General features: G+C 42.0%; 1 long non-coding RNA gene across 1 annotated transcript; it reads left to right on the top strand.

The window, feature by feature from the left end:
* Positions 1–29186: 29186 nt before the first annotated feature.
* LOC123329397 lies at positions 29187–42907 on the top strand. Its single transcript, XR_006544782.2, has 3 exons — positions 29187–29350; positions 29828–30112; positions 42436–42907. It is a non-coding gene; the product is annotated as an uncharacterized LOC123329397 (long non-coding RNA).
* The last annotated feature ends 29182 nt before the right edge of the window (positions 42908–72089 follow it).

The following is a 72089-nucleotide window of genomic DNA, read 5'->3' as shown; positions in this document are numbered from 1 at the left end:
AAGCTCTTTGGCTCTTTTGGCCCAACCTTGCCAGAGGACCTGGGACTATAGCCATCCTCCTGGACACTGTGTACTGAAGGCTAAGGTAGGATTTGCCAGCCTGGGAGGGGTGATGGACATTCCAGGCAGAGCAGTTTCAGACTATGGAAGTCAAAGAAGCCAGAAAGTATGGGATCTTTGGGGAATGACCTTCTGGTCTTTCTCTGTGGCTGGAGACTAGAGTCTGTTGGCGAGGGGTATAGGGAGGGGAGGGGAGAGCTGGAAAGAAGAAGCGAGAGGAAGAAAACCATGCAGGCAGTCTATTTGCAAAGGGCTTTGCATCTGCCATGGTATCCTTCTTGTGCTAAGAAGACTCCAGTCTCAGGATTTTTGTTTGTTTTGTTTTGATAGTTAATTTACTATACATTTCTCCTAACACTTAACATACCAGTGAATATCATGAACACCAAGAGGTCAATGAGGCAAGAATTCAGTGCAATAGAAGGAAAGGTACCCCGGATTTGATTTCATAGGATGTAGCCTTGTGTCTTGACCCATGGTTTAGACCTGAGTGAACTTTGGACTGCAATTTAACCCCGTGGTGGTTTCATTTCATCATTTGTGAAGTGGAAACAAGCTTAAGTCGTATTAATAGAGTCAGGGTTTCAAATAGCATCATAGACAGGAATCTGCCTTGCAAACTAAAAAGTGCTGGAGCAACAAGCATTCCCAGCTTTTGGCATAGCGGTAGCTGATGGTGTCAAAGGCAATGAACTTCTCCTTGGCTGGATTTCTACCAGAAGAAGAATACAAATGGCTTTGTGCTTCATCATATTTTTTTTGTTGCAACTGTTTTGTAAAAGTTCTCTTTTGCTTCTCGGGCCAGTGTTAGATTGCCTTGTGCATTCTTTGAAGGAAGCCCAGCCCAGGAGTCACTCTGGTCCTTGTGCAGCGGAGTCATTGAGATGGAGAGAGAATGTGAGCTGGTGTGTGCCTCTCCCTGTCCTGTGAGGGAGGCGTCAGAACGCTCACCGTGACACACTGGCTCAGGGGTCGGGAGACTGAGGCTCAGACATGAAGTGATGTACCCACACATGGCGAGCATGTCCCAGAGCCAGAGGCCAGCCCAAAATTTGTATGCCTCTTCTTTTCACTGGTTTATATTGCCTTCAATAAAAGCTCCTCTGAGCAAATAGGTAGGACTGTCAGTTAAGTTCAAGCCAGAGTTGAGGCGGAAGTATGCCCAAGGGTGATGAACGCCTTGTCGGACACTTTGCTGTGGCTTTTACCAGTCAGCCGCCAGAAGAAAACCCACCCAGAGCCAGCTGAAATCAGCCTGGGCCGTAATGAGCCAACACCTATTAGGGTGAGAAAGCCTCTGTTGTTGGCTCCAGTTGACATCAAGAGAACAAGTCAGGAATGAGGAACCAGGAAACCACTGGGAGAAGATTTTGCCACCTGGACCGTTTCCTGGAATATAATAGTTAAATAAGGCAAGCCCTGATAACTCTTACAGATCTGTGTGTGTGCGTGTGTGTATCATTTTAAAGGAAGCCTATTCAAGCATATCAGACTCAAGACTTAAGCGAATGATGCCTTTAGTTTTGGGGAGACCATCCTTGTGGACAGGAGCCATCTCCTCCCTTGGAGGCATCTGCAGGTAACACCTGTCCAGCAGGAATACTCTGTCAAGACGCATTAGTGTCATCTGGAAGAACGCTGCCTGTGGCTCCCTCCCCAGATTAGAAAGAGGGAAGCTGAACACCTCCAGGATATCTTGGGAATGACATTTAAAAATCCACAGCTGTCCTGGGTGATCCTGGTGCTTGAGCGCATTTGGAGCACACATTATTTATGTCAGCAATCTCTGTCAGTGCTACATCTGGGGATGAAGAATCAAACCCCGACAAATTTAATTAAGGCTCATCACATAGATGAAATTGAGATGCTAGACGAGGCAATTTGTAATGGTTAGAAAATGCCTTTCTAAGTCCCACCTAATGCATTGGCTTCTCGGCATCTCCCAGAAAATGCTCTCACCAGATACGCCCCAGAGAGAGGGCACCTTTTAGAGGTTCAGGGACCACATAAAGCTTGGTGATGGATGTTTTCCTCGGGGCGATTATGGTTCTTTAGTCTAATAGCTCCCCTATTCATACCATATTAAGGGCTTAATAAGAACTGAAAAGGTGCTGGTAGCTTTAAAAGCTGACGCAAATGCAAGGGCTCTGTAGAAAACATAATATCCCTGGGAAAATAGATAGTATAAAACCATAAACAAAACACAGCTCACGGATGCATTGATAAAAGCCAAACTGGTATTACAGCCTGCTGAGAAAGAAGGCTCATTCCTGGTAGGGACACTTGTATATTTTGGGGGTAGGTTGGAAACCAGGAGAGCGAGAATGCCTTCTTGTTGGGACTTGTGGTAGAACCTATGTAGGGCATGCCAAGCCCTTCCCCTCATTAACTATTTGACTCTTCCTACAGGCTCAAACATATTACCTGAGCAGTTGCGAAATGAGAAGAGTTGTGGGACAAAGAACACATTGTTAACTTGCAGAGTTGCACAGTTATTGCCTGGAGCACCAGGTTAAAGGAACTGAACTGGAGGATGGCTGGTTCTGTCAGTATACACAGCCCAGGCTAAGGCCCTGATCCTGAGAAACTTGCTGGGTTCCTGCCCTTTGATTCAGAGAAAGCAGCCTTCCAGCTGGGGCAGACTCCCTCCCCCACAGAAAATAAAATAAAGTCAATAGCACATAAAAATTCTTTGTACTTTTTTCAGAGCCTTTCATCTGCTGAGCTCAAAGAACCATGCGGGTATTAACTCTGGCTACACCCCTTAGTGGTAGGTGGAGAGTTTGCTTGTCCTTCTGTTTTATGGATGGGGACCTGAGATATGTAGAGGTTAAACAGTTTGACCAGGGTCACACAGTTGGTTTGGGGTGGAGCTGGGAAGAGAAATCAGGTTTTCTAATTTTTAGTCTAGTGCCCCCTGCAGACTATATTGAGAGATGCAGTTGGTTAAAAAAAAAAAAGAGAAATGTAGAAATGGAATCACACATTAATATCACACACACAAATTGAAATTATTTTTGCCAATGTCCTCATTTCTCACATGAGGAGATGAGGCTTGAGAAATATCTTGTGATACTCTAAGGTCAAACATTTAGCTCGTCACAGAGCAGAGTTTAGAATCTGGGCTCTTAACTTCCAGTCTAAGGTGGTTTCCACTTTATTGTCCTATGGTTTCTCTATCTATGTCACCTTTGCAAACTTTAGAGTTGTTGTTATTCAGTTGCTAAGTCGTATCTAAGTCTTTGTGATCTCATGGTCACAATAGCCCAGCAGGCCCCGCTGTCCTCCACTTTCTCCCAGAGTTTGCTCAGATTCATATCATAGTCATTGCATAATCGTTGATGCTATCTAACCATCTCATCCTCTGCTGCCCCCTTCTCCTTTTGCCTTTAGTCTTTTCCCATGAGTTGGCTGTTCAAATCAGAACTTTAGAGTACCTAGCAATTTAATTGGTGTTTGAGAACTTTTGATGATGATTTGATAGTCTCATACTAGCTATCACCTTCCCTATGCCTTTGTAGTCATTTTTTAGCATTCAGTTCAAGACCCAGAACATCTGAGAAGCTCTATGTGATCACCCATAGAGATCCAAGCAGCTCTACCCTCTGCCTTCTGAATCCCACGTGTGCCCTGGCATCAGACATAATGTCCTACTCTGGTTGTCCCTGCCTCTCTCCTTGATCTCCAGCCTCCACCGGCTATGTTCCTACAATGCTTCATATCTAACTCTGCTGCAGCATGTGAGTCATTGGTCATGGCCCATGATGCACTTGTCTCTCTTCCCCAGCCGACCTTTTATATGCACTGAATCATAGAACCTTGCAGCAATTTTGAGTTGCCAATTCAAACTCCTTTTTAAGAAATAAAGAGAGAGGTAGAATAACTTTACTGCTGGTGAGTCACTTAGAAGCCAAGTCTTTTACACTACAATTTTGTGCTCTTTCTACCTCACCTTGCTGCCTCTTCTGGGGACACCAACCATGTGGTTCTCTTTCTTTTCTCTCTCCCACCTCCACAGGGACACATACAATGATCACTGATGAAATTCTGATTGCTCTGAAAGGAAATGGATCAAAACACATCACCTGATACTACTGATCATGAACCACAGTTTTTGTTGTGTCTGCCTCCTATGTCCACACATGTGGGTGGATGTGTGCATCCCATACATCTGCAAAACTTCTCAACTAGTCAAATTATATCTTTGAACCCCTGCTTTCATGGTAAACCATGGAAAAGGCATAGACAGTGATTATAATGGGGGACGTGGAGGTGGAAGTGTCTTAGTCATTCGGGAAGATTTTACCAACCATTCCTTCTCTCATAAATTATAATGTGGCCTCCAAAGTCTTCTTTAGGTGAGAATCACAGGGAGGAGGTATATTGGCTCAAATAACACTAATTGCTGCAACAAATAGACTCCATGTATATAGAGGCTTACACTTGCTAGAGTTTTATCTAGTATTCAACATAACAGTTCTGGAAATGGGTGAACATGTTATCAGGATGGGGCATCCCAGGTGGCACCAGTCATAAAGAACCTGCCTGCCAATCTGCCAATGCAGGAGATGTAAGAGATGCGAGTTCAATCCCTGGGTTGGGAAGATCCCCTGGAGAAGGCAATGGCACCCCACTCCACTACTCCTGCCTGGAGAATCCTGTGAATGGAGGAGCCTGGAAGGCCGCAGTTGATGGGGTTGCTGAGGGTCGGACACAACTGAGCGACTTTACTTTCACTTTTCACTTTCATGCATTGGAGAATGAAATGGCAACCCACTCCAGTGTTCTTGCCTGGAGAATCCCAGGGACGGGGGAACCTGGTGGGCTGCTGTCTATGGGGTCACACAGAGTTGGACATGACTGAAGTGACTTAGCAGCAGTAGCAGCAGACAAGAGGCAAAAGCAGACAAAAAGACTTGCTTTCAGGGAGTTTACAGACTAATAAAGAAAACAGATATAATTCTAATAGTCATGCAGATCAATGTATCATCATTGAAGTCAGGAAAGAAGCTTTCATTGCCAGTCCATAAAACTGTGTCAATATGTAAAGCAATTGCTATACTGGTAGGGAGCTTCCCTGGTGGCTCAGATGGTAAAGAATCCATCTGCCAATGCAGGAGACATGGGTTCGATCCCTGGGTCAGGAAGATCCCCTGGAGAAGGAAATGACAACCCACTCCAGTGTTCTTGTGTGGAGAATCCCATAGACAAGAGGAGCTTGGTGGGCTTCAGTCTGTGGGGTCATAAAGAGTTGGACACAACCAAGCAACTAACACACATACACACACACACACACACACACGGTAGGTGAGGAGAGATGCTTACAAACATATGGTTTAATTCAGCCAAGCAGCTAGTAAATTTTGAATGAAACCAATTGCCTATTTCTAGTCAACTGGTGGCTTTGATAGTGGCCAATGGTGAGGCCTTCTAGGTCTAGGTGATTGGCTTGAGCCAGGAGTGGATGAACAATCTGATACTTTGCATAAGCATGCTGCCAAGGGACCCCTTTGGGCTTAGCTTCTGCTCCCTCTCCAGGGATAATGCTTGGTTGGGGGTGGTCAAGAGACTTGGGTGTGCTAAGATTAATTAAATATACATCACTGCCTGGTTTTAGGCTGTTCTGCTACCTGAATTAATATTCAAAATCTTTAGCTTGCTCTTCTTATGCACATGTTTTTACCATGATGATGACATTTTGGTTGTGTCAATATTCACTGAATTATACTATGCTGTACGTCATGGCATGTCAGGACAATATCCTACAATAACAGGGTTCAAGGAACTGGCACAATATGAGGGAAATATAAGCCTGAGAAAAAGGGAGAGGGGAACAAAGTCATTTATTTGTAGGATAATGAGCAGGTTGTACATTTTTCTCTTTAGAAGTTGCTGGTTTCCCAGGGTTAACACCCCACAGGTAGCAGAGTCCTGGGCACTCTTTGAAATGAGATGTGATCCCATCATGACTATAAGTTGATATATATATTATATTTTAAAGATGTGTCCTGCCAAGAGACTAATGAGATATGACTCCATTTCTCCCCCTATTCCTTATTAAGGAAACAGATAAACAAACAATGATTTCCTAAGATGATATAAGTTATGGTCCATCTGTGTACAAATGGTGAGTGGGTGGTAGAGGAAAGAGCTGTCTGGGACATGTTTGTGTGTGTGCATGTGTCTAGGTTTGTCTTAGGCAAGACTTCATAGAGAAGACACCATGGAAACCTGATCTTGAAGGCTGGATGAGAATTTGATGGAGGCGGGCTGGAGGATTTGCAGGCAAAGTGAACATTGTAAGAGAAAACAGAGCTGTGAGAGGCCAGGGAGTATTTGGGAACAAAAAGTCTTAGCATGGCTGGTGTAGAGTATGTGTGTGCTCAGTCGCATCTGACTCTTTGCGACTCCATGGACTGTAGCCCCCCAGGCTCCTCTACAATGGGATCTTCCAGGCAGGAATACTGGGGTTGGTTGCCATTTCCTACTCCGGGGGATCTTCCTGCTCCAGGAATTGAACCACTGAGCCACCTGGGAAGCCCTGGTGTAGAGTAGGTACTTCCTGTTTTTAAATGAATCAGTGAAAAGATAAATGGACGACCTCAGTGGTAGGGGAGGTTAACTTTGTGACTGTCCTGGTATGCATGGCCAAGGAGGATGACTTTTATTAATATCTTGTGAGCAATGGGTACCCACTGTACTTTTTGAATAAGGATAAAATATTGTAGGATTATTGGATCAGAAAACATTACAACCATATTCTTGCAACTGTATGGAGCGTGCAATAGAGGTGATTAGCTTCACAAAGGTCCAGGCAAGAGAGGCAGTGAAGATTAAGAGGAGGAGGAAGATGTGAGATTTACCTGTAGGAAGAATTCAAAGGAGTGAAATAAATACAGAGGATAAAGGAAGTTGCAATCAGGGTTTGATCTCATTAGGCAGTGGTTTGTAAAGTATGACCCAGAGCATTTAACGTTTGACCTTGTGCCTTACAGTTGTACCCAAGGGAAGTAAAAATTTAGACCTTCTCCGTGTGTCACCACTTATCTGTCAAATAGGAAACCTTAATTGGATACTAAATTTTAGAAAGGAACAAAGTCAGTATTTAGAAAATACCAAGAGATCGTGTGTGCTTAAGGTTACAATACTTAGGAAATACATTTTGGCAGAAGTATAGGGACAAACAGTCTAGGGAAATAAAACGCTTTTTACTAAAACTCATTCAGTGCTGGAGTTTATTCACAGGACAGTGAAATGCCTATGAAGAGAAATAGGGATCACTCTCTCACAGATCTTGTTCCACTAAACTAGTTTGGCTTTTGACAGTGGCTGCTGCTGCTGCTACTGCTGCTGCTAAGTTGCTTCAGTCGTGTCCGACTCTGTGCGACCCCATAGAGGGCAGCCCACCAGGCTCCCCAGTCCCTGGGATTCTCCAGGCAAGAACACTGGAGTGGGTTGCCATTTCCTTCTCCAATGCATGAAAGTGAAAAGTCAAAGTGAAGTCACTCAGTTGTGTCCGACTCTTAGCGACCCCATGGACTGCAGCCCACCAGGCTCCTCCGTCCATGGGATTTTCCAGGCAAGAGTACTGGAGTGGGGTGCCATTGCCTTCTCCATGACAGTGGCTAGGAAAGGGCTAATACTGGGGTGGAGGTGGGGCATATGGAATCAGAGGCATCTCCATCTATCATCCATTGATCATTCCATCTATCATCCATGGTCCATTGATCTTATATTTTTACTATCTCCATGATTTCTTCTTTTTGAATTGGCAGTTACAAGTAGCAGAAGGAAACTGGAGTCCATGCAGTTTTTTCCTCACAGGTTTAAGCTTTGACTTTACTTATGCCTCAAATTTTCTATTTAGCAGATAATTGTTGCCTTACACTTTGTTTCAAGAAATGTCTTGGTTGTGCAGCTCTGATTCTCGTTGACAGTCCTGAGCCCTTCGCAGAGCAGATCAAACTTCTGTGTGTGGAGTTGTTCACTCTTTTCCCTCTTTGCTGCTGTAAGGCTTTTGGAACCAGCCTCCCATTTCTTACCACCTCCTCATCATTGCTCCTTTAACACCTGGGCTAGATCAAGCCGTCATGCACAAGGAAGACCAGACTGTAGGGGAAAGAATCTGAGCTTTGGGTCAGCAGCCTTGTTCTGTCCATTGGCAGCAAAATGATGTTGAGAAATTATTTAACCATCATGGCCCCAGTAAAATGGGACTAAAAATCAACTTCCTTTAAAGTTTGTTCTGATGTACTGGCCACATAGTGAATGCTCAGTAAATGCTGGCTATTTTCAATTCTATAATTACAAGGACTTCAGGTGAGAGAGAGAGAGCCCTGGGAGTAGGGATAGGTGGAGAGAGTATTTTCACTAAAGAGGAAGAGGAATTAAACTTACATCTTGAAGGATGAGAAGATTTGACAGGGTAGAGCTGGTTCCTTGGCTGGGACTGACACTTGAGAGCCTCCTCCTGGACTGAGGGCTGGGGGCACTATATATTCAGAGGTACCAGGCGTAGATCTGTCCTCTTCTGGGATATGATTTCCATGGTCACTGCCATGAAGCTCAAAATGTTGAGTTCTCCAGATTTGGCTTGGGGAGGCTTGGCTGCAGTCTGTCTCCATCTCCACCACCTCTTTCTTCTCCCAACAGATGTCTTCTCCCAGTTTGTTCCTCCTTGCCTTCTCTCAATGGGTTCAAACACAAAACTCTTGGACCTTAAAATATGGGTGTGAGTTATTAGTTTGTTTTCGCCGTGCCTTTGAGTTGCTGAGTTAGAGTTGCCTAATGATCCTCTTTCCTCTCTTCCTCTTCTCTTCCTTCCCTCCTTCCTGCTTTCCTTCCTCCCTCTTGTCCTTTTTGGGACAGTGAACTTTAATGCAACTAGCCACACTGGCTTTGAATTTCACTTGAGTAAGTGTAAATTCCAACTCTCCCATAGACGCGTGTGTCATTTTTCCAAACATGAGTTTCCTCCTCTCTAAAATAAGATAAATAATTATACTTACATCATAGAAATCTCAGAAAGATTAAATGCACTCATGTATGTCATGTATTAGTATTTCTGGCCTTGAATAAAAGCTTAATTAATATCTCCCTTAGTTATTACTCAAAAAGCATTTGTTGAAAATTATGCAAATACATATATATATTTATATATGTGTATGTGCATATACAGACATATACAAATTATATAAATATGTATAAATGCAATTAGGAAGATATAGGAGAAGAGTTGTGGATATAGGAGAAGACCATTGAAATCCCCAAGCAACAGGCTCTAGCAAATGGAACCTCAAGTGTTAACTCTCTACCCTCCCCACACAGTATGAAATGCCATACTATTACTGCTTATTTTAAAACCACTACTGATGCTCCATGGCCACAAGCACCCTAAAGCATTGCCTGAATCTTCCTTTCTGCTTCTCCTTCCCACTGCAAAGCCCCTCACAGTGTATGCAGCAAGGGAAACTTAACACAGATTTCCCCAACTGCATGTACTGAGACAGAAATAAGTAGGTGTCAAATTGTGCAAGGCTTTGTTTGGTCATCTCAGTTAGAAGACCAAGATCAGAGCACTGCCTTCAAATTCTCCAGTATTTGCCAGTAGAACTCAATCAAAGCTCCCCTAACCTGCCCAATGCCTATGGTGGTCCAGTGGGAGCATAACCAGTGAAGTCTTTTAGCCACATGAATGGTGAGGTCCAGCCAAAATCACCATTGAAAAATAATCTGTATTGAGTATGAATTACTTTATAGTAAGAAATGAGATATACTCCATAAGCAGGAATGACCTTGCCTGTCTTATTCACTGTTATATCCTTTCTGGACAGCACAGCCCTTGACACTTGATGGCTGTCAATAAATACTAGTGAATCAATGAAAAGATCAATGGGTGGCTATAGGAAAAGGAACTGGCTTAACAAGAACTGCGAAACTTTATGGAATGTTTATTTGCCAGAAGCTTTAATACACATTAATTTATTTAATCCAAACAAAAAGAAATTATGGTAGGCTTTATTTTATTTTGTTCTTTTTGTTTATTTTGGTTAGTTTTGGCCATGCTGTGCAACTTAGCAGGATCTTAGTTCCCCAACCAGGGATGGAACCTGTGACTCTTGCATTGGAAGCATGACGTCTTACCTACTGGACCACCAGAGAAGTCCTTAGTAGGCTTTATTTTTATTTCCATTTTCAAGATGACAAAACTAAAGCTTGGAAAAGTTAAATCCCAAGGCCAAGACCATACAACCAGTTCTGTTGCTTTTCATGATCATAATATACATTCTTAAATGCTTATTTTGGGCTTTCACCAAATAGTAATAGAAAAACATTCAACTTTGGCATTTCTATTTAGCATAAAACTCATTAAATAGTCCAGTGGTTCCACAATCAGGGTTTCATATTCCATAGGACTCTGCCTCAGTTTATCCATTTGGAAGTAGAAATGATGAAGCCTGCCTTTTCTCTGGGAGGTTATGAGATTTAATTAGGGTAATGGCTATTAAAATGCTTTGAAGTTAGAAAGTGCTTATTAATATCAGGGCTTATGATTATGTTTCCAAATAGGACATCCTTGTCTTTAAAGCCAGTTGCCTGGGATGAGCCTCAAGGTTCCCCTTAGGGAACGGTAAAGGGAACATTCACGTTGGATGCCTAATTCAGCCCATATGGTTTTGCAGTGATTCCATAAGTGAGGAGGAGAGCAAATAATCCCATCTCTTTAACTTTCAAGTGTGGGAACATTAGAGTTTGCTCCTTAATGATTATAACATTCAGGAATGTTGGCACCTTTTCTTCCTGACTTCACGTTATGAAACCCAGGGAGTGTTGAGTAACAGGATGTACATTCATGCCATTTTCAGTTTCTTTGGGGGTTCATTTTGGGAAACCTTTCTTCAAGCAAGAGCTTCAGTGGTTAGACACAGCACAGCCCTTTAACCTCAGGGCTGTTGCCTCCAATGCGGTGTAAAGGTCCTGGTGTGTGGGGTAAGAGTTGGATCTTGTTCCTCGTCAGTCAGGAGCCATTGTTTGCAAATGTGCTCCCCGATGGAAAAGGATTAGATCCTGGACAGTAGGGAACATTACGTTCGTATTGCAAAATCTTGATACGATCTGGTCTTGAGGCTGATGGGGATTTGATAAAGAATTCTTGGCTGAAAGTGTCATCACTGGGCTTAGCATATTATCATATCCTACCCCACCCCCATTCACACTGCAAGGCAAGATTTAGAGAAACCCCTCTGGCTTTGCTGGAGTGGCCTCCGGGCTGGAGGAAGACCACAGGACTCTGATCAGAAATCTGATTTTGCCTCTCTTATGCATTACCTAGGGCAGGTTGCTTTAATTCTGTAGCTTAAGTTTTCTCATGGGAAAGTCGGGACCATAATTCTTGATTCTCTTTATCACCCAGGATATTGTGATTATCAAATCAATCTATCTTGGGATTTCCCTGGTGGTCCAGTGGTTAAGATGTCACATTTTCACTGCAGAGGGTGCCGTTTTGATCCCTGGTCAGGAAACTAAGATCTCACATACCACATGAAAAAGTTAAAAAAAAAAAAAATTGACTTAAAAAAAATCAATCCAGGTCTATCTCTATTACCCTATTTATTGATATACAGTAGATAGACTGGTAGATTGATAGAAATATAGGAACATACAGTAGATAGATTGATAGAAATATAGGAATGTATAGAAATGGAAGGCAGACTAGCATGATGACCATGACTGAGATTCTAATTTTGCATGGCCCTGGGAAAGTTACTTAACTTTTGTCTCAGTTGCTTCCTCTGGAAAGAGATAAAAATGACAATATCCACCTCAGCGTGTTATGAATATTAAATGAGATGATTTATCTTGAAGCACGTAGTTCAAAACCTGGCACATTGCAAGCTCTTACTAAATACTAGCTCATGGTCAACAGCTTCATTGTTAAGAGGATGATTAGAAGATTATAAAAGGTTATATACATGCAGAAAGTATAGCCATCTTTTAAATTTGCTCTTTATTTTGGCAAAAAGCAGTCCCGAAGCTTACAAATTGTCCTACGGAAAAATGAATTATTCACCAGGTTATTGGCCTCAGCACATTTCATCCTCAGCAGGAATAAGAGAAGTGAAAAATCTGCTGGCTGCAGCTGTGGCCCACTTACGGGGGTGCACTTGAGGAAATTCAGCACAGTGAGAACCTGGCTGTGACTGTTTCTTGTGAGGTCAATGTCTTTTGCAGAAGTGGATCAATGTTGAAAACATGCCTGGAAAGTGAATCTCTGCAAATTGAAAGCTATCTTCTTATGAAGTTTCCGTATAAATGTACAAATATGTTCATCCAGAAACTGGGACATATAATCACACTGCTAAACTTAGCTGATATTTCTAGTCACTTCTTCAATAGAAGAAATGATAAGTATGTGCTAATAAGATGACCCATCATTGCAAAAGAACTAGGTTTTCCTTTCAAGGTGGTAGCTTGAAATCTGAGAGAGGTAATTCACGCTGAAAGAACATCCGAGTCACCTGTGGATATTTAAAAAAATATAACTGTCCAGTCTTAGCCCTTGTGCTTCTGATTCATAGGTCTGGGTGAAGCTCAGGATTTTTATTTTTTGATTTATTTTAGCTCTACATAGGATTTTCATGTGGGCTTTACTGGTGACTCAGTGGTAAAAAATCTGCATGCTATGCAGGAGCCACAGGAGATGCAGGTTGGATCCCTAGGTTGGGAAGATCCCTTGGAGGAAGGCATGGCAACCCACTCCAGTATTCTTGCCTGGAGAATACCATGGACAGAGGAGCCTAGCAGTCTACGTCCATGGGTTCATAAAAAGATTGTGACTGAAGTGACTGAGCATGCACCCACCCACGCGGGATTTTTATGTACAAGTGAGAACCACTGGAAGGAAGATAGTGGCATACTCATTGAATATTAATAGAACCCAATCATTGATTTAATAATAATTCAACTCTTATCACTCTGCCTTGATTTATACCCACATTTGACTGTTCGCATCCTGTTTTCTAGCTCTTATTTTAGAACTGATTTTTCTTCCTGCATAAACCTAATGAGAAGAAGATGTGGTTGGAGCGGGAAGGGGACAGGTAACACGTACGAAGAAATGGAAAACAGAGAATCCTAGTTAGAGCACACAGTAGAGTTTAAAGAAACTGAAACAAGACTGTCTTTTTGGAACAAAGAAGAGTAAAGAATTCTGAAGAGAGAGTTTCCAGACAATGACTATGCAACCGCTGAGTTATGAAGGCTTGACTTCAGAAGGATGTCCTTTTACTCATTCAAGACTGGCAAACACATAGACACATATACTCAAAGTAGTTTCCATAAAGAGCAGAGAAGGATCACTGTGCGGTAACTGTCATTTCCCTGGATAACCTAGTGAGCGGGCCTGTGTACAGGTGTGGTAGGCAGTACCCCAGATGGCTGCCGTCAGCGCTGCTCCTCACTTCCGGAGGTGGAACCTTAAATCTAGGCTGACGCAAGTGATTGCTTAACAAATGCAATGTGGCAGAAATGATGTTCTGGGACGTTCAGGAGCAGGTCAGAAAAAGCCTTAGAGTTTCTGCCTTAATTTCTTTGAACAGTTACTCCTGGGAGGTCTCAGAACCCAGCTGCCATGCTGGGAGAAACCCAAGTGAGTTGGAGATGACGAGTGTAAGTGAGTGCCCTGGTTGACAGTCCCTGCTGAACTCTCAGCCGACAGTCAGCATTAACCACCAGCCAGATGAGTGAGCCATCATGGATGCTCATTTCTAACCCAGTCCTCGGATGATTGCAGCTACCCTGGCATCCTAACCAACATCAGAAACACCAGACGAGTCACCGAGTCAACTACCTGAACTGTGAGAGATAATCAAGTAAGTTTCAGGCTGTTTTTTTTCCATATGAAAACTGGGGGGAAAAAGAGAAAAAAAAATGATTAACACTCTATATTTGCCGGTAATGGGGCGATACTAAATTGTTGATTTTCTGTATTTATCTATCCACCTATCTATTTATCCATCCATTCACCTGTTCTTCTACCCAACATTCCATCCATCCAACTAGCCATCTAATGGTTACTGAACATCTATTCTGAAAAGAACAGTGAGAGACCCAAGTTTATTTTTTCATTCAACAAGTATTTAATTAGAATTTATTATTGCTAGATATTGATCAAGGCCTTTTAGACAGATGAGAAAATGAGTTGAAATCAAAGGAATCAGACAAACTCATTACCTGCTCATATTCCAGTGAAGAAAGATGGAAAATAAAAGAGATACCTAAATAAACAAATGGTGTAATTTAAGTGAATACTATAAAGGAAATAAAACACCATTATAGAATAAGATTTTCTGAAGTAACAGGTTAGTGTAACTGTTGTATGTGTATGTAGGATTATTAGAGTAGGGTTCTTTAAGAAAGTGGCATTCAAATAGAGGCTTGAATGGCAAGTACAGAGCTATGTGAAAAACTGGGGTTGCTGGAGCAGTTTCTTATAAGAGGAAACACAGTAAAAGCTCTGAAAAAGGAAGGAGATTGGTATGGTGTAGGGACAACAAAAAGACCAGTGTGGTTGGAACAGCTAAATAACAGAGGGATTGGGAGAAGGGAGGATGGAGAAGTAAGAGGAAGCAGGATCATGTGGGCTATCATGGGGATTTTGAATTTAAGTAAAAATAAACTGTTAAGTTCATGCAGGATTTTAAGCAAGGAAAGAGTATGATCTGAAAGCATTTTCCACAGAAGTAGCAATGTAGAGAATGAACTCTAGAGGAGAAAGAGGGAAAGTGAGGAAACCATTAGGGTGCTTTTGCAATGGTCCTGGGTGAGAGCTGCCAATAATATTAGCTAGGTTGGTAGCACTGGGGATAGCAAGAAAAGGTCTTATTCAGAATGTATCTTGAAGCAGAATCAATAGAAGTAGCTGATGATCTAGATGTGGAGTGTTTGGATAGTGTGTGTGTGTGTGTGTATGCGTGTGCACGTGCACGTGTGTGCTCAGTTGTGACTCGTTCATGGCCCCATGGACTGGAGCCCGCCAGGCTCCTCTGTCCATGGGATTTTCCAGGCAAGAATACTGGAGTGGGTTGCCATTTCCTCCTCCAGGGGATCTTCTTGACCCAGGGATGGAACCTGTGTCTCTTATGTCTCCTGCATTGGGAGGTGGGTTCTTTGCCACTGAGCCACCTGGGAAGCCCCATGGAAGGTTAGGAAAAGCAAAGAATAAAGGACAGTTCCCTAAAATTATAGTCTTAGCAATTGGGTGAATAGTGGTATCATTAAATGAGATTGGGTAGATTGCAAAGACAGAGAAGGCAATGCAAGCCACTCCAGTACTCTTGCCTAGAAAATCCCATGGACGGAGAAGCCTTGTAGGCTGCAGTCCATGGGGTCACTACGAGTCGCACAAGACTGAGGAACTTCACTTTCACTTTTCACTTTCACGCATTGGAGAAGGAAATGGCAACCCACTCCAGTGTTCTTGCCTGGGACGGAGGAACCTGATGGGCTGCCATCTATGGGATCGCACAGAGTCGGACACGACTGAAGTGACTTAGCAGCAGATTGCAAAGAAATGAGTGTGTAGTGGGAATGGACGAGTTCTCTTTTGGCCCCAGTAAGTTCACAAACATTAGGCATGCTTATGAAGGCATTGAATAGGCAGGTGGAAACACAAACCTGAAAAAGGAGAGTTCTGAACTGGAGTAGTCAGCATATAGAATTTACATAATCATTACTTTGTTTCCCCAGAGAAAGCGTAGAGTGCGAAAGCAGCCAATCACCTTACATTTTAAAGCTGCAAACAAATGATGCACCCAGCAAAAGAAATTCAAAAGAGTAGCCAAGTAGGTAAGAGCAGAACCACCTGAATATGTTGTTACAGAGCCAAGTGAAGAAGGGAGATGAGGACAATGAAGTGTCAAACAATGCTTAGAAATTAGTCACGGGCAGACAGGGAATACCCACTGGACTGGGCAGAATGGAATTTTTTGGTGAGCTTGACAAGAGCTGTTTCATTGCGGGTGTTGGAGACAAAATCCTGATAAAAGAAGGTTAAAGGGAGGAAGGGGAGGTGAAGAATTGGAGACAAATAGTAGAGTTTATACTTTTAGTAAGTTTATCTAAAAGGAGAAAAAAATGGGGTAGTAGTTGTAGGGGAACATGGGGTTAAGGGAGATACATATTTTATTAAGATGGGAGAAATTATAGTATGTGCCTGTGTGTGCTAAGTCGCTTCAGTCATGTCTGACTCTTTGTAACTCTATGGACTGTAGCCCACCAGGCTTCTCAGGCCATTGGATTCTCCAGGCAAGAATAGTGGAGTGAGTTGCCATGCCCTCCAACAGGGGATCTTCTCAACCCAGGGATCGGGCCCGAGTCTCTCATGTCTCCTGCATTGGAGGTGTTTTTTTTTTTTTTTTTTTTTTTAACTGCTAGTGCTACCTGGGAAGCCCAAATTATAGTATATTTATATGTTAATTGGAATAATCCAAGAAAAGGGAGAAATGCTTGGTGTAAGAGTCAGGTGAGATCATTTAAAATGCAAAATTATTGAGTTGATAACAGGGGGTGGAGTCTAGAACATAAGTCATGAGTTTGACTTAGGTAGAAGCAAGAACTATTTATATGTGTTAATAGGCAGGAAGGCAATGTATGCAGGAGCAGAAACAAGCAAGCTCACATTTTGTTGATGAGAAGAATTAGTTCTTATCTGATCTAATCTGGAGGTACTCAGTGCTTTGTAGGGAAGTTCAAATAAGTTTCCAGGGAGATGGAGAGTATGAAGGGGTTACAGATGAAATGATATGGAAATCAGAAGAAAGAGACAGATGCTGCTTCCATGACAGGATTTAGAAAATGCATTTTTTTTACTGGAGGATAATTGCTTTACAATATCATGCTGGTTTCTGCCATACATGCATTTTTTAATTTCTCAAGTTTAAAAAATTTCACTTAAATTCAAAGTTCTTTAAATTGACCCTATCTGTAGTAGCAGTTACTGAATTTTTTCCTCTGCCTTCCCAACATACATACATACATGTGTATGGACATCCCCACAACCACACACAACCTGCCCTTCTGCCCCCAAAGTGGGCATCTGATGCTGTCTGGACCAATTATAATATCCCATACTCCAGATATTTGGGACTGGACCAGGAATGAGCATATGACCTAAGCCAAAACAATTAGCACCTTTCCCTGTGGTCATTTCAGAGAGAAACTGGAGGCGAGGATCTGTTTTTCTCTCTTTACCCAAGAAGGCGATTTTGAGGCAGCCTCTGGTTGTGCTCGCTACTGCGTGGAAGCCCATCTTAGTGGATGTGAATGAGGTCAGCGCACTGATATGTGTGCTGATATGTGCATGTCTTGTGTGGCCACACTCAGGAAAGGTTCTCATGTCAGAGTCTTTACGGCAGAGCCACCAAGGAAGTCATATTTCCCTGTACTGTATGATAATATATCCTTATTGCTTACTAATTTTACACATAGTAGTGTCTCTTAATCCCCTATCCTTCTTTGCTCTGCTTTTCCCCTCTTCCCTTCTCCTCACTGGTATCCATTAATTTGTTCTCTGTATCTGTGAGTCCGCTTCTGTTTTGTTATACTCATTTGTTTGGCTCTTAAGTTTTCATGTGTAAGTGATGACACAGGGTATTTGTCTTTGTCTGACTTATTTCACTCCTGCAGGTTTGTTCAGTATTGTGACTGGTTAAGCCTCCCCATGCAGCCCCTCATCCTTTATAGCAGAGTCTGCTTTCTCAGGGAATTCAGCTTCAGGATGGCAGAGCTGAATATAGAACCTGCCAAGCGAAGATTCAACCTTGTTTACATTCTTGCTGTCGGCTCATGAAGAAGCGGTTGTGTACTCCAGCCATTATCTGAACCAAAAATAACACAAGAAAATGATTAATTTCAGCTAAAAATAGGCAGGCACTCACTCTGTGAGCCATGATAATCAGGTTCTGCATTGATTGTACCTCAGCTCTGGGGTGGAAACCAAAGTGAGGAGCTAATTCAAGTCCATAGCCATCATCTGCTTTTTCTTTTCTTTCTCCTGTTTCCTCTCCTGTCTCTACCTTGTTCTTATTGTTCTTCTTCTTTTCCCCTTCCATTTCTTCCTTTTCTGAATCCTTCTTTCTTCTCCCACTTTCTCCCTTCTCCTTCTTGAAATGCTACTTCCCCCCGCCCCTCATCTCACGGCCACCAGCGTCACCCCTCTTCAGTCTACAATGAATCCATTCAGCTGTTTAGAGCACAGTTTCCAACAGCAGGATCTGTGTCTACTATGTGGCACATGATGTGATGTTACATGGAACATGGATGGTGTGTAAGTGATGGCATCCATGCTTGCTGTGAGGAATCCATTATTTAAATGTTTTAATTTTTTTAAGAGAAAAAATAGTACACTTAACCTATTATTTCATGGATGTTAATGTTTAAGATGGGATCAAAGTTAGGTATTTAAGCCAAAAACAGAGTATCTCAATTTAAAGAGAAAGTGTTTTACATATATATTATATATATATATATAATATATATATATATATATATATATATAGTGTGTATGTGTGTGTGTGTTTTATGTCCTTTGCTCAGTTGATTATCCAATTCTTTGCAACCCCATGGACTGTAACCTGCCAGGCTCCTCACTCCATGGGATTCTCCAGGTAAGAATACTGGAGCTGGTTGCCATTTCCTCCTCCAAGGGGTCTTCCTGACTCAGTGATCAAACTCGTGTCTCCTGTGTCTCCTCAACTGGCAAGCAGATTTTTTTTTTCCCTTCACCACATTGTTTACCACTGTGCCACCTGGGAAGCCGGATAAACTCACCCTCACACACACACACACACACCACACACACGCACACAAACCAAATCACTTTAGTCTACACCTGAAATTGACACAATATTGTAATTCAAATATCCTTTTTTTAAAAAAAGGGAAGAAAAAGAGAAAGTTAAGTAAATACTGCCTTATATTAGGATGAACTACATGAAACTTGAAAGTTGGCCTTTTTTGACACAAAAATGTCAATTTCATATGATTTCACCCAATAGAATAAAACCCACGTTCCTCAGCATCTGGCAAAGTCCCCTTCTGTCTGGCCCTGATTTATCTTTCAATTTTGAGTTTCCAATTTTACCCTGGATGAACCCTCTGTTTTAATTAGGTCAGCAAATATTTACCAAGGGCCAACTGCAAACTCGGCACTGAGCTAGGTCTTAGCACTGCAGGGATGATGTGAAATCAAAAATTTCCATTCTGAAGGAGCTGGCCCATGGGCAGGAGGAGACAGATACATGGTTTCGGAAAAAATGTAAGTATTAAGATGTAGATTTCAACTGGTACTGCCCATTTAGAGCTATTTGGAAAAATGCATGGAGATTGCTGGTTGTCGCAACGATTGGGAATATATTTAGATACTTAGGGAGTGGGAATCAGACATGCTAATTTTCCTGCCATGCATGAGGTGGTCCTGCTGGATTGCTCAATGGTGAACTGACTCATCCCAAATATCAATAGCTACCCCACAGGAGACACTGATGGGAGGTACTTCAGGCCACAGAGGAACAAGGAGAAGGGGTACCATATCATATCAGGGAGTTCAGACAAGTCCTTATGGAGGAGGTGGTGATGCGCTAAGTCTGGAAGGAGGAAGATCTGGTTTGTAAACCCAAGTGAAAAAGGCATTCTAGGCAGAAGAAAAACGCAAATTATCTTGGGAGGTTAAGTCAGCTCAGCACCTGTTGTTTCCTCACCTGACTTCTACTGTATCCTGGGTTTAGACACATCCATTCTCTGGGAGATTTTACCTCAGTCTTCAGAAATTGTTCCCATCTTTCAGTAAGTGCCTCATATCCTACTTTGGGGCTTCCCATGTGTTGCTAATGGGAAAGAACTTGCCTGCCAATGCAGGAGATGTAAGAGACTCAGGTTCAATTCCTGGGTTGGAAAGATCCCCTGGACGAAGGCATGGCAACCCACTCCGGTATTCTTGCCTGGAGAATCCTCACGGACCAAGGAGCCTAGTGGGCTATAGTCTATCGGGTCACAAAGAGTTGGACACGACTGAAGGGAGTTAACACACACACATGATCCTACTTTCTTTATTCAGTTCAGTTCAGTTGCTGAGTCATGTCCAACTCTTTGCGACCCCGTGAATTGCAGCACGCCAGGCCTCCCTTTCCATCACCAACTCCCAGAGTTCACTCAGACTCACATCCATCGAGTCGGTGATGCCATCCAGCCATCTCATCCTCTGTCATCCCCTTCTCCTCCTGCCCCCAATCTCTCCCAGCATCAGAGTCTTTTCCAATGAGTCAACTCTTTGCATGAGGTGTCCAAAATACTGGAGTTTCAGCGTTAGCATCATTCTTTCCAAAGAAATCCCAGGGCTGATCTCCTTCAGAATGGACTGGTTGGATCTCCTTACAGTCCAAGGGACTCTCAAGAGTCTTCTCCAACACCACAGTTCAAAAGCATCAATTCTTCAGTGCTCAGCTTTCTTCACAGTCCAACTCTCACATCCATACATGACCACTGGAAAAACCATAGCCTTGACTAGACACACATTTGTTGGCAAAGTAATGTTTCTGCTTTTGAATATACTATCTAGGTTGGTCATAACTTTTCTTTCAAGGAGTAAGCGTCTTTTAAATTCATGGCTGCAATCACCATCTGCAGTAATTTTGGAGCCCAAAAAATAAAGTCTGACACTGTTTCCACTGTTTCCCCATCTATTTCCCATGAAGTGATGGGACCAGATGCCATGATCTTAGTTTTCTGAATGTTGAGCTTTAAGCCAACTTTTTCACTCTCCTCTTTCACTTTCATCAAGAGGCTTTTTAGTTCCTCTTCACTTTCTGCCATAAGGGTGGTGTCATCTGCATATCTGAGGTTATTGATATTTCTCCTGGCAATCTTGATTCAGCTTGTGCTTCTTCCAGCCCAGCGTTTCTCATAATGTACTCTGCATATAAGTTAAATAAGCAGGGTGACAGTATACAGCCTTGACGTACTCCTTTTCCTATTTGGAACCAGTCTGTTGTTCCATGTCCAGTTCTAACTGTTGCTTCCTGACCTGCATACAGGTTTCTCAAGAGGCAGGTCAGGTGGTCTGGTATTCCCATCTCTTTCAGAATTTTCCACAGTTTATTGTGATCCACACAGTCACAGGCTTTGGCATAGTTAATAAAGCAGAAATAGATGTTTTTCTGGAACTCTCTTGCTTTTTCGATGGTCCATCAGATGTTGGCAATTTGATCTCTGGTTCCTCTGCCTTTTCTAAAACAAGCTTGAACATCTGGAAGTTCACAGTTCATGTATTGCTGAAGCCTGGCTTGGAGAATTTTGAGTATTACTTTACTAGCATGTGAGTTGAGTGCAATTGTGCGGTAGTTTGAGCATTCTTTGGCATTGCCTTTCTTTGGGATTGGAATGAAAACTGACCTTTTCCAGTCCTGTGGCCACTGCTGAGTTTTCCAAATTTGCTGGCATATTGAGTGCAGCACTTTCACAGCATCATCTTTCAGGATTTGAAATAGCTCCACTGGAATTCCATCACCTCCACTAGCTTTGTTCATAGTGATGCTTCCTAAGGCCCACTTGACTTCACATTCCAGGATGTCTGGCTCTAGGTGAGTGATCACATCATTGTGATTATCTTGGTTGTGAAGATCTTTTTTGTACAGTTCTTCTGTGTATTCTTGCCACCTTTTCTTAACATCTTCTGCTTCTGTTAGGTCCATACCATTTCTGTCCTTTATCGAGTCCATCTTTGCATGAAATGTTCCCTTGGTATCTCTCATTTTCTTGAAGAGATCTTTAGTCTTTCCCATTCTGTTGTTTTCCTCTATTTCTTTGCATTGATCACTGAGGAAGGCTTTTTTATTTCTCCTTGCTATTCTTTAGAACTCTGCATTCCGATGTTTATATCTTTCCTTTTCTCCTTTGCTTTTCGCGTCTCTTCTTTTCACAGCTATTTTTAAGGCCTCCCCAGAAAGTCATTTTGCTTTTTTGCATTTCTTTTCCATATGGATGGTCTTGATCCCTGTCTCCTGTACAGTGTCACGAACCTCCGTCCATAGTTCATCAGGCACTCTATCTATCAGATCTAGTCCCTTAAATCTATTTCTAACTTCTACTGTATAATCATAAGGGATTTGATTTAGGTCATACCTGAATGGTCTAGTGGTTTTCCTTACTTTCTTCAATTTAAGTCTGAATTTGGCAATAAGGAGTTCATAATCTGAGCCACAGTTAGCTGCCAGTCTTGTTTTTGCTGACTGTATAGAGCTTCTCCATCTTTGACTGCGAAGAATATAATCAATCTGATTTCGGTGTTGGCCATCTGGTGATGTCCATGTGCAGAGTCTTCTCTTGTGTTGTTGGAAAAGGGTGTTTGCTATGACCAGTGTGTTCTCTTGGCAAAACTCTATTAGCCTTTGCCCTGCTTCATTCTGTATTCCAAGGCCAAATTTGCCTGTTACTCCAGGTGTTTCTTGACTTCCTACTTTTGCATTCCAGTCCCCTATAATGAAAAGGACATCTTTTTTGGGTGTTAGTTTTATTTTTTTTATTTTTTAAATTATTATTATTATTTTTACTTTACAATATTGTATTGGTTTTGCCATACATCAACATGCATCTGCCATGGGTGTGCACGTGTTCCCCATCCTGAACCCCCCTCCCACCTCCCTCCCCATACCATCCCTCTGGGTCATCCCAGTGCACCAGCCCCAAGCTTCCTGTATCCTGCATCAAACCTGGACTGGCAATTCATTTCTTATATGATATTATACATGTTTTAATGCCATTCTCCCAAATCATCCCCCCCCTCCCTCTCCTACAGAGTCCAAAAGACTGTTCTATACATCTGTGTCTCTTTTGCTGTCTTGCGTACAGGGTTGTCATTACCATCTTTCTAAATTCTATATATATGCGTTAGTATACTGTATTGGTGTTTTTCTTTCTGGCTTACTTCACTCTGTATAATAGGCTCCAGTTTCATCCGCCTCATTAGAACTGATTCAAATGTACTCTTTTTAATGGCTGAGTAATACTCCATTGTGTATATGTACAACAGCTTTCTTATCCATTCATCTGCTGATGGACATCTAGGTTGTTGCTTGGGTGTTAGTTTTAAAAGGTCTTGTAGGTCTTCATAGCAACCGTTCAACTTCAGCTTCTTCAGCATTGCTGGTTGGGGCATAGACTTCGATTACTGTGATATTGAATGGTTTGCCTTGGAAACAAACAGAGATCATTCTATCATTTTTGAGATTGCATCCAAGTACTGCATTTTGGACTCTCTTGTTGACCATGATGGCTACTCCATTTCTTCTGAGGGATTCCTGCCCACAGTAGTAGATATAATGGTCATCTGAGTTAAATTCACCCATTCCAGTCCATTTTAGTTCACTGATTCCTAGAATGTCAGCATTCACTCTTGCCATCTCCTGTTTGACCACTTTCAATTTGCCTTGATTCATGGACCTAACATTCCAAGTTCCTATGCAATATTGCTCTTTACAGCATTGGACCTTGCTTCTATCACCAGTCACATCCACAGGTGGGTATTGTTTTTGATTTGGCTCCATCCCTTCATTCTTTCAGGAGTTATTTCTCCACTGATCTCCAGTAGCATATTGGGCACCTACCGACCTGGGGAGTTCCTCTTTCAGTATCCTATCATTTTGCCTTTTCATACTGTTCATGGGGTTCTCAAGGCAAGAATACTGAAGTGGTTTGCCATTCCCTTCTCCAGTGGACCACATTCTTTCAGACCTCTCCACCATGACCCGCCCATCTTGGGTTGCCCCACGGGCATGGCTTAGTTTCATTGAGTTAGACAAGGCTGTGGTCCATGTGATTAGATTGACTAGTTTTCTGTGATTATGGTTTCAATGTGTCTGCCCTCTGATGCCCTCTCGCAACACCTCTCATCTTGGGTTTCTCTTACCTTGGATGTGGGGTATCTCTTCACGGCCGCTCCAGCAAAGTGCAGCCACTGCTCCTTACCTTGGACGATGGGTATCTCCTCACCACTGCCCCTCCTGACCTTGAACGTGGAATAGCTCCTCTCAGCCCTCCTGTGCCCGTGCAGCCACTGCTCCTTGGACATGGGGACTTTCTTTATAGAGTCCCCTTATTGACTGAATTGAGGGCAGTTTTTTTCTAGGCCTTTATGACCCTAACAATGCTCCTTGCCTTTGCCCCCTTTCTTCCTTCCCTTCCTCATTTGTGATCTTTTTGAAAGAAAGAGATTTTTATGCTCCTTTCTTTTTGAACTTGGCAAGTGACAACTAATAAATTTGTCTTCTAAGACATTGTCAAATGCATTCTCTTTCTTTTTAAAGATAAAAACATATTTATCAAATCTGCTCCTCAGAATGGCTCAATGAAACTGTTTTGCAGGTAACTTTAATCCTATTGTGTAGGTCAGTAATCCTCAACTGGGGACACTTTTGCCTCCCAGGGAACATTTGAAAATGTCTGGGAACATTGGTGCTCATCTTGACTGGGGGCGAGTACTACTGGCTTCTAGTCTACTGAAACCAGGAATGCTACAAGTACCTTACGATGCCCAGGACAGCTTCCCACTAAAATAATTACCTGGTCTGAAACACCAGTGGTGCTGAGGTTGAGGAACTCTGGGTTTTGATTAAGAATTGTCACTAACTTCCTGAAGGCTGTGCAGGTGGTTGGTGACAGATCCACCAGACATTAGGACATCAAGACCATGAAGGAGTGGAGGAAGACGAACCATGGAGCCTGGCGACCCAGCTCAGAGTTGGATTGACTTACTAGAAGGTCCCAGACTCATGTCTCACATCCCTGCTTTGTCTTCCATTGCTTCCTTCTTGCCTCAGTTGAATCTCTCGTTGCCATGCTGTTTGTCTGTGACTTAGGGTATATCATCTTTCACTTTTTAAGTCTCAGCATCTTTACTCATAAACCTAATAAAATCTCCATCATGGAATCATTAAGAGATTAAATGTGATAGTATACTTGGAAATGTGCAGGCAATATTTATTATAAACCTACTGTGTGCTGAGTACAATTCTGGGCACTTTATAGGTATTAAGTCACTTACTCCTCCCAATAACTTGTGGAGTGGGATTTTACAGATCAGGTAACTGAGACTCAGAGAGGTTAGGTACCTTGTTGTAGCATCACAGGTTGTCAGGTGATGTAGCTCAGAGCCTTGCGCTGAGCCGCTGCACACACCACACACTTCATATTTGTGACTTCATTCCTCTGCTGTCTGCTATTAAACACTTGCATCCTCCTGGGTGGGGAATGTACGCAGCTCAAAGCCCAAAGTTCTGCTCTGCTGTTGTTCAGTTGCAAAGTCGTGTCTGACTCTTTGTGACCATGGAGTGCAGTATGCCAGGCCTCCCTGTGTTTCACTATCTCCCTGAGTTGGCTCAAACTCATGTCCATTGAGTCGGTGATGACATCCACCATCTCGTCCTCTGTCGCCCCCTTCTCCTTCTGCCCTTCAATCTTTCTCAGCATCAGGGTTTTTCCCAATGAGTCCACCCTACCGTAAGCCTAAACTGCGTCTTCAATTGCTAGGTTATTTCTACTTGTTCCCTACCTCAGTAAGATGCAAGCTGAAGCCAGGTCTAGCAATCCAAAAGATCATCAATGAAAGGTTGCCAGCTCAGCAGATCCACTCAGCTAGGGTGGTTTTAGAGTATATTTTAGGCTTCTAGATAGGGCTGCTGTAACAAAATTCCACAAACTGGGTGGCTGACAACAACAGAAATTTCGTCTCAGAGTTGTGGAGGCTAAAAGTCCAAAATCAAGGCATAAGCAGTGCCAACCTCCTGCTAAAACCTGTAGGGGATCCTTCCTAAGTTCTTCCTGGCTTCTGGTGACTGCCGCCCAGCCTGGGCATCCCCTGGCTGGCATCTCCATCACTGCAGCTCTGCGTCTGTTGTCAGATGGCATTCTGTGTGTGTAGGGGCTCGTCTCTTTTTCTAAGGACGTCATTCACGTTGGGTTAAGGCCTGGTCCACTCTGTATGGCCTCATCTCATGTTGACAAATTACATTTGCAATGATCCTGTTTCCACATAAGGTCACCTTCTGAGGTACTAGGACTTACAATGGCCGCATATCCTTTGCTTTCAGTGGGGGACACTATTCAACCCGTAACATAGGACACGCTTCTTTCTGTCTCTGTCAACCCAGAGGATGGGCTCTGCTCATGGCCCTGGCCGCCTCTGAGCTTCCCTCTGCCTTCCCCAGTCTCTCTGAGGCAGATAGTGCATTTTCAGCTTCTTAATCTTCAAAGAAATGAGGTATCGCGTGTCCTTGTCAGAATCCCTGCTATTTTGTATGTTAGTTGATCCAAATAAATGAGCTCTTGAATAAATACCATCTGGGCCTGCTGCGTCACTTTCTCAAGTGGCCCCCGTCACTGCCTGCCATCGGGGCGTCCGTCTCTATGGATACCATGGTTACCAGAGCTCATGGGTAGAACCCAGCCTGTTCCCCACTCAGATCCTGTTCTGCGTGTCACAGGCTTGAGAGGTGCCCCCAGGAGTTATTCTCCAGCTTTTCTCAAGTAAAATGTTGTTGCTCAGTGTCTCTAAAAATAATATCACAGAGACCAATCCTCACTCTTCTTTTGCCTTGTCCTCTTCTTTTATAAAAACATGGGCTTAATAATAAAACAAAGGGTTTATTACGATGACTTTCATGGCAATTAAAACAGAAAACTACTCGCTCATGTTCTTCCCAGGCCTAACCAAGAACTGTTAGAAATTTCATTTCCCAATTTTAGTTAAAGGCATGCATATTTTTACGTTAACTGCAACATATATAAAATGTTTTATTTTTTCTACTTTAATATAATTTTTAAAAGGAAAATTTTACATTGCAACATGGTCATTCAAATGACTGCAAGGTATTTCCATAGGGTTAGTTTACCATAATTTAATTAATCAAAACATTTTATCAGGCATATAAAGCTTGGGAATGTTTTTTTTCTTTTTATTAAATAGCAAACTGTAAATATGCTACAGTAACTTTCCTTGTACAGGTTTTTTTTTTTTCTTCTTCTTCTTCTTCTTCTTTTGAATTTGTGCCTTAGCTTGAGTTGCCAGGAGAATTCCTTGGTGAAAAGGCATAACTATGTTGACTCAATTTATTTCACTGATTTGATCTCTAAAATGATATTTTTTCAATATATTTGTGTTCCTTTTCTCCTATAGTCTTACAAGCACTGGGCTTTATACTTTTATAATTTTCTCTAAAGTTATTTTAGCAGATATAAAAGTTGTACTTTGATATAGTCTTAATCTGCATACCTTTGGTTAGCAGTGAGAAGTCGTTTAAAACGCAATCTTTCTGTCTTACTCCAGATGCAGGTAAAAGCCATCGGCTGAGGCTTCAGGCCATATGATCACTAGTAATGAATCCTTCCTAGCGATCCACTCTTGCAACAAAGAGAACAATCCTCCTTCTCCTCTTACTTCTGCCCACCTAGCGAGCTGTTTGGGACTCTAGTAAGCTGTGGGGTGGGGACGTTGTCTACGTACTCTGCTCTGCTCCTTCTGTAACCTGGCTTTTCATGGCTTAAAGTAAAAGGAAAAGAGCAATGTTTATTATCTAGCACATGCTACCTTTGGGAGCCATGGGATGCTCCTTCTGCTGCTCTGACTACAAGATTCTCTTAGAAGAGCAGATAGGTATTTGGGTGATTTGAATCAAGAACCTAACCCTACAGTATTAAATGTCCCCAAGTCACAAACCAAAATACACTAGCATCCACAACCAACCTGTATGTGCCAGTTAACCGTATTCTGAAAACAAACCTGTAGTAAAGTTTTGCTGGGAAGAAGTGGGATAGAGAGAGAAAGGAGGATGTGAAGGAAGGATGAAGGCGTATATCAGACACTTGGAAATACCAGGGTCAACAGACATTTTTCTAGGGGCCAGACTGTAAATATTTTAAGCCTGTGGCCAAATGGTCTGTCACAGCTCACTCAACTCTGCCATTGTAGCACAAATACTTGCCACCGGCAATTCTTAAATGAGGATGAGTCTCATTCTAACCTTATTTATGGAGACTGAGATTTGTATTTCACCTGATTTCCTTGTGTAACAGAATACTCTTTTTCCTTTGATTTTTTTTTTTTTTTTTTAATTTTCGCCACCTGCAAATGCAAAAACCACTCTTGGCTCACACATCATACAAAAGCAGGCGGTGGGTTCGACTGGGCCCTTGGGGAGGAGTTGGCTGACTCCTGGGCTATAGTATCAGAAAAGAGAGGATGGTGGGGTGAAGTGGTTTTCACACTTCTTTTAGCAGGAGATGTATTTAGAAATGGAACACATCATCCATGAAGGCATCCTGCTCTGGTAAAGAAAAGGAGAGCCAGGAGGCTGCTTCTCAGCCTCTTCCTTCGCTCCCTCCCACACCTAAGGCAACCTCTGGTTATGGAGATCAGGCTGCCTTAGAAATCCAGAGGCTAGATTTTAGTCAGTCTTCTACTCTGAGCACCATGCAAGTGATGGGTGCTCATTAACTCGATTGACTCAATTAGTGGATGGAGGACTGGTTTCTGAGCTCACCGTTTTAAGTTTCCTCCTTTTTTTTTTTTTTAAATCAAATCAGTGTTGAAGCAGAAAGGATGGAATGATCTTCAAGGTCTCTTCCAGCTTTGTTTGATGCTAGGTCGTGTGCTCTCTGATATTGGAAAGGTCCTAGCTCATGGAATTTGATGAATATAAAGCATGGATTTAGCTTCATTCAATCAATGTACATTTTTTCCCCCTCAAATTCTCATTGTTAGGTTGATTAGAAAGAATTGGAAAGTTATATAAGAAGAAATGATGGGTGTGGTAATGGGAATGTATTGATACTGAATTATATAAACTTTCTTTCTTGTTCCACTAATTAAAAAACACTGAATGTTTTTCAACAGGAAGACCCATTCTTTGAAATTAGGAATGATGCATTTTGCTGCTGCTGCTGCTAAGTCGCTTCAGTCGTGTCCGACCCTGTGTGACCCCATAGACAGCAGCCCACCAGGCTTCCGGTCCCTGGGATTCTCCAGGCAAGAACACTGGAGTGGGTTGCCATTTCCTTCTCCAGTGCGTGAAAGTGAAAAGTGAAAGTGAAGTCGCTCAGTCATGTCTGACTCTCAGCGACCCCATGGACTGCAGCCTACCAGGCTCCTCTGCCCGTGGGATTTTCCAGGCAAGAGTACTGGAGTGGGGTGGCCTTCTCCGATGATGCATTTTCCTTACTGCCAAAAAGACCCTGAGCACATCAGGTATTTCTAAAAATGTTACTGACGTTGATATTAATAGTGATGGCTACCCTTCTGACTTCTTGTAGGTTCTGCTACAACCTGACTTTCTTTTCTTCAAATGCATCAAGCTCATTTCTGCCTTAGGGTCTTTGCTTTTCCTCTGTCTGGAAAAGCTGACCCCTATGTCTTTACACAGCTGACTGCTTTTCTTCACCTAGGTCTCAGTTTTCACAGCAAGTCTTCAGAAAGATCTTCTCTAGACACCTTAAACAGGATTACCCCCTTCCCTGTGCTGTCGCCAGCATTCAATGGACATCACCTCTAGTCATCACACCCATGTTGTGGTCCCATTATGTGTTGAGCTAGTTGAGCTAGAGTTGGTCTGTGTGACCAATTGCATATGGAAAATTTGATGCTATGTCATTTCTAGGGTTAGGTTGTAAATGACCATGGCTTCTACCTTGGGTATTGCTATCTCTTTTGGATCATTTGTTCTAGGGGAAGCCAGCTGTCATGTTTTGGGGACATTAATGCATCCAATGGAGTGGTTCTATGTGGAGAAGAGAGCAACTGAAGAGTCTGGCAGCAACCAGTGAGGAAGCAAGATCTGCCGCCAACCACATGTGTGAACTTGGAACAGGATCCTCTCCCAGTTGAGTCTTCTGATGAGGCTCTGGACCCAGCTGTCTGAAACTGCATGAGGCTGTGAGCCAGAACCATCTAGTTAAGCTCTTTCCAGATTCCTGACCTGCAGAAGCTATGAGCTAACATCTGTTGTCTTAAGTAAGTTTTGGGGTAATTTGTTACAAAACAATAGATAACTACCATATTGCGATTTACTTTCTTTGTAATGCTTTTCATTATCTGATATTGCCTTGTTGACTGAGTCGGAGAGATGGTATTATAAACAACTAATTTACAACACGTGCTGTAAGTTCAAGAAGAGGCTCATGCTTGAGCTAAGTGTAGGCCAGTTGTTCTCAAAGCATGATCCTTGGGCCAGTAGCATGAGCATCACTGGGAGCATGAAGGAGGGCAGCTCTACTGGCCTCAGACCCAGGATAAAGAGCAAGGACACCAGGAAGACATCCTGGAGGAGGGGCACCAGAAAGCATATGTAAAGATGATTTAAGCTCCCAAAATGGGTGCAATAGGAATGAAATCATAAAAGTAAGGGGTCGAGGTTTCTTCTTTAATTTTATAAAAATGACTCTATTCCCCAGTACGGTGGGAAGTCTTCTTAGCAGAGTTGACACCTGTGTAGGACTTTTCCAAAAGGACGAAGTGCAAAGAGAATCCCAGGCAGAGGTACCTACATGAGAAAAGGCCCAGAGGTAAGGGGCCTGCTGTGGTTACAACAAAGGGTCATGAGCTGCACGTCCTGGCAAGTGATGAAGCTGAAAATGTAGGTTGGAACCCGGCTGCTGCTCCAAGCTGGGCGAAGGATCCCGGAGTGGACAAAGCGAGATGAACACACAATTCCCCGAATGTCAATATTCGGAGGCCAAATGGTGGGATGACGTGCATCTCTGACGAGGCAGGGCTACACCTGAAACAGGAGGCTGTCGAGGTGAGAGGAAGGAAGGTGGTGGTTCTCTTCTCCTCCGGTGACGGCACTGCCTCGGGCGCTGGCTGCCTCCCTCTGTCTGCAGAGATGACAGGCTCCTCCAACTCTCCAGGCAGGAGCTGCTAGCAGGTTTGATCACAAAGGGTGAGTTGTTTGGGGGACCAAGCAAGACAAAGACACTCCTGTCACTGTGCCCAAGAGGTAACTCTTGCTTCTCCATTAAGACTGCCTTTGCCCTTCTGTCTCTCCCAGGTACTCCTTCCCCAAAAGAAAACCCTACCTGACCCCCTGTCCTCATCTTTGACTAGAATGGGAGCATGTGCACTCGCATGTAGCTTTCCTTTTAGGTTAGAAGACTAGAATGGACTGCTCACAGCATCATTTATGTAGCATGTCCTTCTGTGAAGTCACAGGGACCTTGCTATGCCCAGAACAAAGAGGTTTGAATAATCAGTTGCTGTGTATGCAGCCTGGGGTGCTGGGATGCCCTCAAGCTGGTTTGTTCCAAAGAGATTTGTCCTTCACACATAGGTCCACATGGTTGTGTTCCTAGGGAGGTTCATCGACCTCTCGAGGTCACTGTTCCTTTCTGTAGACACTTCCTGTTCCCGGAGTTAAGCCACAGGTTTCCTCTAAATGCTAACTGAAAGAATAACAGACCAAGTGACAATAAATGAATAGATGAGTGAAGGAGTGTTGTGGTAAAAAGAATGTGGGCTTTGGACACATAGTTCCCATGCTAATATCAAGGGAAATTAAATATAAAAATTACTCACTTGAACACATGTACATTTCAAAACATTATGCCATTGTGAGATATTGCTGCTGCAGTTGATAAAGAATAGTATTATTTCCAGATCCTTCTTCATCACTGTCCGGTTTTGAGGGAAGCCAGAGACACTGTGTGGTTCTAATGGCCACAAAGCAAATATGCAAGAGTTAAATCCATCCATCCATCCATCCAACAAACATTAGTGTCCAACAAAAATTATGTGTTTTAAATACTCAGCTTTCTAAGACAAAGGAGACAAAACTCCTCTACCCCAAAAGCTCCAAGTCTCAAAGGGACAGGCACATGTGAACTGTTCATAACAGAGCATGATAAATGCTTTGCTTGGAGGATGAACAAAATGCTGCAAGTGCAGAGCAAGTGAACAGTGCGGTAAAGCAGTGTGATTCTCAGGAGAAGAAAACCTGTTTTCACAGGTGTCGATGCCACTTTCTGGAGCTTTGTCAAATCCTTCCAGTCTGTGGCTGACTTTCACAAAAGGAGAGCGATAGCCTTCCCTTGTCCTACTTGCTTTGTCTCATCTCTGCACAGCCCAACGATCCATGAGAAGTAGCATTAAGGATGCATTCTGAAAAAAAGGAATAGGCAGTCAGCAAGCAAGAAATCTGTGCCTTAGACAGATCGCTGCCTAGCTCATGTAATAAATGTGTTCTGGGTGGGCACCTGGATGTACGTGGATGTGTACAATAAAATGTAAGAAGGTGAGGGCCCTTCTTGGTGTGCCCACTCATGGTATGATTTTAGAGGATAAGAAAGGCTGACCCCTCTGATTTCACTATCGACTCTATACCTTTCCCTTAATGCTTTGATAGAGTCACAGGTCTGCCTTTAAGTTGCTAGCAGTCATTTCTACCTCAGTGTGGCTAAAGGGACTGTTCCAAGGTGAGTATGGAAAGAAAAGATATTTTTATTCCACAAAACAGGGCTTCTCTGGTGGCTCATTGCTAAAGAATTTGCCTGCCAATGCAGAAGACAGATTTGATCCCTGGGTCAGGAAGATCCCCTGGAGAAGGAAATGGCAACCCATTCCAGTATTCTTGCCCTGGAAATCTTATGGACAGAGGAGGCTGGTGGGCTACAGTCCATGGGGTCACAAAAGAGTCAGACACAACTTAGCAACTAAACAACAATATTCATGTAGAGCCTTCTACGTGATGAATCTTTGCTAGTATTTGGAGATCTTGAGATAAGATACAGGTGTGTTCTCAGGAATTCTCAGTCTGGTAAGGAAAGACAGGAAGCAGTCACACTGCAGGATGGCAAAGGGCAAGCTAGAGGTAACACAGCATCCACGGTGGGGTGACCTAGTGTAAAAAATGGAATGATCCAGATGTCTGCGTGTGTTGGCATCACTCTAGAATTTTGCTGAGGTTGAGCCTAAACTGGGAGTCCAAGCTAACCTCAGTATTTAGAATGTTCTATCATTTTTCTAGAGGAGTGATTTCATAACTTTTATTACATGTTTTATTCAGGGAAGTGCATTTCCCAAGAATAATCCTGAAAAAGACATCATGACGATAGAAACAACCAATGATTCATTTGTTGGAAGTTTTGACTAATGAGGTTAAGATTCAGCAGATGTCAGACATTGATATCGAAGAATTTCAAAAGAAATAGCTGAAAATCACTTTTATTAATTTTAAAAACCTTCTCTCTCCAGTGGAACTTCAAATGACTGGGAGCAAATGGAGAGAGAGAATTATGTGAGGATAATTTCAGAGAGCTGTTGAAAGCCTGTGCGTCCCTCTTAAGCAGTGGTTTTGGGGGGATCTGCCCTTCGGTGCAAGCCTAGTGAGAGGAGTCTTCCATGGGACCACTCAGAAAGCTTGATGTGCGTCTCTGGGAGCTGTGGCTATATTGTGAGTTGATGCCTGACTCCCTCCAGAAGACTCCTGAATGAAAGGGAGTGACTCCACCTTCCTGCACCCAGTCCATTTGTCAGGGCAAAAAAGATGCCTGAGTGTCCTCTGGGTCAGATATGGACACGCGGGAGGGAGAGCTGGCCTCAAGCTCTTTTAACACCTACCCATGAAGCAACCCGAGTGTGTGTCTGTGTGTGTGGAGTAGGAACGAGTGTAGAGCTCTATCCAGGGGTTTGGATGAACCTGTGTCTCATGTAATTGAAGTTGCAGTAGACAGGTTCTGTTGGGGCATTTGACCCACTTAGGAGCTGATTTTCTGGAAAGTATAGAGTTCGTAGGATTTGTCTGTTGGACCCAGAGGGAGCAAAGCTATTTTGCAGTAGTACCAGCTAAACGAGGACTCTCTTATCCCCTTCACTTCTCGTTCTTTCTTCTTCCACCCTCATCTGAAAGGCACAGAGGATAAAAAATAAAAAATAGCCAGTAGAGAAGGTGGCCAATGAGAAGGTGAGCAGTGAGTCTTTCCAAGAATGTTTACTTGCCAACCATAGGCTTTAGGTACTGGGGTGAATCAGGTGGGAGGGGCGTCTTATCCTTGAACAGAAACAAGGCTTTTGATTAATTTATTCAGCTGGATATTTTAGTTTCTGAATGGAGATTATCCATTTGAGACTTATAGTAATGATCTGACCAGGGGACGACCTGAAATTTCACCCAGTCCCTGAGTGCTTAGTCACTTGGTCATCTCTGACTCTTCGTGACCCCATGGACTATAGCCCTCCAGGCTCCTCTGTCCATAGCATTTTTCAGGCAAGAATACTGGAGTGGGTTGCTATTTCATCCTCCAGGGGATCTGCCCGATCCAGGGATCGAACATGCGTTTCCTGTATCTCCTGCACTGCAGGCAAATTCTTTGCCCACTGAGCCATGTCACACTTCTATTATCCCTGTGAGTAGGTTTAAGAGAGCAGTCAGGCACAAAAGCAAGAAAACTGATTTTATGACTAAGCCCTATGAGTTCTGCATGTTGAAATGTCCTCATTACATGTGTCCTCATCCATTAAAAGAGGACCCATAAGAGAGGAAGCAAAGCTGTCCCGGGAACACCCACCAGAACGCCCCTGTGCGATGAGCAGTGGGTGGGAATCCATCTGGACTAAATTAGCTGCTGAGTAGGCTTGGGCATCGGAGCAGGAAGTGAGCTGAGAGTGGCCTCCTGAGACAGCTGTCCGGAGGAGGAACTCCACAGGTTCTCCGTTTATCTCGACTCCATTAACAGCCCGCACAGGGTTTTCTTGCCTGAAGGGATTTCTCTGACAAGAGGAGATTCATAATTCATGCCACCGGCTCTCATCAGGCCTGTCACGCATGGTGTTGGACACAAATTCCCTGTCTCTTTCAGAGTTTTTGTGGCACAACATGCAGAAAGAGGCAACTGCTATCCCTATGGCTGCAGTTCTCAAATTTTAGGGTTCAACAAAATCATCTGGGGATCCTGTTAAAGTAAAGAGTCCATTTGGGGGAATTTGACGGTCCCCAAAGATCAAATTCTGTTTTAAAACACCTGGGGTGAGGCCTTGGGGTCTGTATTCGTAACAAAGCCCAGGGTTTTCTTTCTTTCTTTTTTTTAAAAAAACTTTTTTTTTACATATTGGAGTATAGTTGATTAACAATGTGATAATTTCAGGTAGACAGCAAAGCCATACATCCAGGCTGCCACATAACTTTGAGTGGGAATTCCCTCTGCTGTATAGTAGGTCATTGTTGGTTATCTATTTTAAATATAGCAGTCCATCCCAAACTCCCTACCTATCTCTTACTCCCATTCTTCCCTGCTGGCAACCATAACTTCTTTCTCTAAGTCTGTAAGTCTGTTTTGTAAATGAGTTCATTTGTATCATTTCTTTTTAGATTCTGCACATAAGGGATGTTATAGGCTATTTCTCCTTTTCTGTCTGATTTAATTCACTCAACATGACACTCTCTAGGTTCACCCATGTTGCTGCAAATGACATTGCTTCATTCTTTTCTATAAGCCCAGAGTTTTCTGAACCAGGTTCCTGGTGATTGTAGTTTGAGGAGCACTGTACTGGAGTTTAGATTCTGAAATAATGACATCGGTCACATTCCACCAGACCTGGTAGAACTTACGTGCACCTAAGGCTTTTGCACCCTGCCCTCTGCTCCCTGTCTTGTCGATCATGGTCTCACTTAATTCTTATAATACTCTGTGAGATGAGTCTTACCATTTTCCCATTGTGCAGGTGAGGAAAATGAGGTACCATAATGTTAAGTACTTCTTAAGTCTTTTCCAAAAGATTTCTTTTGACTCCTACTCCCTGATGTCTCAGGGGATGGAGGGGGTCCCATAAGTCATTCCAGGGAGAGAAGTGGGGCTGGGGACGAAGTTTCATTCATGGTTGTGTACCAAGTTTCATTCATGGCTGTGTACCATCCACAAACTTTTGGAGAAGTTGGGAAGTTAATTCTCCCACAGAAAGAGAAGAGTGGCTCTTTTTAGCAGAAAGCTTCATATCACTTCTCAGCACATCTGGAATCTGATGAAAAGTGGGGGTTATTGTAATGACTCATAGACTCTGCAAGTATTGAAATGCCTTTTCAGGGAGAGGAAATCAGGTTCAGTAATAGTGTGCATTATTACTATTATCCCTAATTTTTATATAGAGAAGGGGTTTGGAAAGTTTTAAAGGGCCAAATCATACATATTTAGGTCTTGTGTACTCTGTGGTTTCTGTTGCAGCCACTCAGCACTGCTGGCATAATGTGAGAACAGCCACAGACAATACATAGAAACAAGAATGTGGCTGTGTTCCAATAAAACTTTATTTATAAAGGCAGTTTGCCATAGTTTATGGTTCACGATACAGAGCAATACAGCTTATGGTACGCTTTCCAATGTTTTACTCTGTTGGAGCTAGAGGAATAGGATTTCTAGGAAAGCAAGTGACTCACTTGAGGTCACCAGGTACCTGGTGACACACCTGCAAATCATGCCCAAATGTACCATAGTCCCCCTTCAGCTGTAATCCCAGCCACCACCAGACACAGGGGACTGCAAAGAAATTGAAAATGGTTTCTTGCACATGGTAACCATCATGGCAGATGACAAATGGTCTTACTATACAAAATCTTTAATAAGCCAGAATGTCTAATCTTCCTTCTTTGCTAGAAATTTAAATTTACTACAGTAAGCAGTTATACTACTGTGAGTATTTTAAAGGCAGGGTCTGGGATCATATTTTCTCATGTGTCTTCAGAACCTAAATCAGGAACCTCTAACTGAAAATCCTATAGGGCCCAGCTAGTTATCACTAATGAATGAAGTAATGGAATGGTGCATGTGCAGTCCCTCTGTTTTGTCCAACTCTTTGCGACCCCATGGATTAAGCCCTCCAGGCTCCTCTATCCATGGGATTTCCCAGGCAAGAATACTGGAGTGGGTGACATTTCCTTCTCCAGGGGGTCTTCCCCTCCCGTCTCCTGCATTGGCAGGTGGATTCTTTACCACTGACCACCATGGAAGCCACCAGGGAAGTCCCTGTTGAAATGGTAGGGACAAGGGATACTCAGAATCACATGGCCCATGTCCAAGAGGCAACAGCTACTCAAGTTGATATAAATATTGACCTACAGAAATATTATCCCAGTGCTGCCAAATACTGATATTTTCCAAGAGACACTAGAAATCTAGATTTGAATGTGCAATATTCTGATTTTAAATATTGGCAAATTGCCTCAATTGTAACAAAAGGACAGTACAGATTAACTAAGCAGGACCCCCAGACAAATGCTGATGGCCCTATTCCACTTGTAAATCACCAGTTTCTGATCTCTGATCTTACACAGTAGGTGCTCCACAAATGATGACCAGATGAATTTTATTTCTATTTTATACATGGGCATATGGAGTTCAGTGTTGTCTGTAATAGGGTTCAGTGCTCCTTCTGTTAAGCAAAATCTAGCTTCTAGGAGCTCCAGCAATCTCTCCTCCTCACCTCTCTTTTTCATTAGAAAGCTATTGACAAATGTTTTCTCAATCAATTACTGTAATCAGTCAGCTGCAACATTTACAGGTCAGGAGAACACATCAACAACTGTCAGGAGGCCAGACAATCATGATTTCCATTTGTCAAACATGCCATCTCTCCCCATTACTATGCAACTCCATCCACAAGTGCTGCTGCTGCTGCTGCTGCTAAGTCGCTTCAGTCGTGTCCGACTCTGTGTGACCCCAGAGATGGAAGCCTACCAGGCTCCCCCGTCCTTGGGATTCTCTGGGCAAGAACACTGGAGTGGGTTGCCATTTCCTTCTCCAGTGAATGAAAGTGAAAGGGAAGTCACTCAGTTGTGTCGGAATCTTAGCGACCCCATAGACTACAGCCTACCAGGCTCCTCCATCCATGGGATTCTCCAGGCAAGAGTACTGGAGTGGGGTGCCATTGCCTTCTCCATCCACAAGTGCAGAACCTCACAAATAAGTGGCTGCCACAAGGCCCGTTAAGGGAACAGCCATGAGAAACGAGACCACGATGGATGTGGACCCAACTGAAAATTCCATGGTTTCTCAGCCACTTAAAACAATGCCACATAATAGAATAATTAAAACAGACACTGAGATATTACAGGAGCAACTGAGCTGTTTTGGACACAAAAGAGCGTAATATCCAGTATCAGTTCAGTTCAGTTCAGTCACTCAGTCATGTCTGACTCTTTGCGACCCCATGAATCGCAGCACGCCAGGCCTCCCTGTCCATCACCAACTCCCAGAGTTCACTCAGACTCACGTCCATCGGGTCAGTGATGCCATCCAGCCATCTCATCCTCTGTCGTCCCCTTCTCCTCCTGCCCCCAATCTCTCCCAGCATCAGAGTCTTTTCCAATGAGATAGGAGGCATTTATTTTTTATGACCCTCCTAAATTCAGTGGTCTCTAAACACCTACCAGGCTGGTCTGCTCTGGGTCCCTCTGCTTCATGGAAAACATGGTGATGGAGGGAACAGGAGAATGGAGATCTGCTTTTTATCTATTTCGGTCTGTATTCCTCATTGAGTGACAGAATTTCCAGGGGAACCATATGGTGATTATTAAACATTTATATAATGCCATCTGTATACTCAGGGCCTCATGAATCATAAATGCGACAAGAGCCCTTCTCAGAAAGTGAAGGATTTCTGTAAAAACCAAGCAAATAGAACTAAGGAAATAGAAGGAGGGCAAGTGATGTAAAAGCAAGAAGTGAGGGGATCCTTGAGGATATCCGAAAGCATTGAGAACAGATAGGCTTGGGGTTTAGCAGGGTCAGGGAAGTCATGCTGAAAAATCAGTAATAACAACAAGAGCAATAATAATAGCAACCTTTATTTTTGAGCAATTATTATGAGATGGATAAAGAGTTCTTTGTAGGGGCTACAGTCCATGTGGTTGCAAAGAGTCCGACAGGACTTGGTGACTAAACAACAGCAGCAGCAACAAGGCACGGTTTTACTTAATGCTGACTACAGCCGTATAAAGTAGGGATTGCCACTTCTTTTTGTAGCATTTTGAGCATATCTGTGCTCAGAGAGGTTATATGACTTGCCCAACCTCGAAACCTGGTGAGTAGCAGAGATGAAATTTGAGTCCAGGTCTGTGAGGGCTTCCCAGAAGGCTCAGCAGTAAAGAATCCACCTGCCAATGCAGGAGCCACAGGAGACGCGGCTCCAGTCTCTGGGTTGGGAAGATCCCCTGGAGGATGAATTGGCAACCACTCCAGTCTTCTTCGGAGAAGGCAATGGCAACCCACTCCAGTACTCTTGCCTGGAAAATCCCATGGACGGAGGAGCCTGGAGTCGGACAGGACTGAGCGTCTTCCCTTTCACTTTTCACTTTCATGCATTGGAGAAGGAAATGACAACCCACTCCAGTATTCTTGCCTGGAGAATCCCAGGGATGGGGGAGCCTGGTGGGCTGCTGTCTCTGGGGTTGCACAGAGTCAGACATGACTGAAGGGACTTAGCAGCAGCAGCAGTAGCAGCAGCAACCAGTCTTCTTGCCAGGATAATTCCATGGACAGAGGGTCCTGGTGGGCTATAGCCCTTGAAGTCAAAAATAGTTGGACATGACTGAGTGACTGAGAACAGATGCACTGAGGGGGTCTTAGGTAATTTCCAGTGAATCTTTTTTTAAAAAATATATTTATTTGGCTGAGGCAGGTTTGGGTCTTAGTTGTGACACAGGGTCTCAGTAGCCGTGGTTGCCCTGGCTTAGTTGCCCTGCAGCATGTAGGATCTTAGTTCTCCAACCTGGGATCGAACCATGTCCCCTGCACTGCAAGGCAGATTCTTTAACACTGGACCACCAGGAAAGTCCCTCCAGTCAGTCTTGATGGTCATGAAGACTCAGTAAATGTCTTAATTTCTTTTAACACTTTCTGGCTTGGATGCATACGTATGACACAGGTACAAGAGGAGGATCTTTCTTTGATGTCCCCTCCTTCCTGAAAGTTGTGATATTCACTTTTTCCTTTCAGTTCAGTTCAGTCACTCAGTCGTGTCCTACTTTTTGCGACCCCATGGACAGTAGCATGCCAGGCTTCCCTGTCCATCACCAACTCCTGGAGCTTGCTAAAACTCACATCCATCAAGTTGGTGATGCCATCCAACCATTTCATCCTCTGTCATCCCCTTCTCCTCCTGCCTTCAATCTTTCCCAGCATCAGGGTCTTTTCCAATGAGTTGGTTCTTCACATCAGGTGGCCAAAATATTGGAGTTTCAAGTTCAGCATCAGTCCTTCCAATGAATATTCAGGATTGATTTTCTTTAGAATTGACTGGTTGGATCTCCTTGCAGTCCAAGGGACTCTCAAGAGTCTTCTCCAACACCACAGTTCAAAAGCATCAATTCTTCAGTGCTCAGCTTTCTTTATAGCCCAACTCTCACATCCATACATGACTACTGCAAAAACCATAGCTTTGACTAGATGAACCTTTGTCAGCAAAGTAATGTCTTTGCTTTTTAATATATTTTGTATGTTGGTCATAGCTTTTTCTTTTTCCTTTAATGGCAGGTTATTATCTAGAGGAATAATGAAAATATTGTTAGCTGTAATTATAAAATTAATGAAGCTAGCTACTTTTTACTGGGTACTTACTCATGCCCAGAATTGTGGTAAGTTCTTTGTATATATTACCTTGTCCAGTCTTCCTGACAATACTGTGTAGTAGGAATAATTATCTCCAAATTATACCTGGAAGAATTGGGACTAAGGGAGAATAAATAATTTGCCAAAGGATGTGAATTTACTTGGCTCCACTCTAAACATTGGGCTATAATTGGCAGTGAAAGAAGGGGATTTAGGAGTAAAATAGGCCAATCCCTTCAACATAAAGATCCCAGAGAGGGCAAGAAATTAGCACAAAGTGACAAGGCAGGAATGTCAAATGGATGCCCAGGCAACTGACTCCTCTCCAAGTGCTTTTCTCCAAGTTGCATCTTTTTTCTTACCTGCTTCTCTTCTTTTATTTTTTGGAAAGCAAAGCCAAGCCCAGGAGCAATTGTGTCATTTGTACATACAAACAAAAAACACAAGGAACCCAGAATAGTACTCATATCAAGATCTTGGAAACTGCCTGATTAAAAGTAGTTTGATCTCGGCTTTAGAAAAACCACATCAGGTTCCTCTTACAGCTTGATGCAGGTGGCTCTGACAGTGGTCACTGAGATGGGAAAATGAATGATTGGACAGAAAGGAACAATCACTGTTGATTAAATGGCAGCAAAAGACACAGACTTAGGTTTGGTTCCCTCAGTGCATTTTTGCAAGGAAGAAAGCCATCAGTCTTGAAGATTTCCCCACCCAATATGAGGATGTCTAATTTATTGCATACATATATTAGGCTGGATTTTTAGAGCAATATGATTTTTTATTTATAGGAGAATTTAAATACGGCATTTTTCAAAGTGTAAACTTCAGATCTAGCCTATCAGCTAGAGTCATAAATCATGGCTGTTTCATTTCCAAATCATTAGGGAGACTGAAAGCTTAAAGTATTTAATTTATCCAAACCACATGGGGTAGTTTATCATTGTGCATGATGTACCATTTTTTTATTCTGATGCTGACTAGTAAAATTTTGAACAAATCATGCTGAGTTTGGGGGGTGTATGAAGGCAATGCAAATCTTCTCCATCTCTAAGGAGTAGGTAACATGAGAATCCCCATGAAACATTTGCAGAAATGGAAGTTTATATAATACTTATGGTATCTCCCTTATGTGACAGGATGGCTCATATTAGAACCTGTTCTGCATAGATAAGTTGAATGTTTTTGTAAGAGGATAAAATGTGGTGATTTGATTGAAATGAATGGAATGATTGAATAAGAGATGCAAAATGTACTAGCCCCCTCTTGGTTAGAAAAGACATTTTTTCCTCCATTTACAAGTCTTTCCCTGAAAATAAAGTGAATCCTACAACACCTGTCTTGAAAATTAACTTGCATTAACAGGAAACTGTCTCGGATTCCTTGATGAGTAAATCTTTTTTTATATGACTCAGAATCCCATACAGTCTCAAGTACAAGACTGGAGTAGTTGGGTTACCTATGTCTTTTTATACTTAGGGGACAGGTATTTATTAGGATAACAAAGATTTAATATGTTAACCATGACCAAATCTGAGATTTAAGCTCAGATCTGTTTTGGCTCCAAAGCCCCCAAGATGAAGCAATCTCAGTGCCCAGGCAATATTTTTCTTTTAAGAGACCAACAGACAGCTCTAGGCAGGAGTAGCTGATGTGAATGTAATTGTCTCCTTAGTTTAAAATGGGTTAGTTTGTCTCCCGAGTATGACTCTACATTTACCCGTTGTTTTTACTTCTGTATTGCAGCCTTCATTTGTATCTGCACTCCCAGATTCATTGCAGCATTATTCATAATAACAGAGATGTGAAAACAAACCAAGTGTCCATGACAGATGGGTAGATAAAGAAAATGTAGTCTATGCTATGTACAATGGAACATTATTCAGCTTTAAAATCAAAGGAAATTCTGCCATTTGCAACAATGTGGATAAATCGGAGGACATTATGCTAAGTGAAATCAGCCAGTCACAGATAGACAAATACCTCCTGATTCCACTTATATGAGATACCTATAGTAGTCAAACTCACAGAAGCCGAGAATACAGTAGAGGTTACCAGGGACTGGGGGATGGTGGAGATGGCAAGTTGTTATTCAGTGACTCACTTCACGGGAAATAGAGGGGGAAACAGTGGAAACAGTGTCAGACTTTATTTTTTGGGGCTCCAAAATCACTGAAGATGGTGACTGCAGCCATGAAATTAAAAGACACTTGCTCCTTGGAAGCAAAGTTATGACCAACCTAGATAGCATATTGAAAAGCAGAGACATTACTTTGCCAACAAAGATCCGTCTAGTCAAGGCTATGGTTTTTCCAGTGGTCATGTATGGATGTGAGAGTTGGACTGTGAAGAAAGCTGAGTGCCGAAGAATTGATGCTTTTGCACCGTGGTGTTGGAGAAGACTCTTGAGAGTCCCTTGGACTACAAGAAGGTCCAACCAGTCCATCCTAAAGGAGATCAGTCCTGGGTATTCATTAGAAGGAATGATGCTAAAGCTGAAACTCCAGTACTTTGGCCACCTCATGCGAAGAGTTGACTCATTGGAAAAGACTCTGATGCTGGGAGGGATTGGGGGCAGGATGAGAAGGGGACGACAGAAGATGAGATGGCTGGATGGCATCACTGACTCAATGGACGTGAGTTTGAGTGAACTCCGGGAGTTGGTGATGGACAGGGAGGCCTGGTGTGCTGCAATTCATGGGGTGGCAAAGAGTTGGACATGACGGAGCGACTGAACTGAACTGAAAGCTTGTTATGCTAATGAACAAAATCTAAAGATCTGCTATAAAATCAGTGCCTGTAGTTAACAATATGGTATTGTGTGCTTTAAAATTTATTGAGAATAGACCCTGTATCAAGTGTTGTTACCACAAAATAAGAATAACAACAACAAAGGGACATAAAGAAACTAGGAAGTGTTGATATGCCTTCTACTTTGATTGTGGTGATGGTATCATGAGAGTTTGCAGATATTCAGACTCATCAAATTGTACACAATTAATATGCACAGTTTTTATGTCAATTATTATTCAAAAAGCTGTTCAGAAAAGAAGCAATTCTTGTATTCCTGCAATGAACTGAGTGTTGTGTTAGATGATGGACATTCCATCCTAGACCTGCGAGTGTTAAATTCCAAATTTGGTGTTGACAGCACCCAGAGTTACTTTCCAGGTTCATCCTGTAACTCTAAGCAACTCTAAAACCTTTACATGCAAACAGCTCCTATCTATCTCCATCAGTTTTTAAGTCGAAGAAGTAATGAAACAGATCTGAGCCTCAATTTCCTTGTCTGCAAAATGGAAATAATAATGGCTCCTTTCTAATTTGGGAAGATTAGAGGAGCTAAGGTAATATAAAATATAAAGAATAACAATAGTTGTACTTTTCTGATGGTGCAATGGTTAAGACTCCATGCTTCCAAGGCAGGGGGTGTAGGTTCAATTATTACTATTATTGGGCTTAAAGTTAACAATTAGCTCTGAGCACTTAGTGTGATCTAAACAATCCACAGTTTTCATTTCACATAATCCTCACTACAACCTAAAGCTAGAGGTAATAATATTATTTTCAATTTGTAGATGAGTAAACTGAGGCTTAAGAGAGATTAAGAACTTGCCCAAGGTCATGGCTTAGGGCACCAACAAGGCATGATTTTCATAATTCTCCGTGACTTGGTAATATAGCCTGAGAGAGTCATGAAGAGTGTAAGAAGGCTGGAATTTTTGTGCCCAGCTTTGAGACAAATTGGGAGATACTCGTGTGTCTGGGGGATATCTTAAGTTTGGTTACATGTTCCCATGCCTCAGGTCTGTCACATCTGATTGAAAATGTCAATGCACGATACTGGATGCTTGGGGCTGGTGCACTGGGACAACCCAGAGGGATGGTATAGGGAGGGAGGAGGGAGGAGGGTTCAGGATGGGGAACACATGTATACCTGTGGCAGATTCATTTTGATATATGGCAAAACCAATACAATATTGTAAAGTTAAAAAATAAAAGAAAATTAAAAAAAAAAAAAGAAAATGTTTCAGTGGGCCACACATGACAGCCAAGTCTTCCATCTCAGCAAGGGAAGGGGAACACTCGTATTTAATTAATCTTCTTCCATATTTAAGGCTACACTGTGTGTTTATCTTATTTTGTCCTCATAGTAATGTTTTGTGGTAGGTGCTTATTTCCATGTGTGTGTGTGTGTGTGTGTGTGTGCGCGCGCGCGCTCAGTTGTATCTCACTCTTTGTGATTCCATGGACTGTAGCCTGCCAGGGTCCTCTCTCCATAGAATTTCCCAGGCAAGAATATGGACGGCCATTTCCTTCTCCAGGGGATCTTCTCGACTCAGGGATCGAGTTTGCATCTTCTGCGTATCCTGCATTGCAGGCGGATTCTTTACCACCACTGAACCCTGGTTTGATTCTAGTCCCAACATTATTATTCTAGCCCTGTGTGAGTTCCCAAATCACTCCCCCTCTTGGATCTCCTTTTCCTCTCTTGCATAAGTATAACCATCCTTGGCTTCCTAGAAGGGTCATTTCATTTCATGTAACCGGAAGGCTTTGGGAAGCTGCATGTTGTGATGCCAGAGTGGTATAAAGAATTCATGACTGAGCTTTCTCCAGGACTGCTGCTTCCTACAAAAACTCTACGGAGCAGAATTGAGACTTGTGACATTCATGCAAATGTAAGCAAAAAAAAAATATATATATATACACACACACACACACACATATATATATATATATACACATATAAAATAAAAGGAAAAGAGGGAGACAAGTGTTAATTTAAATGGGTGAGCCAGTCAGTAAGTATGGAATTGGTGAGAGCACAGCAGACTGATCTCTTCTCCCAGGGACCTTGCATTCAAGATAGCTGAGCTCCATGTCAGGCATCTTATAGACTTCATTTTTGCATGCGTGCGTGCTTATTCACTGCAGTCATGTCTGACTCTTTGTGACCCTATGGGCTGTAGCCTACCAGGCTCCTCTGTCCATGGGGTTCTCCAGGCAAGAACACTGGATTGAGTTGCCATTTCTTCCTTCAGGGGATTTTCCTGACCCAGGGATTGAACCCACGCTTCCTGCATCTCCCTCATTGCAAATGAATTCTTAGCCCACTGAGCCACCTGGTAAGCCCAGATTTCATTCTTATATCCCAGTAAGTTACCTGCTATGAGTCGGTATTGGGATTCCCATTGTACAGATTGGAAAATGAAGTTTAGAGAGTTGACATGACTCTCTGAATTGAGTAAATGACAGAGTAAATGACAGAGTCGGGTCCAGTTCCAGTGTATGTTGTACTGTTCATGATCCTTCAGCCGAGGAAGTTATTCAGAGATGAAACTAAGCACTATCCACTATGTTCCCCAAAACAGGGCTTGAGCTCTGGAGGGAGTTACTGTCCGAGCACGACCCAATGGTATATTCATGAGAAAAGACACTGAACAAGACAGGATTTGAAAAGCCTCCGGTCAGAATGCCCACTAATGTTCTAGGAGAATAGAGAAGAGCGGGCAAGACCAAGAATATGAAGTTGACTGCATTGCCTGCCTTCCTGGGATGGGACTACTGCTGGCACCAGGAGTGGCAGGAGGATGGAGGGAAACCGAGAATAGTACACTTGAATTTTCTATTGGGATTCCTATGTTTCAAAATTACCTTATACATATTATTCCATTCAGACCTGCCCTTCCACCACACACCCCTCCACCATGCTAGCTACTTCATGGCTCATTGTCTCTCCCCTGGGCTCTATGCGTACCTCAGCTTCCTACCTCCTCCCCTGGGGGTGAGAGTGAGTGAATTTTGGAAAGGCAGATCTGGCCATGTGGCTCTCTGACCAAATTCCTCTAGTGGCATCCCATTACAGTTGAGAGAACAAGAGTCCAGATTCTTTTCATACCATCCCAGGGCTCTCCTTACCCTTCCTGCCTCAGTTACCGCACTTTCTCATCACACTCAGTATTTATTGCTCCCACTCTGCTGAGCTCCTCACGATTCCTTGATATCCTAAGCACTCTTGATCTTTCGGGATCTTTCCATTTCCTTTGCCTCCATCCATTCTTCTTTTCCCAATTAAATCCCACTTTTCTTTCAATTCGCAGTGCCATTATCAGCTGGTAAGATCCTTCCATTTAGAATCGGTCCCTATCCGCTCTGTGTTGCCACCACAGTTTGTTGACAGTACTGGCATTTTAAATCACAGCGTGGGATGATGGTTTATAGGGACTGGAATTGATAGTATGTGTCTGTCTAGCTCATTAGAATCCCTGAGGTCAGGGCTTCGGTCTTTTTCATCTTTATGTCTTTAGCGCTTGGCACATTGCCTGGGACATGGCAGAGATACGACACTGTGGAAGTAAACGGGGATTCACTCTATCAGCAGAAAATAGAAACCACTCTAGATATTTTAACAGACAGAATTTAACAGAGTCAATTGGTGACGTGTAAGAGGACTGCAAAAGCAAAAAGAATGAAATAACCACAGGAAGCAGTTATTAACCCTAAGCGTGAAGGAAAGAAAGGAGGCTGGGGGTCATCAGATTTAAGAAGTTTGGAAGAGGGAGGTGAAGAGAGGTGCTGGGAGGTGGTACTGGCTGGTACTGGTGTCTCTGCAGGGACAGGATGGGGTCTTAGAACAATAACAATACTCACTGGGGGGGTTCTTTTGAGGATGATATGGAGAAAAATTAATGTAAGAAGGTCTAGCACTGTGCCTGGCACAAGCTGAGTCCTTCATAAAGGTAAACCCTATTGCCCAAGGTGATGGAGGTGCTACTGTGTGTGACGCAGAGGGCGCTGGGGACAGGCAGGATCTTGTCGATTCTCATGGCTCTGCTCTCTTGCCTGCAGGGTTGGGTTGAATTGAAGATAATAGATAATTTGTGTAAATAACCCAGAACAATGACTGCTGTGGAATAAGTGGAAACTCCATTCTTTCAGTTGTTCGGTAACCCCCACTGTCCCTGAATAAAACAAAACACAACACTGGAGGCCTCTTTGACTTCTCTTTCTCCTGCCTCCCAAGCACCAGCCGTCAGCAAACCCGCTTGGCCCTGCCTTCAGAAATGTGTGCGGTTGGACCATGTTACCACCTCTGCTGCTGTTCTAGAAAGGATCGTCCCTAGGAGTGGAAACCTCAGAGGAACTGTTTGAAATATGGTTGTTTTTAAAAGGTTTCATACAATCAGGATGCCATGATTTTCTGTCTCTCAATTCCCATTCCTAACAAAGAGAAGTCTTTTCAATAAAATTTGATTAAAAAAAAATATTTTACACAAATATGTGTAAAAGGCATATTTTAGCTCTATTGCTCACTCATGTTAATATGAAAAATTCTGATATGGAGGTGTGAAGGAATATTTATTTATTGCAAGTCCGTGAAGTTTTTAGAGCCAACATTATGAAACTTTTGCGGGTACCAGACTGACCCAAAGTACTTGTTAAAACGCTACACCTTATCCCCAGAGTTTTTGATTCAGAAGGTCTGAGATGGGGACCAACATGCAGCCTTTCCAACAACTCCCCAAGTGAGGCTGATGTTGCTGGTCTGAGGACCACACTTTGAGAACCACTGATTGAGAAGGCTGAAAGAGAGGTGAAGGCTTGCTGAAGTCAAACCCCGAGTTAGGAAATCCATGCACTATTATTTATATGATTAATTCACAAATGTGTCTCTTTAGACCTTACTCAGAACTCTGTGTAACAGAGCCCTGTTTTTAGACAGAATCATTCTATTACTAATTTCCCTAGCTTCTAGATTACAGGAATACATGAATAATGAGAAACACAGGCATTTACTGGAGAAAAACATTTATGAAAAAAAACTGGAGGAAAAAGGGTTGCCTGAGAAAGACGGGGAAGTGAGAAACTAGGTAAAGCAGATGTATGAAGTTAAAATATTTAAGTGCCTGCTCTGGTTTAATGAAGGGGCAATTAATCATGAATACTTTATTAGCTCTCAAATTTGATGTCCAGTATAAAAGCCTCTGGCCACATGTGGCTATTGAACATCTGAGACGTGATCAGTCTGAATAGAGTTGTGCTGTGTGCATAAGATGCATGTGGAACTTTGAAGACTATGAAATAGAATGTAAAATATGCCGTTCATGATTTTTAAACACTGAATGCATGTTGAAATGGTAACATTTAGGATATATCAAGTTAAGATCTGTTATTAAAATTAATTATAATCTAGTTCCTTTGACTTTTTAAAAAGTCTTTATTTGTTACAGCACTGCTTCTGTTTTAGGTTTTTTTGCCGCGAGGCATGTGGGATCTTAGCTCTCCAACCAGGGATCAAACCTGCCCCCCTGCATTGGAAGGTGACATCCCAACCACTGGACCGCCAGGGAAGTCTCCTCCCTTGACTTACAAAAAAAAATTTATTTATCTGTTTTTCATTTTTTCCCTTGACTTTTCTTAAACATGGATCCTAAAAAATTAAAAATCACCTCAGTGGCTCACATTTGATTTCTGTGGGAAAGCACTGCTTTGGAACATGTCATTATATTACAGCTCTTGCAATTTTTTTTTATTATTCTGAGTAATAACGGCAGGATAGGAGGGTGGTGATTCAAGATCATTGAGTTCCTTGAGGGCAGAATGACTTATTATTTACAGGGTCTACCCCAAAGCCAGAGCCTTTCAGTGCCTGGCCCATGAGAAATGTGTATTTTATGTTTGTTGAAAGCATGAATACATAAGTGAATGGATGAAAGAGTAAAAATGCTTGAAGTATTCTGTTTAAGAAAGTGAGAGTGGGCTTTCAGAAATATTTCCAGCACAAGTGGGTAGGATTTTAGAATTCTTAGTCTTTAAGGGTTACAGTAAGCTTCAGTTTTCTGAAAAATGCATGAAGGAGAGGTGCCTCATTCTCTAACAATTCAGGATGGATGATCTGCTACTGTCTTTAGATTTAAAATGCCTCTTTCCCTCCAAACAACACATAAATATTTAAATAACAATTGTACTGTAACTTAGTAGCTCGTGAATCATTTATTGAATGTACTTGGATTTGACATACTTATCATACTTGAATTAAGAAGTGGTAAGATAGGAAATGAAAAGTCCTGGGTTTAAAACTCAGAAGGCTAGAATTAGAATCTGTCAAATCTCCCATTTATTAGTCACCAATGCCCCCAAATTACGCAAGTCTTATGTTATACAAATGGTATCTTAGGTGCATTGTTCCCTAAGGCACATGCTATGGTTTTAGATGTGCAGGATGCTTTTGCTCAATACTGTAAGCACAAAATGGTCTTGTGTCCAGGTGCAAACTAAAAACGAGAATACAAGGTGGGAAGAGGGAGGAGGAGAAGCTGTCCTTTGTTCTGTTGCTGTGAAGATTCTTGCTGCTCCAGCCTGAATTAGTTAATCAGCACTGTTTCTGGGTGAGCCCCTCCTTTTTGTTAATAAAACTGGAGAACAATTGGAAAGAATATATGTAAAATGGTTTCACCTAGAATTAAATCTGTAAACAAGAATGAAATATGAAGAAAGCCAACACATTTCTTTCATTATACGTCAACAGTGAAAAACATTTTGAATACAATACATTAAAAATACAGTGTCCACTGCTGCTTTGTTCAATATGGTAGCCACTAACCACATGTGGCCATTTAAATTCAAATTAGATGCACCAACACGGATGGACCGCGAGATTATCACACTAAGTGAAGCAAGTCAGGCAGAAGAAGACAAATATCATATATCACTTACATGTGGAATCTAAAAAAGTGATACAAATGAATTTATTTACAGAACAGAAATAGACTCACAAACATAGAAAACAAACATGGTTACTAAAGGGGAACAAGAGGAGAGGGATACATTGGGAATTTGGGATTAACAGATACGTGCTATTGTATATAATATAGATAAACAACAATGACGAGGGAACTATATTCAATATCATATAATAATCTATAATGGAAAAGAATCTGAAAAAGTATATATATATATCACTGAATCACTTTGTTAGGAAAGTAAAGTCGCTCAGTCATGTCCGACTCTTTGAGACCCCATGGACTGTAGCCTACCAGGCTCCTCTGTCCATGGGATTTTCCAGGCAATAGTACTGGAGTGGATTGCCATTTCCTTCTCCAGGGGATCTTTCCAACCCAGGGCTCAAACCCAGGTCTTCCGCATTGTAGACAGATGCTTTACCGTCTGAGCCACCAGGGAAGTATAGGATTTAGCTAAAGCTATTGTATATAAAATAGATAAACAACAATGACAAGGGAACTATATTCAATATCATATAATAATCTATAATGGAAAAGAATCTGAAAAAGTATATATATATATATATCTCTGAATCACTTTGTTATACACCTGAAACTATAATCAACTATACTTATATAGTTATCAACTATATAACTATATATAGTATATAACTATACTTATATAGTTAATCAACTATACTTCGTTTAGAAGGAAACTTAAAAAAATCAAGTTAAAATTCATTAAATGAAATGAAAAATTCAGTTTTTTCATCATATAAACCATATTTCAGTCTCTCAGTGGTTGCATGTGACTAATGGCTACTATATTAGATAATGTATAGAATATTTATTTCCATCATCAGAGAAAGTTCCATTGGTTGGTGCTGCTTTAGGCAAGTGATTCTTCTAACTTATTTAAGCTCAGTTTCCTGATCTGAGAAAAGAGAAGAATAATAATTCAGTCTCCAGGTACATCACAAGTCTTGTAAATCGGATGTTCTTAAAGGTCTATAGGAATGCTACACAAAGGTGAATTTTTATCCTTATTGTAATCAATGTAATCAGTGGAGGAAGGTTGGAGTGAGAATCACCGGCAGGTAGCTGGCTGGATGACCACTGTGTGTAGAGCATAGATCTTTCCTCAGTGCACCTGCTATATTTTGGCTGAATGTATATACATGACTGGACATCTCTCTTGCACCATCTTACCTCCTGTTGGTCTACATTCCCTACTCTACCCACTGCTGAGGTAACCAGATGCTATGCAGGACAAACCAAACAGTATCTGGCCGCAACTACATGCTACTACCCTTACTTTTCGCCCTGGAGCATCGATGACATGGCCAAGGTGAAGTCCCTGAAGGAATCTGTGCAGACATTTGGGGCACATGCAGCCTTGAATAAGTGAGTCAGTGCCCCCTGATCAATGCAGGGATGGAAGCAGGTGGATAAACCTCGTCTATCCCTTAGGTAACGTGTATGCAGTACATTCCACAAAGTCTCTCTGGAGGGACGTAGCAGAACTGAGCTGAAGCTGCCCACAGTGGTGACCAGCTCAACTGTGCACCCTGGATAGGCTTTTCTTCATTCTCTGTTTTCCTCTTCAAAATCCCTCTTCTGTTCCTTGGGACCACTTCTCCAGAATAAACTCCCTGAAACCCATTGTCCAGGCTCTACTTTTCTTGCAGGAGTTGGAGGTAGGGGGAACCTAGGCTAAGGCAAGGCCTTGAGATGATACACTATTTTTCATCAAGTTTTCTCAAAGTCATTTGAGTTCTGAAATTTGAACAAGCTGCTTTAGTATTGCCCTATGGCCTTGAAGCGAAGGACAAAATTAGTCATGTCAATTAGCCTGCCCATTTTTGCTACCTCTGCAAAGAGAGAGGAAGTTGCAGTGATAGGAAAAGGCAGGGATTTGCCATAGTCTCCACGACAACCTAAACCCTCTACTGTCATATTAAAGCCAGCAAGTGTTCATTGACGTGATTAATGTGTGCCCAGTACTGTGCCTGGCCAAAAAGATTTCACAGGACTAGAAGATTTATTTCTCACCCTCAGGGAGCTTATAAGCAGTATTAGTATTTGACCTTTGATGTTAGATTGTTCTTTATGTCAAACTGCACTTTGTTTCTTTCATATTGTTTCATATGTTGTAAATATTTGTTTAGAAAGTAGACTGCAAACTCAGTCAGGGTAAGAACTACATCATTTCACTCAACATTTTGCCCTAGGATGGGGTATGGCACAAAGAAGGTGTTCAGTAAATATTTTTTAGAATTAATGAATTAGTAATAGTAGAATTTATTGAGCTTTTACTTATTTTTTAATATAAATTTATTTATTTTAATTGGAGGTTAATTACTTTACAATATTGTATTGGTTTTGCCATACATCAACATGAATCCGCCACAGGTATACACGTGTTCCCCATCCTGAGCCCCCCTCCCACCTCCCTCCCCGTACCATCCCTCTGGGTCATCCCAGTGCACCAGCCCCAAGCATCCCATATACTTCATCAAACCTGGACTGGTGATTCATTTCATATATGATATTATACATGTTTCAATGCCTTTCTCCCAAATCATCCCACCCTCTCCCTCTCCCATACAGTCCAAAAGACTGTTCTATACATCTGTGTCTCTTTTGCTGTCTCACATACAGGGTTATCATTACCATCTTTCAAAATTCCATATATATGTGTTAGTATACTGTATTGGTGTTTTTCTTTCTGGCTTACTTCACTCTGTATAATAGGCTCCAGTTTCATCCGCCTAGTTAGAACTGATTCAGATATATTCTTTTTAATGGGTCATAGGGTTTTAAGAAGCTACATTTTCTCTGTGTTCCATGATATGGAAAATGTTGGGAAGGTCTGTAGTAAACCCCCACCAAGTGGAAGACATTGTTCTAGAATACATCATACCAACGTGCAGAGAGAATAATTTGTATGTATAATTTTATGTATAATCCTTTAGGAAGGAGGAGATAGAGCTAGGAGCCTTCTCAGCAGGGCCAAGAACAGGGACAAAGACAAGCCTTCTACTCCTCTTGGGGTTGTGGCTTCATGGCCTTAGCAGTGGATAGGAGAAAGCACTCTTTGTTTCTTCCCCAAATCCCCTGCTCCAAATAACTGAGTTCTAATTAAATAGTCATAGTTACCAATGTATGGAAAGAGTGTAAACTACATGTGTCTGTTCTGTGTTGTATCTGTACTGAATTCCCAGGTCCCAGAGCCGTGATTGTGCACAGTAAATGCCCGTGAAATTGATGTAATTCTCACTGTATTGTAGATGAGGAATATTTCAGCCAAGAGAAATAGTGTTGTTTGTTGCACACACACAAGTTATGGTCATTGCCACACAGCTAGTGCATATTGGAGGTGGATTCAAACTCAAGAACTCCTGACTCAGTATTTGAATTCTCTCACCTCCAAGCTGTCACTAGGTAACTGGGCTCTCAAGCCAGCACCTTCACCATTTTGGGGCTTCCTTTACTCAACCAGAAGACGGGTGTAGAGTTGAGAAGTAACTGAATGATTGGTAAACTCACTACTTAATCTTGGAAGGTACTGAAGGAATAAGATATTGTTTGCAGCCCTGGATTGAAAAACTAGGTTGGTTTAATTGAGGTGGGAAAAACATTTTTAAAAATTGGGAAAAAGTGAAGAAATTGCACAGTGGCCAAGCAATATAAACAAATGAGTTCTGTTTCAGGGCGCTTCGGGTCCCCATGTCACAACTAGGTCAAAAATCACTTGAATAAGACTCAAAGGTTAAGTTAACCAGAAAATAAAATATCAAGTCGATCAAGTGGAAGAGAAAAAGCCCCCTTTGCTTTGAAACTAATACCCTCTATTCGGAGCTGGAAAGGGCTTATCTTAATTGCTTCATCCCATAACAACACTTCACATGGGTTCTCTTTGGTTTTCCCAGTGCAGTAAATCTTATTTTTCTTTAACCCATGGTGTGTATTTTTTTAAATTATATTATTTTTCTCTTTTCATTCTAAGAACTCTTTTCTCTCTCTCTGTTCATTTTGAAGTTCAAAGGCATGTTCTTTAAAATCTTCTACCCAGTTAGGTCCCCTTATCTGTGACCTGCTATCTCATCAGTTTTATTGTCAAAGCCTCAGTGTGGCTTCAGAGCACATGGTTTATTTTTATTTTTATGTCTTGACTTGCCCTGGGACACATGAGTAATTCAGAAAAAGGTGGCCCAGGGACCTACAGGCCATTTTCTTCCCTTAATTCCCATAATTAATTGCTTTTTAATTGATGGCAATGATTCTGGCAAATGAGCCTGCCAAATATTTGCTTACTTCCCTTATGAATTGTTCAGCTTCAGCTCCTGAACCCACACTCTTAGTTGCAAATGTAGTATGATGAGCTGTCTTGGGGGTACTGAGCCAGATTTTGATCTTGCTGAACTGTAGAGGGTTGTTCTGAATTATGAGGGCTTTTCAGATATACCAGAGTTCTTGTACTTGAAACTTTTGAATGTATTTCAACAAGATTTTTTTGAATAGTCATTAAGGCATTTGTTTTCAACAAACATTTACTGCATTTTCTATTTTAAGTGCTAGAGCAGAGGATAGGCAGCCAGATTAAGTTTCTGCCTCATGGGCATTTCAGTACAGACAAAATATTCAAAGAATAAGTAATACATACCTGAACAGACAAGTAAATGGTGATAAGTGAGATATGAAGGAAATAAAATAGAATGAAGAAACTGAACTGGAGTATGATGTTAAAGATTGATGGTCAAGCAAGTTGTTGATAAAGTGATGACCTTTGAGTAGAAATTTGAGTGGTAAGAAAGAGCCAGGTGAGAAAGTGGTTGGGGGTAGCTTGGTGGTGTCCAGACAGATAACATGATAAGCATATAAATTCTGAGGCTGGAAGGAGCTTGGTGGATTTGGGAAAAACATCAGAGCCACCCAGTTGGTTGGAGCTGGATAAACATGGAGGGTAGCAGTTTAAGATGAAACAGAAGTAGGTTGCTGCTGCTAAGTCGCTTCAGTCGTGTCCAACTCTGTGAGACCCCATAGACGGCAGCCCACCAGGCTCCCCCGTCCCTGGGATTCTCCAGGCAAGAACACTGGAGTGGGTTGCCATTTCCTTCTCCAATGCATGAAAGTGAAAAGTGAAAGTGAAGTCGCTCAGTTGTGTCTGACCCTCAGCCACCCCATGGATTGCAGCCTTCCAGGCTCCTCCATCCATGGGATTTTCCAGGCAAGAGTACTGGAGTGGGGTGCCATTGCCTTCTCCAAAAGAAGTAGGTTGGACAAGATAATTCCTTGTATAGCATAGGCTCCAGCTCTGTGCTGGAAGCCAAGCTGGGTGCTGGATGCTGGGGCTCTAAAGACAAATAAAACACATTTGTGGACCAGATAGCTTGCCCTGAGAGTCTCCCATCATTGCATGTATGAAGCTCCTCCCAGATCCAAGACTCCCATCACTGATGCTCTCACACTTCCAGGACTTGTCCAATCATACCTGCCATCCTTTATTCCTTGGTCACCATCTTAGACCAATGCTCTCAGCTTGTCCCAATGGACATGCCAGTAAGCCTCCCAAATTGATTTATTCCCAACTCTTCTGCCCTCTTAAACCTTGAGCTTCTCTGGAATTCACAGTGAAGCATGAACAAATTCTCTGTGTTCCAAACTTCCTCTCTGAGAGGTCCCATCACCTCTTGGATCTACATGAAGGCTTTCTACTCCCCAGTGAAGCAGCTTCCTTCACAAGTCCTCTCATTGGTGGATATGTCATCTTTCACACCCCAGATAACTCAGCATCTGAGAGTGAGAGAGTTATGTTCTTTTGCCCATGTTGTCTTTTCCTACTTTGAAAATTCCAGTTGCTCTGAAGAGCATTATTAGACTGTTTTTTTAATCCAAAATTACTTGACACAGAGGAAATATTTCCAAAGTGTTGGCTTTAATTATATATTGTATCATTTTACCTTTTTTGTGTGTGTGTGTGTATGTGTGTGTGTGTGTGCAGTAGGGGAAACATGGTTAAGGGGATAGACCTTGAGATCAAATTGCCTGATTTGGATCTAGGTTCTGCAATTTACTAGCTGTGAGATTAGAACAAGTCAGTTAACATCTCTGGGACTTGGTTTCCTCATTCCTGAAAGTGGGGCTTCCCAGGTGTTGATAGTGGTAAAGAACCCACCTGCTACTGCAGGATATGCAAGGGGCTAGGGTTCAATCACTCGATTGGGAAGATACCCTGGAAAAGGAAAAGTCAACCCACTGCAGTATTCTTGCCTAGAGAATTCCAAGGACAGAAGAGCCTGGTGGGCTACAGTCCATGGTGTCTCAAAGAGTCAGACATAACTGAAGCCACTGAGCACGCACACATGGAGGGAGGGAATATATATGTAATTATTACTGATTCATGCTGCTGAAGAATGAAACCATCACAAAATTGTAAAGCAATTTTCCTTCAATTAAAAAAAATAATAATAAAAATAAAAAAGGAAATAACCTTAAAAAATTAAATTAAATTAAAAAATAGGGAGAGTGTAGATGTGAAGGTTAAATGAGTTAATACATGTGAAGTGCTTTGAAGAGTGGTAGGTATATTACTGATGCCATATAAATTTGTTATTATTTTTTATGTACTGGTCGATTGATGACATGAGCATCTGGGTTACTTCTTCTCTCCCTGTCTGCCTTATATCATTCTTGGCAGATTCAGCATCTGCCATCTATGCATGACTCTGACCTTTCAACCTCTGGCATCCTTAGATCTAATCGTTTCTTCTTCCACTGTATCTCGCCAATCTACACACCCTAGGCTCTGTCATCTCCAGCTGTTACCTCCTCTCCAAAATCAAGATGTCACACATCCCACTTGTGTATCATTACCTCCCCTCCTACTAGTATAATCACTCCAGCACTTTCCCACCAGAGACTGACATCATTGACCTTAAACCCGTTTACCCTTCTGCAGCTTGGTTACTGTCTCTTTCCCCCACCTCATCCTTACTTCTCTCATTAATGAGCTTAGATTTTATGGTTATTGAGAGACAAAGTTCTACACTGATGTATATTTGGACTTAAGCCCTAGCTTGCCAATTCCTTCTGGGTGACTCTGAGCATTTGAGCAATTCTTTGCAGCCTCAGTTTTCTCGCCTGTAAGACTGCAATAACCTTCAGAACTACAGTTTGCCCCAGAAAGGAGACTATACACAAAAACTATTTCTCTAAGTTCTCCATAAAGAAAGAAAAGAAAAGAGATACACGTATGGTGAATTCATGTTGATAGATGACAGAAATCAAACCAATATTGTTAAGCAGTCATCAATTGAAAATAAATGAATATTTTTAAAAAGATAGAAAAGAGAGTGGGCTATAGCCCATCTTGCCCTTCCCAGCCCCTCTCAGAACTTCAAGCTTTGCCCATGTCCACAGCCTGGTCATCGTCACACTTGGTTGCAATGTGACTACACAGGTGTCCCACCCACTCACCCTCTGTACGATGCAGTGTAGATCCTGGGTGGTGGAGCCAAGTAACATGGATTGCAAAAGGCAGTGCGTGGTAGGCAGAACCCTAAGACGATCCCTAATAACCCTTGCCCTTTGCTAATGTTTTCCTATTGTGTGTGAGTTGAACTTGTGAATATGATGATATATAGCAAAATGAATTTAACTGCTGTAGTTAAGATCCTTATCTTTTGAATTAATCAAGAGGGAAATTACTCAGGTGAAAGTGGAAAGTGAAAGTTTTAGTCACTCAGTCATGCTCGACTCTTTGCAACCCCAAGGACTGCAGCCCATCGGGCTCCTCTGTCCATGGGATTTTCCAGGCAAGGACACTGAAGTAGTTTTCCATTTCCTTCTCCAGGGAATCTTCCTGACCTGGGGATCAAACCTGGGTCTCCAGCACTGCAGGCAGATTCTTTACCAACTGAGCCACCAGGGAACCCACTGGGTCTAGGGGTTAGAGACAAAGTCAGATTCAGAGCACGAGAATTATTTAACTTAACAGAGGCTTTGTTGTTTTCTAAGATGGAGTGTGCACGTGGCAAGCAATATGACTGTCTTCTGGTTGTTGAGGGTGATCCTCAGGTGACAGTTGCCTAAGAAATGGGACCATCAGTTTTGTAGTAGCAAGGAATGAATTCTGCCAAAACCTAAATAAGCTTGGAAGAGAAGCCCAGCTCCAGATAGATGAGCATGAGCTTGGCTGCACCATGATTTTGTTTCTGTGAAACACAGAACCCAGATAAGCCATACACAGACTTCTTACCCACATAAACTGTGAGCTAATGGAGTTGTTCTAAACTGCTAAATTTGTATTCATTTGTCATGAACAATAGGAGTAATTAGGGATGTAAGAATCTCACTGGGGGCTCTTTGGTACCCGGCAGGACTTCACTGTGGACTGGCAGAATATGATAAACCTAATTTAAACAAGTCTCCCAGAGGAATGGGGATTTATGAAGAGTATTCACCGACTATTCCCCATATGATAAATCTTGGTGGCCTTTATTAAATATATCATTATCACACACAGCAAAGGTGTATTAGTCATGCTGGCCAGACACCACACTCAAGCTGGGTCATGGGGGAGAATTTTATAAAGTGACTCGATGCAAAGGTTTAGAGAAATAGACATGAAAGAGAGTAGGATCCTCAAGATTGGCCATAGCAGTGATCTGTCAGTGCCCCCAGGTCTGGAGAGCAAGGGCAAGGAGCAAGTCCTTGCACCCAGAAAGAGGATCTGCTTCAGTAGAGAAATGGAGTCACTCTAGCAGACAGCAGTGGGCATGCATGGGGTAGAGGCTAGACTCAGAAGCCTGAGCTACCTTTCTCTGTCCAGTGACCTCTGGCATTTCACAACCGGAAGTCAGAGGATGAAGCGTTGGCATCCACATTGGCCAAGTTAGCAGGATGGAAAAGTGTACAGAATAAATCCAAAGGGGCAGACAGAGAGTATCTGATACATGACTTAAGCTCTCATTTCTACACAAGATGCGTGCCTCAGAAAGCTACTTTTTGCCAAGTCTCCCACTTGGTCTCTCGTGACTTCTGCAGGCAGCACATGGTCTTTGTCAGCTTGTGATACAGAGTTGTGCATGTTGGCCTGAGGGTGTCCCAGTGTCGCTTGCCTGTGGAGGATATTCCTGGAAGACTTTGGCAGGCCGTGTCTATCATGTTGCTGAGAGCTGAAATTTTTTTTTTCTTCTTTTTAGAAAGTTTTGGATAGTTTACATGTAGCTTTCCTGTCCACTCTTCTTGTCATCATCTTGGTCCACATCTCCATAAAAGAGCTTCTTGGGAATTGAACATTCTGGGAGTTGGGAGGTGTTGGAGACAAGTTAGTGGAATATAATATGAGAATATAAAATCGCATGTTAGAATCAAATATTAAATATAAGAATTAGAACTGTCGTTACTTCTTTTGCTAGGTCCATAAGCAACTGAATTTGGCTCTATTCAGAATTAACACTCAAATTCCCCTTTAAGTATTTTCAACTTCGTTTTCATACCTGTAGATTAAGTTAATCCCATATTAGCAATCAAATATTATATTTTGCTCATTCAATAATTGTATTTTTAATACCTTTTTAAAATTTTTGCCTGTTCTCTGCTACTTTGGGATGGGGTTGGGCAACAGTTTATCACAAAAGAAGATAAACATGGTTTCTGTCTTCAGACAGATTCTGATTTACTAATTTTCCTGGCAATGCACAGCTAATACTGGGAGTTCTCTCCTGCAATATATTAATGAGAATGATAATAAGAGTTAATATTTAGTGAGCATTTTCTCTATGCCAGAAACTCTATAAGGTGCCCTATAGTTCATTTTCTTTTAAAAATTCAAATAATCCCTGTAGATAGTTTAAACATTCATATAATACTACAGGCTTATAAAACTCAGGGGCCACTATTTTTAAAATCATCTGACCAGTTCTAATTATCTGTTTCCTAGTAACAAGTTTATATTATCATTTCTTAGTTTTGCAACTTTAGATTATGTGTCTTCGGCTTCCAAACTGGAAAATAAGGAATTAGGTCTCTCATATGCCACAGCACTAAACACCCCTCCTGGTTCTGATAAACCAATACCCAGTGTTTAAATTTGTATCTAGGATAGGATTCCTCATGGCCGAGCCGCAATGTTCTGTGATGACATTTTCTCTTTTTTCTCTTTTTTTCATTTTGGTGTGTGTTTCTGGAGATAAAAATTGCCCTACATTTTCATTTGTTCCATGTAACTGTCACAAATTCATCCACAAACTCCCTTCTAGGTGGCAAAATGCTGCGTATTATTGTCAAATGCATTAAGCAATCTGTCAGCTAAATATTTTATTCCCTTGGAGACACCCTTCTGCAGTCTTCTCTCTCCTGCTCCAATCTCATCTCATTGCTTTCCAAGCTGGCTGCATCAGTGACCTTGGAGCTTGTCTTTAGCATCATCTTGGAATTACCTTCTTTCCCCCACCTAGGTTGTTTCTCCTGTTTCCTCGATCTTTTTCCCTGGCTGACTTTTTCACTTTGATGGAGTATGGCTCCAACAGCTTTCTGAGTAAGGCTGTCTGGGAGGCAATATTTTGGGACCTTGAATGTCTAAAAATATCTTTATCTCCTTCTATACTTGACTGATAGCTTAGAGGGTTATGGGATTCTAGGCTGGAAATCACATTTACTCTGGTGTTTGAAGATGTTATTCCATTGCCTTGCAATCTTGAATGCTGTTATGAAACCCAATGTCATTCTAATTCCTCATCTTTGGGGGGTGATTTTTTAATTCTTTTATGGCAGCTAACTGGAGTTTTCTGTGCTGATATTCTTAGAATTATCTCACTCAGTCCTCACACCAGTTGGTAAGAGACAGGAACTGTTACTGCCGCCTTTTTAAGGGTGAAGAAATGAGACACAGAGATGTTAGGTTAAAACCACCCATCAAGTAGGTGAGAGAGCTGATATTTAAACCTGGACCAGTTTTGACTTCATCACCTGCACTCTTCATCATGATGCCCTAAGACTCTCCATAAAGTTCAGGTTTAACACCACGCTTTGTCTAAGGCCATTTCAGTTCAGTTTGGACCCTTCCCTGGGTCTGAGTCTACTGCTGGGGCATCTTGTACAGCCCAGTCAAAGCCTGGCTCCCCTCACACCTTTTTCCCCACCGCATCATTGTCTCGATCTTCACTGGGGCCCACTGTGCAGTAACCACAATGTCCCTGGAAACTGACTCCATTCGGAATCTGTGTTTTTCCACCTTTTAACATCTTCTCTTTTCAGACATCTGATATTTGAAAATGCAAGAGTCATGCTCATATTATTTTCCTTGAGTTATATTTGTGCTTCATATTTCTGCCACATTCTATAAGGGGGCCTTATTTACATTTCAGTGATTTGTTCTCTTTTCCTTGGCCACAGATCATACTTTTTCTTAATTTGACACACACATTGAAACTACCTGAGATGAATTTTTAAAAATGTCTCTTCGTTTTACTCCTGAGTCTCTATCTTGCATTTATATCTTGAGCTATGAAGGATTCATATTTAAGTACAGATGGAAGGAAAAAGTGTCACTATCAGGAAGTGGAAAGAGCGAGGGACCTGAAGTGGATTCTCATTTTGGTCCTGGATCTACCAGCTACTTGCCATTGACCTTGGGTAATTCACTCAAGGGGCTTCCCAGGTGGTGCTAGTGGTAAAGAAGCTGCCTGCCAAAGCAGGAGACCTAAAAGACACAGATTTGATCCCTGGGTCGTGAAGATCCCCCAGAGGAGGGCACAGCAACCTACTCCAGTATTCTTGCCTAGAGAATCCCTTGGACAGAGGAGACTGGTGGGTTACAGTCTATAGGGTCACAAAGAGTCAGAGATGACTGAATCGACTTAGCATGCACACACACAATTAATCTGAGTCACAGCTTCCTTGTCTCAGTGGTGGCTTAATTATCTTCCTCTTCCCTTCTGTTATGAGATGTCACAAAGACAAATGAAAAAAATATGGAGAAAAAAGTGGGAAAATACCCTGAACTTTATAGTAGTCTTTGCCACACTGTCATTCATGTACAATCATTAAAATTTTGACCACATCCACTTTATCACTACACTCTTTAGTATTTAGTAAATATCTTTGAAGTCAGCTTATCTTTTGTCTTAATTTACTTACATTTATTTATCAAAGGAAATTAGTGGAAAGGAAATAGAGATGGAGAGACATAGGCTAGATTATGGCCCAGAGAGAAAGAGTTGCTCAGTGTATGTTCTAGAGAAGAACAGACAGGTGTGCATCTCTGACTTAAGACCAATTTTCCACCGTACTGGATCAAAAAGCAGGATGAGGAGGAAGAGGAAGACCCAAAGCAGTGTGTTGGCCCATGGAACGAAGAGAAACCTAAGCTGAAAGGGAAGATTGAAGAAGGCAGGGACAGCGACTGAGAGACAGAAGTTGCCATGGCGATGCTATAGCAGGATAATTACCTGTTTGGAAGTGGGAAGGTTCTTGAGAAGAGGTGGTAAGAGAATATGTGTCCTCATCATTTTAAGTTTCATACATACATTTTCTTCCTGAGACTGCACTGTAAGAGCAGGGACAGCCATGAACAAGCTAAAAATACTCAATGTATCACATGTGTCCTACATTAAATTGTTTTGTATATTGGACTTTATCATACGTATGTGTACGGTACTTGGGGAACACTGCATTGAAACATCTCACGAATACATGGAATTATATGTAATTAGTTCTTCAAACACACTTTGACTTTGCAATGCTCCTTCATTCTTCCCTGGTAAAGGTTAAGTGGTGCCTATCAACTCAAAATGATCCCATGGGTGCAGCTATATTCATATGGTGGCTGGGGGTGGGAACGGGTAGAGGATTGGCATTGGTAAAACTATAAACTTGTTGAAGTTCAAACTCAGAATGTCTTTTGACATCTGGTAAACATAAATCCTCCCCGCTTTTGATTTTCATTTGGGTCTTTCTCAAAAGAAAAAAAAAAAAAAAAAAAAAAACCCACTGTAAAGTTCTTGTTCTCACAACTTTGGCTTAGGTAGGAGAGGGTCTGAAATAAATGCAGTGGAAACAGTTACATCATGAACTATTTCAAGACCTGTCCTAAAATGGGAACTCTGGGGGATAGTTCAGGGCTCCTTCTTTCTGGATTCCTACAACTGGAAAGCTGAGGGCAAAAGAGGATTAAGTGTCCTAAGCTTTATCTTCAGATTTGGGTTTCATGCCTGGGAGGCCCGAGTCCACAGTTGTGCCTGAGCACAGGAAGATAGCCCAGCTCTAAGCCTGACCCACACACCTCTAGCTGGAGCAGGGTCACATCACAGGACACTGGTCATGGGTGATTCTGAGCTGTTGTTTCCCCCAAGGGGAAATGCTGAGGACAAGGTTTCACAAGGGGGAAAACGAAAACAAAAACAAAAAACACTCCTAAAATTTGCCCTATTTCCCCTTCTTCCCTTTCCTTCCTTTCCCTCTCCTAAGGCTAGGATTTAAATTTAAATGTGGGTTCCTTTGTAGAATCCTGTAAAATGTCTGCTTATTTAATATAAAACTTAACCATTGTGCTTTTGCTGATCCATAATCAGTGCTTGGGCTGAGGGGGTAAGATTTTGAGGCTAGAGAAGAAGGTCAGAAGTCATCAGATTCAGTCCCCCTCACTCTGAAATGAGAAACATACAGGCCAGAGAGTTGCCATAACATGCCCAAGGTCACCCAAATTGTTAGGGGGAGTGTCCGGCCTGGGTTGCAATCCCTCACCTCCATCTGTTGTAAATCCTCTTGGACAGCCTTTGTGGCAGGCTACCAGGGAAGCTTATTGGAAAGCAGTTAAGAACGTGAGACCGTCTGCAGATGTGATTTTAAAGGTTATTTATTTGTTTTACTGCAGATCATGACTTCCCCTCCATCCGTCTTCTTGTTCCAGGGCCAGATTCTACCCTTTGATGTTCTTTGTGGCATTCTCATTGCCTTTGGCCTGAATCAGAAGTAGGGCTTGACCCAAAGCTACTTGTGCCTTTATTTGCTCTCAGAGGACTTCCCCTCCCCCTAGGAGGCTCTGAAAAATCAGCCTTCCTAGAATTATTTTCTACACAAGATGTGTCCTGCTGTGGCTCACAGCATCTTTGAGCTGGAGAAGACCTCTAAGGTCATCAGTCCAACCCCCGACCCCGTTCAGGCATGTCTTCCAAAAATTTCTTGGCATGTGGTCACACAGCCTTATGACTGTGAGGTACCTTGGGGACCAAAGAATATTCTTGTTCTTTTTGTAGGTAAAGAAGATGAAGTTTGGAGAGGTAAAGTGGTTCATCCCCATGCAGTCGGAGGGGAGAAAACTGGAATACTGGCTTCTGACCCCGAATCTGTAGCTCTTTCTATTGTGTTTCATTCTCTCCTTGATTAAATGTTTCCAATAATTGTTCAGTGAGTCATCTATTAATTTGTTAATCATCGTTCACTTACTAAGTTCCTATTTTATCCAGTACGAATAGTATAGACAAATTGCCAGCACAGCAAGAAAACCCACATGTCAAAGTCTTTCTTCCCTAAGACAATCATTCTTTTGGAGGCTGTATTAGTTTTCTAATGCTGCTGGGACAAATTTTCACAAAATTGGCATAAGACAACACAAATTTATTATCCATAGTTCAGGAGACCTAGAGACAAATTGTTGTTTAGTCACTAAGCTGTGTCCGGCTCTTTTGCAACCCCACGGATTATAGCCAGTCAGGCTCCTCTGTCATGGGATTTTCCAGGAAAGAATACTGGGGTGTGGGTTGCCATTTCCTCTTCCAGGGGATCTTCTTGACCCAGGGATCAAACCTACATCTCCTATGTCTCCTGCATGGGCAGGCAGATTCTTTACCACTAGCGCTACCTGGGAAGTCTCAGGATCTCCTAAGGGCACCTCAGGCCTGTGTAGTCTGAAGGTCCATCAGTTATGTGCTTTTCCATCCTGGCTCTCCTGTGCTCTGCTTTACACTTTATGTTTAGCTCCATCATTTGATTTGAATAATGGTTCTCTAGCTTTAAAGGTTGGAAAACCTCTCTCCTATTTATAACATCTAGGTATGGTCATCAAGCTATCCTTCAATACTTCCAGTGGTATAGAATTTAATACTTAGAAAGGTTGCTTATTCTGATTCCGATATATCTGTATATTGGAAAGTGCTTTGCTTTGGCAGGCAAATTTTATGTCTAGGTAAGACCCGTATTTCCAAAGCAAAGAGCATTCATATAATGGCCTAAAATGTGTTCTACATTGATGAATTTTCCATGAACACTTGAAAAAAATGTGTATTCTGCTGTTGTTGAGTGGAATTTTCTATACATGTCACTTGTGTAGAGCTGGCAGATAGCATTGTTCAGCTCTTCTATATCTTGATTGATTTCCTGAACACTTGTCCTAACAGCCAACAAGAGAGAGGTGTGGAGGACTCCAACTTTAATTGTGGATTTCTGTATTTCTCCTTTCAGTTCTATCCGTTTTTATTCCCTTTATTTGGAAACTCTTGTATTAAGAAAGTTGTAATACCCTGGTTTTTCTTGGAAGCCTCTTCCTTTCTCCTGACTTGGGGTTAGTTGGTTGTCCTGTGACCTCAGTACTCTGGTTCAAAAAATGTTGTGAATCTGCAAATCTTTCAGCATGGTGTTTGTAGTACTTGTGGCAGTGTTACAGACGCCTACTTTCCATACCCTAAGTAGAAGACAAAAGCCTTTTACAGCTTCTTCTAGAAGTCACAGGTACTAAATGGGTAAGTTTTACTTTGGGCTTTCAATCTGTCATCCATGGCGTTGAATCCAGTAACCACTTTTGGGCATCTGGTACTACCAAATCTTTTTTTTTTTTTTAACTTTTAATTTTATATTAGAGTATAGCCAATTAACAATATTGTAATAGTTTCAGGTGGACAGCAAAAGGACTTAGCATTACATATACATGTATCCTTTCTCCCTTAAATAAACTCCCCTCCCATCCAGGCGGCCATATAACATTTAGCAGAGTTCCTGGTGCTATAGAGTAGGACCTTGGGACTCGCAAATCTTATCTTCCAACACTTCACAGTTTATTAGGAATGATGAATACACTAGCAGGTAATTTTTGAGTAGCACACAGGTGCTAAGGTGAAGGTAACCTATGCCCGGGAATAGAGAGGCAAATGAGGCAGAACACAGGTAAGAGACAAAGGACATTTCCTAGGGAAGATGACATCTGCATTAGTTCTGAAAATAAAAACATTTTCCCCAGTGTGGAAAGCTAGATAGGGCCTTTTCAGCAGAAGGAGCAGGATGATCTGAATTGTAGAATTAGCAAAATTTGTGCCTGAAAATAATGAAATGAAAAGAATATTATGTCCTACTCAGAGATTCTGTTGTTAACAATTGGGTGTAAGGACATTCAGAATTTTTTTCCCTGACATATATATTTATAGACTCATGTAAAATGAAATATCATAGTATAGTCTGAAAGATTTTATAACTGCTTAATAACATAATAATGCTGAATAATTCTTCCTATTGTTAAACATTTGACTTACTTTTATTTATTTGCTTTCATAAATGAAATTGTTAAAAATATCTTTAACATGCAGAATGTTTTATTCCTTTTGATTTATTTCATTGTATATACATTCATAATAGGGTAAATTTCTGAATTAAAGGTTACTGACATTTCCAAGGCTGTGATACATGTGACTGAATTGTTTTCCAAAGTGGTAATACCAATATTTTTACTTTTCCATTAGTTTATGAAAGTGTTCATCTCATCACAACTTTACAGGCATTGTGTATTTGCATGTTAAAAAACTGGCAAATTGATAGGTTGAAAATGGCATGGTATTAATTTTTAAAAGTTTGCATTAATTTGAATTTGAGTAGACAAGACAACTTAAAACTATTTCTATTAGCAATTTGGCTTCCTCTTTTGTGAATTCTCCTTTTACACCCTTTGCTCATTTGTATATTAGAGTGTCTGATTTTTGGCTTCTGCTTTGGAGTTTTGAGTAATAGGATCCTATTCGTTGTCTGTAATTATTGAGAAATATGACTTTTAGAGTCTAGAGCTGAGGTTCCAAATCTGACTGCTTGATACTGCCTTTGGACACATGTGTGTGTGTGTGTATGTGTGTGTGTGTATTCTTGAGCCCTACTCACAGAAATTTTGATGTTGCTACTCCAGGGCAAGGTTCAGGAATCTACACAAAAAATCCAGAGGACTAAAGGATCTATCAGCTCAGTTTGGGAACCCCTGCTTGTTTTTCATGCTCCCTTTGCCCTTCTTGGTTATCATATTCAGTCTCTTAGTTTCTGCTCTTCACCTGGGGATAAGCGAGCTGAAGGCTGGATTCCAGAGGATGAGCATGGATACTATTGGAGAATACGGGACACTGGCTTTTCAGCTAGATTTGAATCCCAGTTTAGGTACTAGGTCACATTTGGCTGATCTTTATTTTCCTCACTTTTAAACTGGGAGAATAATATTATCTATGATTACTACCAAATCAAAGCTACCATTAGAAAGAATTTTGTAATGGTCCTGGGATAAGATAATAAGGATCTGAGACAAAGAAAGAAAAAAATGGCTCTGAGAGACTTTAGGATAGCAACATTGAAAGGTTATGCTTCAGTCACTTACTCTTATTGAAAGCTAAATGTGGCAAATAGTGCGAGCAGCATTTGCCTTGTATTATCTCATTTGATCTCTGCACTGCCTTTGAGATGGGTGCAGTGCCATTTTACAAATGAAGAAGCTGTAATTCAGAAAGTGTGAGTGACTTGCCTAATCTGACATAATTGGGAGAGTGGAATTATCGATCACTTACTGAGATGAGAAAGACTCTAGAAAGAAAAGGTTTGGGGATAAACATTGGGAAGTCAGTTTTATAGACGGTAAGTTTGAACTATCTGTTAAACACCAAGTGGCAATATTAAAGAAGACACGTGTTTATGACTGTGGAGTTTGAAGGAGAAGTCTGAACTGGAAATATAAATTTGGACGTCGTTAGCATGTAGCTCAATGCAATGGACTTCCCAGGTGACTCAGTGGTAAAGAATCTTCCTGCCAATGCAGGAGCTACAGGAGACATGGGTTTAATCCCTGGGTCAGGAAGATCCCCTGGGGAAGGAAATGGCAACCCACTCCAGTATGCCTGCTTAGAGAATCCCATGGACAGAGGAGCTTGCTGGGGTACGGTCCATGGGGTCGCAAAGAGTTGAACATAACTAAGTGACTGGAACCTGATCTCATGGTGAGCACAGATGGGAAAGAGAAGGGGTCCCGGGTGTGAGCTCTGGATCTGGTGTTAAGAGGTCACTACTACTACTACTAAGTCGCTTCAGTCGTGTCTGACTCTGTGCGACCCCATAGACGGCAGCCCACCAGGCTCCCCCGTCCCTGGGATTCTCCAGGCAAGAACACTGGAGTGGGTTGCCATTTCCTTCTCCAATGCATGAAAGCGAAAAGTCAAAGGGAAGTCGTATCCGACTTTTCGCGACCCCATGGACTGCAGCCTACCAGGCTCCTCCGCCCATGGGATTCTCCAGGCAAGAGTACTGGAGTGGGTTGCCGCTGCCTTCTCCGGTTAAGCGGTCAAGATTAGGAGAATTTGGTAAAGAATATTGAAAAGAAGGGGCAACGGAGAAAGAAGGAAAACCAGGTGACAGTGGCATCTGAGAAGGTAAGTGAGAAAGAAATACCAAATCCTCGGTAAGTATTTGTCAAATGAATGAAAGATATGTCTATGCAGAATTCAAATACAGACCTTTTTGACCCAATGACTTACACATTCTTATCCAATTTTTAAACACATTCTTATTCAATATAATAGGGGTCAACAAACTTTTGGGCTTCCCTGATGGTTCAGCGGGTAAAGAATTCACCTGAAATGCAGAAGACACAGGTTCAGTCCCTGAGTTGGGAAGATCCCCTGGAGGAGGGCAAGGCAACCCACTCCAATATTCTTGCTTGGAAAATCCCACGGACAGAGGTTCTTGGAAGGCTACTGTCCAAAGGGTCAGAAAGGGTTGGATGTGACTGAGCACACACACAGCAAACTTTTAAAGACCCAGATAGTAAATATCTTAGACTTTGTGTGCCAACAGGCAAATCGAGGCCAAAAATATAGAAACTTAGCTCAAGGGCTAAAACAAAACAAAACAAAAACAGGCTGATGGCCTGTGGCCTTGGTCTGCCAGCTTCTGCCTTGCACTCTATTATTCCCTTTAATTCGAGGACTCGTTATTACCGAGATGATAATACTCAGGCATCAACTTAATCAGCAATCTCAGTCTCATATAAAACTCTGCAGAACTCCAAGTAGACTTTCCTCAGCAGTACCATAGTTTAACTTATGTTCTCTGTATAAAGGTGGCCTATATCTAATCCAGCAATTTTATTTCTCCCAAGACACTCTTTCTTGTTCCATTTTGCTTAGCTATATAGCTGGTAAAGAAATGGAGCACAAAAGCAAGCACAGAATTTGCATGAGGGTATTTGTCATAGACTGCAGCCTCTGAAGTGGGTTTCTGGCCTGATAGCATAATAGGAAAAAGGGTACTTCCTTCTCCTCTTGTTTGCTCTCTGAATGTCAAAAGAACCTCTGATGAGACCTCAATGAGGCACAGATATTTTCCCTGGGGTCAGACCAAGGGTGTCATTATGATGCATGACTCCAGAATATGAACTCTGCCCACAGAAACACTGTTTTTCAGAAGATAAAGTTCAAACTTGATAACATTGCTATTTTTTTTTTAACTTTCTTCCCCTAATCAATGCTAATGACCTGAAATCATTATTGTATTTCCTCTCCCCTTCTGTAGTGCCTCCTGTCTACTCTCTGAAAGTTAAAGTGTTAGTTGCTCAGTCGTGTCTGACTCTTTGCAACTCCTGGGCTATAGCCCACCAGGCTCCTATGCCCATGGAATTCTCCAGGCAAGGATACTGGAGTGGATAGCCATTCCCTTCTCCAGGGGATCTTACTGACCCAGGGATCAAACCTGGGTCTCCTGCCTTGCAGGAAAATTCTTTACCATCTGAGCAGTTCTAGAACCATGGAATCCATTCATGCCTGGATGGTGCTTCCTAGATCCACCCTGGCTATTTATCTCCTCAAAGCTGCTCTCCCCTAAATGTTTGTACAAGGACACATCCACTTGTTGGGAAAACGCAGCAGCACACATTACTCACTCACCTCTCAGGACATGTGTATTTGCAGATATTTCCAATCAATCATGAAGTGATTGCTCTAGAAATTCTCCCAGAGGTCAACCCACCTTCTTGGGATTAATTATTAATTAATTAATTAAGAACCAGTTTTATTATCATAACTAACCACCTTTGGTGAGTGGCCTTTGAATATTGAGGGTGATCAAAGGTGTTAAACTCCTGGGCTTAGGTGACAGGCCAGGCTCTGTCCTCTCAGGTCTTAGGTCTTTCTGCAGAATATTTTATCTATTCTTGCCTTGGGATTGGAAGTGAGACTTTTCTCCGCTGTCTCTTCTGTTATTTGGCAGATGGGGGAGGTCTACGAGTGCTAAAGGTTGCACACAACTTCTTTAGTTGAATGATCAGTCACTACTTTCTTTAAGAAAAAACATTTCTTCCTTCATCTTGGTTCCTGAAGGTTTCTTTTGTTCAGATTCCTTATGGCCAATTCAACAGATATTTGTTATTTGTCCTAAAACCTTTGTGGCTTAAGGAAAATGCTTTGTGAACTATGAGATCTGTAAATTTTGTAATTTTTCATTCTCCAGAATAGGGCTTGGAACAAAGTGAATAATCAGAGAAAGTGTCTTATGTTACACTTAGGAGGTGGTTTATTAATGTTGTCTTATTGATAGATTTGAAGGAGATATGATAGACGTGGGAAGGCCAACTTAAAGCCCTGACAAATCAATCATGAACTTCTCGCAGGCGGGGGATAAATATTCTCTGACCTGGTAAATGTTGTTGATGGAGCTTGGCTCAGTGCAGTGGCTGTGGGAGTGATGCAGAAAGAGACATCTCAAGAAATAGAGTGGAGAAAGCAATTTCAAGCAGGGAGCTGGCCTGAATGAAACAAGATCATAGATGGATGAACTCCACGTTGAGCTAAAGACTGGTAATCAAACCAATAGTCAAAAGGCACAGGTTCTAGGTCTGCTTTCCTCTCTTCTGTTATGCTGCTACGTCAGCCACTTAAACCTCTTGGCCTCAGTTCCCCATCTTAAAAACAGATATAAAAATATCTGCACAGAGTTATTGCAAGAATTATTATTACTATGTTATTTCACCTAATAACAACTCCCTTGGGACTTCCCTGGCAGTCTGGTGGTTAAGATTTCACCTTCCAATACAGGGGATGTAGGTTCGATCCCTGGTTGGGGAACTAAGATCCCACATATCTCTCAGCCAAGGAGCCAGAACATAAAACAGAAGCAATATTGCAACAAAAATTCAGAGACTTTAAAAATGGTCCACCTTTAAAAAAAAAATAAAAAAACTCCCTTTAGTACACAATTCAAGGACTGAAAAATATGGCAATTTCTCCCAAAAAGGCAAACTGAGAGGTAAGCTAATTTTGATAGGAGAAAGAATGAGCAATTCTTGGAACTCTGAATCCACAAAGTGTTTGCAAGGTTTGTTCCAGTGGGACCTGAGGGCTGGTAACATGTACAAAAGAGCATTGTCTTCTCCGAATCTTCCCGTAA

The sequence above is a fragment of the Bubalus bubalis genome, chromosome 15 (genome assembly GCF_019923935.1).
Source record: "Bubalus bubalis isolate 160015118507 breed Murrah chromosome 15, NDDB_SH_1, whole genome shotgun sequence".
Taxonomy (NCBI): Eukaryota; Metazoa; Chordata; class Mammalia; order Artiodactyla; family Bovidae; genus Bubalus; species Bubalus bubalis.
Note: the sequence above shows the minus strand (reverse complement) of the source record. Positions and strands in the feature narration are given on the sequence as shown.